The 72,089-nt window shown below is 36.7% G+C and overlaps 1 protein-coding gene, 2 long non-coding RNA genes and 1 other non-coding gene across 4 annotated transcripts in view; 2 read left to right on the forward strand and 2 right to left on the reverse strand.

The window, feature by feature from the left end:
• The first annotated feature begins 11,372 nt into the window (after positions 1 to 11,372).
• Positions 11,373 to 11,478, forward strand: LOC140870111 (small nucleolar RNA R71). Its single transcript, XR_012147089.1, has one exon. It is a non-coding gene; the product is annotated as a small nucleolar RNA R71 (small nucleolar RNA).
• Positions 11,479 to 41,815: 30,337 nt separating this feature from the next.
• On the reverse strand, positions 41,816 to 44,131 carry LOC140867672 (uncharacterized). The gene is made up of 3 exons (XR_012145230.1): positions 43,993 to 44,131; positions 42,735 to 42,809; positions 41,816 to 42,058 (listed from the first exon to the last, which is right to left on the reverse strand). It is a non-coding gene; the product is annotated as an uncharacterized lncRNA (long non-coding RNA).
• A 23,028-nt stretch (positions 44,132 to 67,159) lies between these two features.
• On the reverse strand, positions 67,160 to 69,570 carry LOC140864711 (strychnine-11-hydroxylase-like). Its single transcript, XM_073269036.1, has 2 exons — positions 68,571 to 69,570; positions 67,160 to 67,933 (listed from the first exon to the last, which is right to left on the reverse strand). The coding sequence occupies exons 1-2, from the start codon at positions 69,438 to 69,440 to the stop codon at positions 67,313 to 67,315; spliced, it is 1,491 nt and encodes a 496-aa protein (XP_073125137.1). The 5' UTR covers positions 69,441 to 69,570; the 3' UTR covers positions 67,160 to 67,312.
• A 1,484-nt stretch (positions 69,571 to 71,054) lies between these two features.
• Positions 71,055 to 72,089, forward strand: part of LOC140894456 (uncharacterized) — a 1,298-nt gene continuing 263 nt past the window's right edge. The window contains exon 1 of the long non-coding RNA XR_012153831.1: positions 71,055 to 71,279. This is a non-coding gene — a long non-coding RNA (uncharacterized lncRNA). The remainder of the gene's footprint in view (positions 71,280 to 72,089) is intronic.

Below are 72,089 nucleotides of genomic sequence, written 5' to 3' on the forward strand. Positions count from 1 at the left end.
TTTTAATGAATCTTTAATTTTAAAACACAACTTTAATATATAAATAATTACAAATTTTAAGTTTTATCAGACATATAGAGAGATTTGGTCATGAGTACGCTAGCATTGATGCGTTTGTCGATTAGAAGCTTCATGCTCAAGAAATCACAATGAGTACGATGATTTTAGATACTGTATTTTGTTTTAAACAGTATTTCAGTTGTAAGTAATGAATCATCAGACTCTGGTTGTATCATTTCAAGTTGTTGATTGTATATTTTTATTGTATTTTGGGATACTGAAATTGTATTAAATGTGATTGTAATAAAGAAATTGTACATAACTTGAAACGATGATACAAGTATAATATTGGAGGATTATCCAGTATTGTGGATCTTTTTTCGGCTGCAGTAATTTTGCTAAAGGTTTAGCATGGATCTAGTTGATTAGTGTTCAACTGTTGTAACTCATAGATTTTGAGTAAGCCGATTTTAACTGCTGGAATTGTGGTTAGTCTAGACGTTTTCCTAGGATCACCTAGTTAGTTAGTGGACTAAGTTAGTGCCAGAGATGAGTTGATTCATCAGTTGACATGGGTTTTGTTCTAGGTTGTTTCCTTAGAGCAGTAGTATGTTTGACCTTCTTAGGTTGCGACTTTGTGATGATGAGTTTTCATCAGGAACCAGGTCGAGTATATGCCAAGAGTTGTGGACTATGACCATGATTAGATGCGAGGAGGCGCGACCCTAAGCTGGTGTACTCGGAAGCCTTTGCGCTTCGGGAGGTGGCGGTGGGAAGGCTACCCAGTCTAGGGATTTGTTTCCTTAAAGGTTTAAAATGGCATATTTAAATGATTTTAATTGTTTAGCTTATTTGTAAAATATTTTGAGTGTCCAACTTATTTATTTTAAATAGCATAAATTTAGCGGTTAATTATTTTAAATTATTTTAAATGTCTAGCTTATTTATTTTAAATCCTTTTTAATTGTTCAAATCATTTTAAGGGTTTTTATTTTCGCTTGTGTTTTTATTTAAATTATTTTAAACATTAGTCTAGCCTGTTTAAATTATTTTAACTGCTCTGTTTAATGTTTAAAAATCTTATTTTTTGCTGCGATATCAATTAATTTAAAGTGTTGATTTTTAATTCCTAAGTCGTTAGTTGGATTAGCACTTCTTTAAAATGTGTAGCATTTTTTCCTAACACTTATACACACTCAAATTTTATATGCTTACACCTATGCATACACTCTCAACCTTACACTTAAGACTCAAGACTTAACCCTAGACTCCAACATTTTACACCCAAAATACACCTAAAACTCATGCACACACACTCACACACACTCACACACAAGAATCGCATGACACTCCCCTGTTCTCTCCCAAGCGTTTCCATCGACTTCATTCTTCTTCCCCTTCTCTAGAAAATTGATCGGTCTCCTCCTTCCTCAAGCTTTCCCGACCGTCATCGTCGACCACCACCCCCACCACGTCGAAAATCGCCCCTAGAAGCTTCCTCAGCTGCTGGCCGATGGTTTCTGTCCCTTACATCTTCATTTCTTTGGGGTTTTTGGGAGTATTTAGAAATAGAGGAAATGATATGGATTCATTGTTTCCCCATGTAGTTTATTATGTATTGTGTGTTGCTTTTCAAGTTTTTCCTTCTTTCGAAAATGGAGAGCAGGTGCCCTGTTCCATTTCTGTCAAAAAAATGCGTCCCTTACATGCTTGATAAATCTTGATATTTCAATTGCTTATTGAGGAAAGAATGAGTTATAGCTTTGATATGGTGGTTTCATTTATGCCATGACTTTTTCAAAATTTCAGATTAGTTGCTACGAGATTTTCGATTTTTTTTCCAGAAATTCTGCTTGTCTTGTGTTCGAATGCCTTGTGTTTTGTTGTGTTGATTTGGATGGTGATTTAGGGGCTACCATGAGTGATATGTAGTTCACATGGTAGCGTTAGGATGTGTGAGGTTAGAATGTTAGTTGGGTTGGAGAAACTTCGAATTTTATGGATTTTGGGGGTCGGTTTTGGTTCCTTGTTCGAGCTAATTTCAAGATGGTTTATGGGAGTTTCTAAGGGGTTAATAGGAGCTTAAATTTTGGTCTTGAACCTAGACTAGTGGCTTGGAACTTGGGGGTCTTGTGGCTAAGTTTTTGATTGAGTATAAAAGTGAGGCTTGAGCAGAATTTCGGATGTGTTGTAGCTGCCTGGATATGGATGTTTAAAACAGGTTTGGACTCATGTTTTAGTGAGGGGCTTGGGCCTGGTCGTAGTCTAGGATGTTGGGGAATTGGCGTTTCAAGCGGAATTCCAATCGGTTGAGTTTTTCCTTAAGTTCTAGGCTTTTTCTTAATGAGGTGCAGAATTTTCTTACGGTCTAAGGTTGCTGCCAGAAATTGTATAACTAAGGAAAGGTTTAAAGTGGAAATTTGTTATGGGCTCGGGTCTGGAACTTTTTTTAGATATCGGAAATATATAGGTTCAAGAGGAAATCAATTCGGATAAGTTTTGGTCAAGTTTTAGATTTTTGATTGTTTAGGTGCAGAATTTTGAAGCTAAAGGGGCTTGCTGCCCGGAAGTTGATTTTTATAAAATTATTGCTTAGGAAATAAATTTCGAGGATGATTTATTGGCTTAGTTCTAAGTGTCATGGAGTCGTGGTTTCAAGCGGAATCCTCTTTGATTAAGAATCGAGCGAGTTACATATTTTACGGGCGAACCGTTCCAATTTGCCTTAAGAGCTACATTATGGTTTAGTTTTTCCCATCCTTTGGTTTGTTTCCTAAATCACCATCCCGATCATCCATGAGTGAGTCATATGCATGATTATTGTTTAACTTTTACATGTACGTCATATTTACATATGCATGCTAAGTCCCACATTCAAGAAGTAAGAAAAATATTTTGAACGAAGTGAGATGATTGTGACTACATATTCACGTGTAAGTGTACGTGGGGCTGAAGACGTTTAGCTTCCCTTACCAACTATTCATGTGTATTGTGTGGGGCTGGAGACGTTTAGCTTCCCTTACTAACTATTCATGTGTATTGTGTGGGGTCAAAGACGTTTGGCTTCCCTTACTTAATTTTCATGTGTATGTGTGGGGCCAGGAGAAATCTTGGTCTCCCTTACCACCAGGGCAAGATGGGTTGGGAGATATCCTGACTCCATGAGGCATAGTGCACTACAGCCATGATCATGATCGAAATCACAGAGTCACAATTCAAGGATCTAAGTTCACCAAAAATTATTATGACCATGTTCTGTACAGTTTATGCAATTCATTGAGTTTATTTGACTTATCCTTGCACATGTCATATTCATGCACTCATTTCTTTTTACATGTTCATCATTTTTAAGCTTAGGGGCATGAACAATTATTTTGTTACGCATTATTTTAAATTCTGTGTGTGCTTGTATCTATGTAGTACTCGTTAACCCCCCCACATATTCTTGCTGAGTCCTTTAGACTCACTACAATTATTTGTTTTCAGGCAGGTAAAATTTATCATTAAGATCGAGGGACAAGACTATCGAGTGGACTGCGATGCGGGCACGGCACATCCCTCCGACCTATGCTAGCCTTCGGCAAAAGTTTATTTTATCATTTTATAGTCTTTCATTTTGTTGATTGGACAATTGTATATGTAAAGAATGTTAGATTTATTCATGAGCATGTAATTATCTAATTGTTTAACCTTTGGAGATTTGAAGTGTCGAACTTCTTTTTCAGATTACGTTCATTTCCTCGGTCTAGTTTATTTATTATTGTCAGTTGTTGATTTTATTTTATTTTTTTTTGTTTGCTGTCTGGGATAGGCGGGTTTGAATATAAATAGAGAGGTCATGCCGAAATTTTTGAAAATCCATATTTTTATTTAGTTTAATTTAAAGTAGAGTTAGGGTCGTTTCAGTTTTTTTGTATGTGTAGGATTCTACTAGATTTCATCATATCAAATCTACAAAGATTGAGAAATAAATCAATTAGATGTGAGATAATAAATATTATGATAAGTTTAATAATATCTCAAATCTACTTAAATAATAAAATAAATAACTTAATACTTTATCTCCAAAAACATTAAATCCAAGAAAGGCAATGGTTTTAGATAGTATGTTAGTTTTGTTGATGCTTATAGTCGATTTACATGAATTTATTTTCTTAAACTCAAGTCTGAAGTGAGTAATTTCTTTTATCTCTTTAAGTCTTCTGTTGAAACTCAATTTAACAAGAAAATTAGAACCTTACAAACTGACTCTGGAGGTGAATTCAAAGCTTTATCATCCTTTCTCCAACGTAATGGGATCAATCATAGATTCTCATGTCCCTACACCTCTCAACAGAATGGTGTAGTGGAATGTAAACATCGTCATATTTATGAAATGAGACTTACACTTTTAGCTCAAGCTTCAATGCTGGCCTTTACGATTTTTGGAAGATGCTTTTTTTACTGCTACCTATCTTATCAACTTGTTTCCTACATCCTCCCTTTCTGGTGATATTCCCCTCTTGAAGTTATGTCACAAATATCCAGATTACAGAGCCCTCAAAGTCTTTGGTTGCTTGTGTTTTTCGTGCCTACGGACATATAATCGATATAAGTTTGAGTTTCGATCTATTCCTTGCACCTTTCTTGGTTACAGTCCTCAACATAAAGGGTACAAATGTCTTAGTTCAAGTGGTCAAATATATATTTCAAGACATGTCACTTTTGATGAAACTTCATTTCCTTTTTCGTCTTTTCAATCATCTTCTTTCACTTTAACTAACTGTCCAGCAGCAGCACCTCTGTTCCTTTCTCAAAATCCCACCCTACATCCATGCCCACCTCATACGAGTTCAACCCCTTCTGCCCCTCTCTCTGATGCTTGTATCTCTTCTTCGACTCTGCCATCAAGTTCTAATATTTCTCCTTCCAATGTTCCATCTTCTTCCTCCCTTGCCAATGAAGCGGATAGTCCTATTCCTTCTACTGTGAATACTCATCCAATGGTTACCAGGGCCAAAGCTGGGATTTCTAAACCAAGAATCCTTCAAGCATCGGTTCCTTCTTTCTATGAACCGAACACTGTGAAAGAGGCTCAACAACATCCTGCCTGGATTCTTGATATGAATAATGAATACAATGCTCTTTTTCAGAACAAAACTTGGTCCTTGGTCCCCATCCTAGCTGCTACTTCGATTATTGGGTGTAAATGAGTGTTGAAACTTAAGACTAATCCCAATGGAACCCTTGCTAGGCACAAGGCCAGATTAGTTGCCAAGGAATATTCACAAACTCCAGACCTAGATTACAATGAAATGTTTAGTCCCATTGTTAAACCAACGACTATCCGCATTGTGCTCACTCTTGCAGTTTCTTGTAATTGGCCTATCAAGCAATTGGATGTTAATAATGCCTTTTACATGGAACCCTTACTGAAGCCATCTTCATGCAACAACATCCTGGTTTTTAAGTTCAACATGGTGATGTCCCTCTTGTTTGTAAGTTACACAAAGCTAGTGCTTGGTTTGATAAATTGTGTTCTGCTCTTCACACTATGGGATTCATTGCCTCTCGTGCAGATTCGTCTCTATTCATTTATCATTCTTCAAGAACTCTTTCCTATATTCTTGTCTATGTTGATGATATAGTTATAACAGGAAATGATCAGAGTCATATGCAGCAGCTCATCCGTGACTTGGACACTAAATTTTGCCTTAAAGATCTTGGTGATCTGTCATTTTTCTCGGGCATAGAAGTTAAGAGATTCTCTAATTATTCTTTATTTCTCTCTCAGTCTAAATATGCTCAGGAGCTGCTTCATAAAACAAAGAAGTTTTAAGCACATTCTCTGCCAAAACCTGTCTACGGGTGCCAAATTCTTATCCAATGATGGAGATCTTTTTCTAGATGTCACTTTATATTGGAGCACTGTTGGTGCACTATAATATTTATCCTTCACTCGTCCGGACATTGCCTATAGTGTGAATAGAGTTTGTCAATTCATGCATACTCCTCTTCATACGCACTGGAAAGCGGTAAAGCGCATTCTTTGGTATATAAAAGGAACCATGAACTTTGGAATTCACTTAAGAGTTTCGTCTTGTCTTTCCCTTTCTGGCTACTGTGATGCAGATTGGGGAAAGGACCCTTATGACAGGCATTCTACCTTTGGTTTTTGTTGGTTTCTTGGTACTTCGCCCATATCCTGGAGCTCAAAGAAACAAACCATAGTTTCTCGCTCTAGCAATGAAGCTGAATATCGAAGTTTGGCCAATGCTACCTCTGACTTGTTGTGGATTCAGTCCTTATTCCAGGAACTTCACATTCCTCAACGACAAATCCCTGTTCTCTGGTGTGATAAAATGAGTCCTATTGCTCTCAGTATAAACCCTGTACATCATTCTAGAACTAAACATCTCGACTTGGATCTTCATTTTTTCAGAGAAAAGTTCTTGGCCAACCAACTTTCTGTTCAATATGTGCCATCCTTTGATCAACTTGGGGACACTCTCACCAAACCTCTATCTGTTGTTGCCTTCTTGAGATTACGTAACAAGCTTAGTGTTGTTATTCAACCCACACTTAGAGATATGACAGAGCAAGTTAAGATCATTCAGTTGAGAATGAAGTCAGCTCAAGATAGACAGGCGAAGTATGCGAATGTCAGATGTAGACCTCTGAGTTTTGAGCAGGGAGACCGTGTATTCCTTAAGATTTCTCCTTTCAGAGGTACTATCAGACTTGGTAAGAGAGGAAAGTTATCTCCGAGATTCATCGGGCCGTACGAGATTCTCGAGAAGATAGGCGATCTTGCCTACAGACTTGCACTTCCTCTGTCTTTATCTGGTATTCACGACGTTTTTCACGTCTCTATGCTGCAGAAGTATCATCCAGATCCTTCTCATATTCTTTAGCCTGACGAAGCCGAGTTAGACGAAACTCTGAGCTATTTTGAGCGACCAATTCAGATCCTTGATCGGAAGGAGAAGCAGCTCAGAACCAAGTTGATTCCATTGGTGAAAGTGCAGTGGAGCCGTCACGGGGTCGAGGAAGCGACTTGGGAGACAGAATCCAGCATGAGACAGCGTTTTCCTGTGTTGTTGGGATGACGTGAGTTCTTCTTACTGTCTTTAGTTCTTTATTCTATTTTATGTGTTGCGATTCTTATTGATTTCGAGGACGAAATATCTTCTTAGAGGGGAAGAATTGTAACGCCCCATTTTTATCTTAAATGAGTTTATTTGAGTTAATCGGAGATTACAAAGTTCAAGAGCCGACTTGATTTTGATCAGGGTCTATTTTGCAAATTTTGAAATTTCAGGGACTAAAACGCAAATATTGAATTTTATATATTATCTACAACTAGTTAGACTTGAGAATAGTCTCATCTTCCTCCCTTGGCACGCCTCCCTCCATTGAAATGCCATTTGAGGTTTTTCAAGCTTTCAATTTCAGTCCGAGCTCGATCCGGCCGTTGGAATTTATTTCTGAAGGCAGTTTAGCGATCACTGCAGCGAGAGCTCCGTAATATCTTAAGTTTTTCTACGATCAGATACGTTCTATTTTTGGGATGTTATTAGAATCGTTCGAGATTCGAGTATGTCGTTCTTGATAGAGTAATGAGCATTTATTATCTGTCGGTTTTGAAATAAAGCGACGTTCAGAATTGTTATGATTTTTGGAAGCATATTTTCGAAAATGAAGTTTTGAGATTTGTTGTAATTGCGTTGTTATTGTTGTATTAGCATTGATATGAGTTGATATCGATATTGAACTGCTGTCTGCATTTCCGGTTTGTTCAGTTATAGCCGTTATGCCGCCGGTTTGAGTTTTTGGAGTTTGAACCGTTTAGAGTTGTTGATCTTTGGCTTGTGAATTGATCATCGTTGTTGATCTTTTATTTGTATCTGAACAGTTTTGTTTGGAGTTGTCAAGCCTGGTGTTATCATCATTTGATCATCAAGAGATTGGACGAAGAACGGTAAAGAGATCTACCTTGAACCGTAGTTGTTGTTTAGATTGTATAGTCTTTGATACAATCTTTTGTTGTAGCTTTTCCAGAGTTGGAACTACTTGCATTGAAAGGTAAAAGCAGTCATCGTTAGCGGGATAGCATACTCGGGACAGTTGGTTCTCGAGTTTTTCTTAAAATCACATACTTGCATCAATACTTGTTCTAGCATGTGGAACTTGTATTTTTTTGATTGATTGAGATTTTGTTATGTGGCTTATGTTTTATGTTTCTGTTATGCATTCATCTTGAGCCAACTTTGATTTCAGCGGGCAGAACAACCCTTTTTGTTTAGACGTTTGGGAGCTATAATCTGAGTGGCCTAGGTCGTAGCCGTCTCGCCTAGTGCTAGCAAACTCATTATAGTTGCTCAAAGTCTAGAGGAGTGGGATACGTGGCACCACCTCGATTGGGGGAGTCGGTGAGTCGTCATGTGATCTCATCCTCGGGATCCCGAAAGCACAGCAGCAATCCCTCGTTATCAGAACTGATATCCCGATTTAAAGACAGGCATTTCATTACGTTGATATTGATTACATATTGCCTTGAAAGCATGTTTATTAATTGTATTACTTGTTATGTTGCTTTTACTGGGAGTATCTTTCTCACCGGTTTATCTGGCTGTTGCTTTGTTTTGTATGTGTACTTGGAAACAGGTGGGGCAGGATCAAGTCAGCGAAGACCTGGTTAGCAAGAAGAGGGAGAGTTAGTCATGGGACTCGGTTTAGAAGTCGTATTAGCAGGACAATCTAGTTTATGTTTTGAAGCGTGTTTAGAACTCGAACTTGGATTGGAGGTTGTCTTGCATGTGTTTAGAACTTGTTATGTTTTGTATTCGGTTTGTAATAGCTAGCACCGATGCATGTTCCTTTCTGTTGAGCAGTTGAACAACTCTTTTAGTCCGTGTATTGTATGTTGCTGGAGTTGTGTACTAATGCATGATCATGTTGTTAGAGCAATGATTGTTGCACTCCCCCGAGCTTTAGTCGTGCGTTGGAATTGTTTTTTTGTAGCTGGAGCAGCGCGCCGAGTGGCATCCAACTTCCCCGGACAGGGCACCATGCACGCCCGCGCCTCACTAGGGCATGGCTGCACGTCGGCCAGGGTGCCGTGCGCGCCCGCGCCTAGCTGAGTCGCGGCCGCGCGGCCCCCCCCCCACCACCCCCCAAAAAAAAAAATGTTTGCGGTTTTAATGCTTGCTTGTTAGTTTACTCCTTCATTAGATGTTTAAAACCGAGTTCTCACATTATTAATCATAGGTCAACACAATTATAACATCACGCCTTTAACTCAAACTAACTCATCAAAAATTTTCAAAATTTTCAAATTTTCACCCAGCCCCCGAAACTTAAATATATACATTGTCCTCAATGGAAAAGTAAATAAAAACAAGAACACGTACCTCGACCACCGATCATCAATACTCGACACCCTCTTAATCATTCGAAGCTCTTCTTCAGGGGTGACGTCTAAAATCTTTCAGCTTCGCATTGTTCACCTAAACATTTCAAAATTATTATTTATGTCTAGTCTTTCATGCACAAAAATAAAATAAAATAAAAACAACCAAAAAATAAGAATAAAGCAAATAAACAAAAAATAACTTGGGTTGCCTCCCAAGAAGCGCTTAGTTTATAGTCCATAGCCCGACTGTCACCAATTCTAGTTTGTTGCCACATTGTTGGAGGTCTTTCCATTCTCTTTCACCCTCCAAACATATTCAACAAGTCTCTTGATCTTTGATTTCCTTTTCTTCTTCTTCTTTGGCACTAGTAGATCAGTCCCCCTTTGCAATTTTATAGCACTAAAAATTTCTGCATGACAGCTTCCCATCCTTTCTGTAGGTTCAATTATGAACACCTTCTCCATGGATGAATTTCCAGCCTCCTTGAATACATTAAAAATCACCTTCTTACCGTATACACCCATCGTCAACTCACCTTTATTGACATCTATCTTGGCGTCAACAGTAGCCAAGAAAGGTCTCCCAAATATCAATGGCATATTTCCATCCTCCTCCATATCTAGCACAACAAAATCTGTAGGAAAGATAAATTTATCTATTTTTATCAGAACATCCTCGATGATTCCACACGGATATTTGAGAGATCTATCGGCTAGCTGCAATGCGATCTTCATAGGCTTCACCTCGCCAAGTCCTAAGCTCCTGAAAATAGACAAAGACATCAAATTAATTCTAGCTCCTAAATCACAAAGTGCTTTATTAAAATTAGAAGAACCAATAGTGCAAGGAATAATAAAACTCTTTGGATTTTTAATTTATGTGGTATCTTCTTCTGAAGTAACGCTCTGCACTCCTCAATCAGATTGACTATCTCAAACTCCTCCAATTTCCGCTTCCTAGACATTACCTCTTTCAGGAATTCGACATAGTTTGGAATTTGCAACAAAGCATCGGCGAACAGAATGTTAATGCAAAGTTTCTTGAAGATCTCAAGAAATTTAGCAAACTATTCATCCAAAACTTTCTTCTTGAATCTTTGAGGGTATGAAAGTTTTGACTTAAACATTGGTTTCGGCTCTGGTTCACTCTTCTTTTCTTCGACTTTATCCTCCTACACTGCAGAATTTTTGACACCCTTTGGCTTCTCATTCTCGGATTTATTTTCTTCAGCCCCTATTTCTCTTCCACTCCGCAACTCTATGGCTTTGTAGTGTTCTATTGGATTCACCTCAGTATTACTAGGGAACTGAACTCTGTTATTATCTTTCAATGAATTCGCAAGATACCCAATTTTTATCTCCATAGATTTCATCATAGCGCCCATGTTGACCACATTCATCTCCAAGCTATCGAGACGATTTTCAGTTCTCGCCATCCTCTTACCAGATTCAGTGACAAAAGTACTTACCACATCTTCCAACAAAGGCTTTCCCTCACCCTTATTTGTATTAAACCTCGGGGAAGGATTCAACACATTCTTATCATTGGCTTAAGAAAATTTTTCATGATTATGCAATACAGGATGATAAGTATTAGGAACAAGATCACCTCGATATCCTCTATAGCCATTAGGATTGATGTAGTTAACTTATTTTGGAGGATGCGACTCCTCCATGGCAACTGATTCACCTGTTGAATCTGCTATGATCACTTTGTTCAATGCAGCCACTTGTGTAGTAAATGCAAATAGTTGGGCAGAGATAGATCTGAGAGGATCAACTGCATATACTCCAACAGATTTCTTGATTCCCATATGTTCAGACGACCATTGAAAACTATTAATATTCATCTGCTCCAGCATATCATTGGCCTGAATAGGGTCCTTAAAAAATGGTACCTCCAGCAGCAGAGTCCACAGACATCCGTTTAGGCGTATTCAACCCATTATATAATAACTCAATCTCTTCCCAATCTGCAAAATTGTGATTAGGACACCGCCTCAGCAAATCCTTGTATCTCTCCCATGCTTCATATAAATGTTCTAAATCATGCTGCCTGAAGGTACTAATATCAATCTTCAGCTGGGTAGACTTGGCAGGTGGAAAATAATTCGCTAAAAATTTGACAGCCATGTCCTCACAAGTGGTTATGCTATCCCAACGATAGTGATTGCAGCCAAATCCTTGCCTGATCCTTGAGAGAAAACGGAAAAAGACGTAGTCTAATGATATCCTCAGAAAAACCATTCATCTTCACCGTATCAGTGATCTCCAAGAATGTCCTAAGATGCAGATGAGGATAAGCAGTAGCACTCCCATTAAACTAGTTCTGTTGAACCATGTTGATCAACACCGGCTTCAGCTTGAATTTATTGACGTTTATGGTTCCTAGAGCTATGCCTGAGTAGTGTGCTTGAACAGTAGGCCGGAAGTGATCTCGAATTGGCACCAACGAAGGTGGATTTTCTCAGTCATATTCCTTAACTCTTCTCTTCCTAATCTTCATAAATCTCTTGCAGTGCGTTCGATCTCCGAATCAAACAATAAAGAATCAACACTTTGAGATATTCGCATAAACTGCCATTCAAAAATATTGAACTCAATAAATTACTAAAAATAAAATACAGAAAAAATCTAAATTAAAATCTAGACTAACTGGTAACAAGACTAAAATAGCTTCAAAAATTTACTCCCCGAGAACGGCGCCAAAAACTTGTTGCTTAATTTTGTGCTGACAAGTTCACAGTGTCAAGTTTTAATAAAAAGTGAGTAGAGTATCTTTCCCACAAGGAGTAGTAGAGAAAATTTTTTAGTACTTGTAATTAAAATAGTTCAAACATTATCTAAAAAATTAAATAGAGAATTTTGGTTTGAAAACTTAAATAATCAATAAACTTTTGCAAGCAACGCACTTCAATTTTCAAAAAATATCAATGAGAAAAAAATGGTCTAGAGTATTTGATTTCAACTGGTTTCGACAAAAACTACTTGTACTTCAATTATTTTCATGAATTCTATTCAACTAATAGCCAAGAACACTTAGTTTTTTTTATCTCCCTCTCCCAAGCAACAAATAAAGTGTATCAATTAAGATTCAATTTCAATATCCCTACTAAAAATGTAGGCTTAATGATATGTGAAAAACGATCTTCTTTCATGTGAGACCTCGATTCTAAACATCTAAACAAATATTAAACTATCAAGCAACAACAAGAGGGCCATGTCATGAAGCCACAAAAGGTTTTTTTTAAAACGAGAAGACCGCGCGCCCGCACTGATCCAGGTGCTCCCGCGCCCGAGCCTCGCCTAAAAAAAGCGCGCCTGTGCCACTAGCTGTGTGCCCGCACCGTCCCCTCACTCCGAAATGCCAATCCATCAAAACAAAACCAAACCAAACCTAAAAACATGCATTTAAAATATCCGTCAAGCCAATAACAATACATGAAGAGTCTAGTGATGAAATACATTCGATTTGGTAGTACATGCATCGATTCTCACTTACAATACAAAGTACAATAAGTTCGAATACTAAACGCAAAACATAAAATAGATTGACATGCTGATTCGACTTCTAAACCAAGTCTCACTTCTATCCCTTGATCTCGATGCTAACCAAGTCTTCTCTGACTCGATCCTGCCCCACCTGTTGCCAAGTACACATTCAAAACAAAGCAACAACTGAATAACTCCGGTGAGAATGATATTCCCAGTAAAAGCAACATAACATGCAATAACAAGTAAAATAACAACAACATGCTTTCAAGAGAACAACATATTCAATGTTAATACGAATGAAATGCATGTCTTTAAAATCGGGATATAAACTCTGATAAACAAGGGATTTTTACTATGCTTTTAGGATCCTGGGGATGAGGCCACGTAACAACTCATCGACTCTCCCAATCGAGGTGGTGCCACGTATCTCATACCCCTAGACTTTGGTGCAACTATAAGCAGTATGCTGACGCTAGGTGAACTTCTACAACCCAGGCCACTTGCAGTATAGCCCCCAAAACGTCTAAACAAAAAGGGTCGTTCTGCCCACTGAAAACAAAGGTTTGGCTCAAGATGAATGCATAAGAAAAACAGAAAGCATTTAAGCCATATAATAAAATCTCAAAAACAAAATACAAGTCCCACATTCTAGGACAAGTATTGAGGCAAGTATGTGATTTAAGGGAAACTCAAGAACCAACTGTCTCGAGTGTGCTATCCCGCTAAAACGATGTCTGCTTGTACCTTTTGATACGAATAGCTCCAACCCTGGATAAGCTACAATAAAAGGTTATATCAGAAACTATACAACCTAACAACAACAACTGCTCAAGGTAATCTCTTTACCGTTCTTCGTCCAACTCTTCGACGCTCGACTGCTGCTAACTCTGGGCTCGAAAAACTTCAAACAAATCTGTACGGAGACAAAATACGATCAACAACGACGATCAAACTCAATAGCCAAAGTTCAACAACTCAAAACGGTTCAAAAATCCCAAAACTCAAACCGGCGGCATAACGGCTATAAACTGATCAAACCGGAAACACAGACAGCAGTACAACATTGCAAACAACTCAAATCAATGCTAACACAACAATAACAACTCAAATCCAACACATCTCAAAATCCCCATTTTCGAAATAGGATTCCAAAAATCATAACAATTCCGAACGATGCTCTAATTCAAAACCGACTGAGAATAAACGATAAGAACTCGTTCAATAACAACATAACTGAAACTTAATCGATTCTAACAACATCCAAAAATAGAAGTCTAGCTGATCGAAGAAAAACTTACTATATAACGGAGCTCTCGCTGCTGTGATCGCTAATCTGCCTTCAGAAATAAATTCTAACGGACGGATCGAGCTCGGACTGAAATCTGAAAGCTTGAAAATGGTTTGGGGCGCAACAATGGTGAAGAATACGTTGGAAGGGATGAAGGGAGACTAATTCCAAGTCAATCAAGTGGTAGATAATATATAAAACTCCATATTTGCGTTTTAGTCCCTGAAAAATCTGAAATTTGCAAAATAGACCCTGATAAAAAACAAATCGGCTATTGAACTCTGTAATCTACGATTATCTCAAATAAACTCAATTAAGATAAATTTGGGGCGTTATATTTAAAAAATTCCGTTAACGTTATACACTCTCCCGAGATATATAAAAAATAACAGTGTAATTTCTAATATCCTATTCAAAATCCCCTCTCCCGATCAATGATTTAAAATAAATATGACAATTCAATTAGTGATCAAGTAATTGAAAAGACAATAAATTCTAGAGAACACAATTAATTTAGGATAATTCTATCCAATAAAATCAAAATTTGTAGATGTTGTCTACACCAGGTTACATCATCCTTTAGACTAAAATGTTTAGTTCATGACAAAAAAAAATAAGCAAAAATAAATCATGTTCATGAAACTAGACATCAATTTAGAATTTTAGAAAATAAAGGAAAGAAGAACGAATCCGAAGTTGTGTTTCTGTCCCCATATCGCGCCGTCTTCTTCTGCGTCTTTGATCCTTTGTTTCTGAATTTTTCTTCACGTTGAGCAGCTTTTTCTCCTCCAAAATCTTCAATATCACGATTTTGCTCTCAAAGAATTCTGTGTTGTGTCGTGTGACTGCTTTCTTTTGTAATCTTAAAAATCCATTTTATATGTAGATGAATCTCCCTCAATCAAGCCCTAAAATCCTGACTTTAAAATTTCCAAAACTCTGTTGATTTTCCAAAATTGTGAGACACACAGAAGCGTGATTTTGAGCGCAGAAGCTTTCCTTATTTCTCATATTTGGCGCAAAAGCTCATAATATAGTGCTTAATATTTTCCCATTATTTTCCTAAGCTACTGCCTTTCAAGCGCATAAGCATGTAATTCCCAGCAGAAGTGCTTACGTCTTTCATGTTTCTCGTCAACTAGCGCAGAAGCTCTCTTTTTAAACGCAGAAGCACTGCTCTTTGTTATTTATTTCCTAGGCATGAGCTCATATGCGCTTGATCTTCCCTCAAAAGTGCTTCAAGTTTTTGGCTTCTTCTGGTTTTGAGCGCAAAAGCTCTGAATTTAGCGTAGAGGCTCTTCAAATTTTGGCCTTCTTATGTATCCCGAGCGCAGAAGCGCTTATCCTCACTCAAATTTTCCATCCTTTGCGCATAGGCGCTTAATTTTTTGCAGAGGCACATGGAATCCCATCAAAATTCTCATCTTCTCTTCTCTCGCATATGCTCTTCGGAAGCGCACGACAATTTTCAAAAAATTATATCTGACAATCTGACTGTCAGATCGAGCTGAAATTTTGACACAAGATTTAAAACATCTTAGATATTTACGAATGGTGGATATTGAATTTTGTTGTTTCTAACATCCCTAGTAATTTTCTAAAGTTTGTTGTCTTGTAATTCATCTTTCCGCTTCATCTCGGTACTTTTCCTCCAATCGTTGCATCGCACAAAAATAACAACAAATACGCATAAAATCGACTCGATATATCACAAAAGCCAAGTCAAATCATATGCAAATTATGTGCATAAATTTCATTTATCATTCGCTCAACCTGAGTTCTGCCTCGTAGAATGGGGTGTCAAAACCAAAACCAAGGACGTGAGCTAACAACGCTCAGTATGAAAGTATGAGTATACACATGCTATAAATGCTAAATACAAGTGAAAAAGTACTGAAAACCTATCAATGTATAATACTGCTCAATCTCAAGGCGCCATGGTATGTAGCACACTGGCCGTTGTGTCAAGAGGTACTCTCATACCATAAACCGTGGACATAACCGGATCCAAAAGTCCATGGGATCCATCCAAAAATATCATGGGGCTGAGCGACCCCTCTACCGGTTATAACAATGTTAAAGGCTCAACGTGTTACTGCATGCAGCATAATATCCGTGACATAATCAATGCACATATAAGCAATAACATATAAAACATAAAACCATAGAACATGCATACTCAACTAGGGTATCTCGAATTGTACACCCGTACTTTAGAATAAGCAACCTAGCGATACTGATCCTCTAGTCTAGGCCTATAAGAAGACAATAACCATATCACTAAATGTCAACTGAAAGCCTTAATTAAGCTATGACTACTCACTGAAGCTAATCAGAGTCTAGCAATATACCATCATCCGTAGTAAGCCTTTTGATGCCGATGGCCTCACAACTTAGGCACAACACTGCTATGATCTTGGTAGCACCTCATAACCAACTAGAATTCAATTATAATGCCCGAAGACCCTTAGAAGCTATCTAGAACGAGAGGGAAGAGGGGAAATGGTATGAAAAAATGAAGCTCTCGGCCCCTATTTATAAGCAACGATCTAAACGTCTGATCCCAAGTTTGGATCTTCCATTTCACTTCGAAACTACCAATTATCCTTCCGAACTCCTTCCACCAAATGCGTGTCTTTGATTGGACAACTGGGCTGCCGACATCAGTTTGGATCTTCCAAACACTAGTTCAGAACTTCCGAACTCTCTGACGTCTAATCACCCAATCAAAACTCATACCCTATCTAACTGTCACATGATCGAAAATTCCAATCTCCAGTTCGGATCATCCAAACTACTCGTAGCTTACGATCACCAACTCTAGCTTTCGGACCAGTTTGGTGCTTTCAAACTCTTCTTCGAAACTTCCAAACCGTCTCAATACTAGAAGCCCTTGGAACCAATATTGGTCGTTTCGAATTCGATTTTTAACTCCTTGAACCCAAATGAGAATCCCTTAATCATGTTTTAGGCAGTATATTAGCTTATTTATGAGTCAGGCTACTACATTCTCCTTAACTTAAGAGATTTCATGCCCGAAATCCAGACAAGTATAATTAGAACAACAAAAATTGAAACAACCTTATTATTACAGTAACATTGCAGTTTTAATTACAATTGAGCTGCTCAAAGTAAACGAATACAATTAAAATAACTCCGGATGCTCTGAACGCATTTGACTTTCTAACTACCGAGTCACTTTCTCGGTGCCTCGGTGCTGCCATTGAACCATAACTAGAGAAATGAGTTTGTTCCAAAGTACTTTGTCCTTCTTGTCAAGAATTCTGTGTGGTCTCTCCACATACGACAAATCATTCTTGAGCTATGCCTTTTTCGAATGCAAAATGTGTGACTCATGTGCAATATACTAACGGAGTAATGAAAAGTGGAATACATTGTGAATGCTGGAGAGGTACGCTGGTAATACCAAACGTTAAGCTACATCTCCAACCTTCTCTAGTATCTCGAACGGACCAATGAATCTAGGCGCTAGTTTTCCCTTCATATCGAATCTCATCACCTTCCAAAAAGGCGATAAACGTAGGAAAATGTGTTCTCCTACATTGAAATGCAATGTTATAAGCTTGGTGTTGGCATAACTGACCTGTCTTTCTTGTGCGGTCTTGATCTCTGCTCGATCAACTCCACCTTTTCCATGATTTGTTGGATAAATTCCGGTCCTTCGACATGTCTTTCCCTTAATTTGTCCCAAAATAAGGGTGTTCGACAACAGCGATCAAAAGGAGCCTCAAACCGTGTCATGCCAATTCTACGATTATAGCTGTTGTTATAGGCAAACTATATCAACGACAAGTGATCATGCCAGGATAATCCAAAATCCATCATTGAAGTCCTCAGTATATCCTCTAATGTCTGAATGGTCCTCTCAGACTGACCGTTAGTCTCTGGGCGATATGCAGTACTGAGACTCATAGTAGTACCCAAAGCTCGCTGAAACTTATCCCAAAACCTTTAGGTGTTTTTTTAATCTCGGTCGCTAACTATGCTAAAAAGGACTCCATACAATCGCATTATCCCCTGGATGTATAACCTCGCTATGAGATCAAAAGTAAACTCACGGTTATACGAAAGAAAATGAGAAAACTTTGACAACCTGTCCATAATAACCCAAATGAAATAATATTTCCAAGAATACATTGGTAAGTGGATGAAAAAATCCATCATAACATGTTCCCACTTACATTTTGAAATTTCTAAACTCTGCATTAGAACACCTGGTCTCCGATGATCAGCCTTGACCTATTGACAAATAAGACATCGAGAGACAAATTGATAAATGCTACCCTTCATACCTTTCCACCCGAATCTGGTACGCAGATCATTATACATCTTGGCACTATCTGGGTGTACAATGAACCTATTACGGTGAGCTTGAAACAGAATCTTGTCTCACAAGGTCGATTCGTCAGGAACCACCACTCTTTCAGACAAACACAACAATCAGTCTGTCTGAAAATGAAAACCGGATGTATTGTGTAGTAACCCTACTATTAATCCAACTAATCCATTCCCTAAAAACAAGATTAAGGAATAATTGACAGAGTTAAAGGAGTGGAAAATATGATTCAGGATGTTCGAAATGGTCAAGAGGAGTTCCTAGTGCCTAGGAGTTCGGACGATCCGAACTGGGCAAGACAATAGATCGGAAGCTCCGAGGAGATCGAACAATTTGAAGTCTAGGATCGGACGATCCAATCTCCATTGGATAATATAAGATAAAATTGAGATTTTATTGGACAGCTGCAGGAGTTCGGACAATCCGAAGAGAAGATCGTACGATCTGATAAGTTCGGAGGCCCCGATTGAGTTCGGAATCATAGGGAGTTCGGACGTTCTGAACATGGGATCAAAACATCCAAACTCTATCGACATCCAGTTTTCAGGATAAGGGGATAGATTTTTGGAGGGGAATCGTTGGGAAAATCGGACGACCCGAACTTGGGGATCGGATCATCCGATCCTTGCCTATAAATAGAGACGCAAGGGCCTCATTTCAAATCGCACTAATAACTTCCCTCTCCTCTTCTAGATCAATTCTTAGGCCTTTTTAACGTTCTTCTGAAGAGCCAAGGGGCGACGGAATGTTACTGGAGTAGTAGCAGTGCAGTGTCCAAGTATTGAGACTTTTTCCATCAGCGGGCTTACGACGGACGTAGGTATAAAACTAGACTCGAAATAGATTAAGCGAGTATCTATTAGCCTAGTTAAGACTTTTAAAGGAAAAATAGTGATGCAGTGATTTATGATTATAGGCTTGGCTAGTGGACTTGAACTATTAGGATTTAACTACTGAGAGGTACAGACGTACTATCCAAGATATCCTGGTATATTATACATGTTCTGTGTTTGCATGTTTGTGTACATTTACGCCTGATTATTATGTTGCGTGCATTATCATTTTGAGCCTGTTATTATATTGATATTACCGGTAGAAGGGTCGCTCAGTCCCAATATCTGTGGGTGGATTCCATGGTTTTGGATCCGGTAATAATCTCATAGGATTTATGGTATGGGAGTCACCTCCTAATGCGACAACCCAGTGTTACATATCATGGCGCCTTGATTGAGCAGTTTCTATGTAGGTTTTTGGTACCCTACACTTGCATATGAATTCATTGTACCTATATACTCGTTCTTTTGTATTGGGATTTTTATGCTTACTTCCATGGTTATTTTTGTTTGGGACACCCCATTCGACGGGGCAGGACTTAGGTTGGACGGACCGAGTGGTAGCAGATAGTGAGCAGCAGGGTGGATATGATTGACCAGGTTTTCAGTGGCGGATTTTTATCAGTACTATTATTTTTGATTGGGTTGCAACCTAAATTTGATATTTGGGTAAACAGTTATTTTGCCGGTAGTATTTTGATGTTAAAATTTTAGTTTCCGCTATGACTATTATTTATTTCTATGTTGAAGTTAATTTCATGCTTAAGCTCTGTTTAGTTAGTGATTTAGTGTTGGGCCACTACACATTGTCTCTCTGAGCAAGTCTCGCTAACTTTTGTGTCTTCAAATCTGTAAATTGTACTTACGGGATGTGAGAAAACAAAGATGGTTCAGTTATCACTGAATATATTCGAATCCCTTTTTGTCCTTTATGGTGTCAAAACATGAAGTCTAACAAACAACACTCTTGAACTGTACTAGCCATTTCACTAGTGCGAAGAGAACTAACACTTACCTTACAACTAAGTGTGACTGCTACTGGATTCGCAGTACGTGGATAGTACTTTATCTCGCAATCATATTCTTGGAGAAGATCCATCCAAAGATGTTGTCGCATGTTGAACTCGGCCTGAGTGAAAAAAATACTTCAAACTCTTGTGATCCGAGAAGATATTGAATCACTTGCCATACAGATAGTGGCGCCAAATATTCAATGCAAATACGATCGCTGCAAGCTTGAGATCATGCAATGGATAATTCCCTTCGTCGGTCTTCAATTGCCTAGAAGCATAGACAATCATATTCTCATTCTATGTTAACACACAGTCCAACCCTTGAAAAGATGCATCGATGTAAACCACGTAGCCTCGGGTTCCAAATGGTAATGCAAGAATAGGCGCGGTAGTCAATTGGCTACTCAACTCATTAGAGCTCTGTTGGAATTCACTCGAATAGACAAAAGAAACATCCTTCCTTTTCATCTATGTCAGTGGTCTAGAGATTTGTGAGAAATTCTTGATGAATCATCGACAGTAGCCTGCTAAACCCAAAAAACTAAAAATCTCCGAAGCTGTCGTAGGACGCGACCAATTTAATATAGCTTCAGTCTTGCTCGGTCAACTGATGCACCTTCCCGAGAAATGACATGACCTAGGAATACCGCTCGGTCAATCCAAAACTCGTACTTATTGAACTTGGCATATAACTACTTTTCACAGAGAATCTCCAGTACCAGCCTTAAGTGTTGTGCATGCTCGTCAATGCTATGAGAGTAGACCAAATTATCGTCGATAAAGACTACGAAAAACTTGTATAGATAATTGTGGAATACTCTGTTCATCAAATCCATGACCACCGTAGGTACGTTCTTCAAACCAAAAGGCACCACTAAAAACTTGTAATGACCATACCTGGTACGAAACGTTGTCTTTGAAATATCCGCATCTCGAACATGCAATTTATGATACCCTGACCTCAGATCAATCTTGGAATATACAGAGTTCCCCTAGACTTGGTCGAACAAATCATCAATCCATGACAAATGATACTTGTTATTAATTGGCACTTGGTTCAACTATCTATAATCAATACAGAAACGCATAAAACCATCCTTTTTCTTGACAAAAAAAGGGCGCTCCCCAAGATGAAATGCTCGGTCCGATATATCCTTTATCTAACAAGTCATGAAACTGCTGCTGCAACTCCCTCATCTCTGCTAGGGCTAGATGATATGGTGGACGAGAAATTTTTTACGTACCTAGCACATGTTCAATCCCGAACTCAACTTCTTGGACTGGAGGAAACCATGAAATCTCATCCAGAAAGACATCTAGGTATTCGCAGAATATTGGTAAATCCTCAATAGGCCTTCTACCTATGGATGTATCAATCGCATGAATAAGGTAACCTTCTCCACCCGCCTCTACAATTTGACACACCTTAAGAGCTGATACCAGAGGCATAAGGGGTCGTGCTCCCTTACCATATAAAAACTAATTATCGCCCTCAACTGGACAAAATTGAACAACCTTTTGATAACATTCTACAGTAGCTCTATAACTATTCAAAAAATCAATGCCTAAAATACAATCGAAATCCTACATATCTAAAATAATAAGATTCGTATACAACTCAGAGCCCTCAAACTCTAAAGTACAACCCAAGACTAAATGCTTGTACAAAGACAAATTACCAGTCGGTGTAGATACTGACAGTACTACATCTAGGGGTATGCACGACAATATATGGCGCTTAACAAAACGTGCCAAAATGAATGAATGAATGCGATGCACAGTATCTATGAGAACGAAAGCAAGGATTCCGCACAAAATAAATGTACCTGCGATAAATTCCTCATTCTCTTTTTGAACTTGATATTTGGTCTGTGCAAAGACTTGCCCTGGAACGCGTGGCCTCTGGTTGGTACTCCCAACAGACTATCCTGGTGGCCTATGTGGAATGGATGCTTGCGAACCCTCTAGTTTCACAGCATTTGTCCATAGGATGACGTCCCCCACACTTCTCGTAGTGTCGCTTCTGCTTCCCAAAGTGGAACACACAGCCTCTAGACCCGAAACCTGATCTTGAATAATAAGATGCACCAGATTTCTTGAAATATTGTGCTTTGGGCCCCAAAGAGTTAACTGGTTGGAAAGAAGAAAATTTCCTATTCCGCTGATGTTGTGATAAGTGAAATTTATGCACTTAATTTGCATATGTTTTGACTTGGATTTTGTGATGAATTGAGTGGTATTATGCTTATTTTTCTGTTGTTTTTGTGATATGCAGAAGCTTGACTATTTATGTGCATCGCATGAAAAAATGGCGTTGAAGATACAAAGAGAATGAATTAGGAGCAAGGATTAAAAAACGAATACGAAGAAGGCGAAATTTGGGGACAGAGACGCTACTTTGGATTCGTTCTTCCTTATTTTTTCTTCTTAAATATTTAATATTGATGTCTAAACTCATGAACATGATTAGTTTTTGTTTAGTTTGCATCATGAACTAAGTTTTTAATTCTAGAGTGATGATGTAGCTTAGTTAAGACAACTTCTATGACTTTTTGATTTATTTGATTGAATTACTCAAGTTTGATTGTGTTTTCTAGATTTTATTTTCTTTCAATTACTTGATCACTAATTGAAGTGTTATATTTATTTGAAATTCGACACTCGGGAGATGGGATTTCATTGGAAAATACATTGTTTCATGTTTATATATTTTGGGAGGCATATAACGTCAGCAAAGCTTGAATAAGAACATCGTTTTCACATATCATTAAGTCTAGATTTTTATAGGGATATTGAAATCAAAACTTAATTGATACATTCTATTTGTTACTTGGAAAAGGGAAATAGAAATAAATAAGTATTCTTGGTTATTAAACAAGTGAAATTCATAAACATAAATTAATTAGAAGTAGTTGTTGTCGAAACTAAGTGAAATCAAAACCTCTAGATATTTTCTCTCATTGATATTTTCTCAAGTGTGTTAATTGATTATTAGTTGTCTTAGTTAATTTATTTAAATTTGAAGAAATCTCATATTTAATTTTCTAAAGAAAGTTTAGCCTATTTAATTACAAGAATTAGTATAATTTTCAATACATACTCTTCATGGGAACAATAATCTAATCACTAAATATTAAAACTTGACACCGAGCACTTGCGAGCAAGAAATACTCAATAAGTTTTTGGCGCCGTTGTCGGGGAGTATTTTATTTGAATTTATATTAGTATTGTTACCAATTAGCCTAGATTTTAATTTAGATTTTACTTTTTAATTATTAATTTTTTTAGTTTCTGATTTTTTTTGTTCTTCTGATTTGAATTTTGTGCGAAGATCTCAAAGCTTTGATTCTCGATTTTTTGATCCTAATATTGAAAGATCTGCTAGAGCATTACGAAGAGAAAGAAGAGAAGAACTAAGAGTAATGGCTGAGAATGATAATGAACAATAGGCTCCCTTGGTACCAATCAGAGACCACTTCCGTCCAGTTGTCCATGCTCACTATTCTAACATAGCTCGTGGAACCATCAATTCCAAAAATTTTGAGTTTAAGACCACTCTTATGAAAATGGTTCAGCAGAACCAATTCAATGGAAGTTCCACTGCTGATCCTCATCTGAATTTGAGGACATTCTTGGAGACCACTAACATGGTAAAAATTAATGGTGTTTCTCAGGATATTATTATATTGCGTTTGTTTCTATTTTTTCCCAGGGATCAGACACGTTGTTTCCTTCAATCACTAACATTGGGGAGCATAATTAATCAATTAGGAGGACATGGTAGTGAAATTTCTAGCAAAATATTTTCGTCATGATAAATCCACCCAACTAAAGATCAAGATCAACACATTCAGAAAGCACGAATCTGAATAGTTGTATGAGGCTTGGGAGCGTTACATGTATGTAAGGCCCTGAAATTAATTATTTTGGGAATAGTGGAATTTATTAATTATTAGAGTTGGAATTAATGGAGATTAATTGAGCTGGGATTGAATCGATTTAAATTGATAATTCAGGGACCGAGTTGCAATTGTGGAATGGACCAAGTCAAAGCTTGACTTATATTATTATTATCAAGCAAGTGGCCTACCCCCCCCCCCCCCTCACTTTACTCTCCTCTCTTCCTCTCCTTTCGTACGTACCGATTCCGAAAGTCATAGCCAACGATTCTCAAGATTTTCTTCCGCCTGATTCGCACGATCCGACCGTTAGATTTCAGATTCGAGTTGAGATTCACGATCACCGCAATGAGGGCTTCATTCTGACGTAAGTTTTGCTACGATCCACGAACTTTGAATTTTGTTGGATGGTTAGAATTTGATAATTTTCGAGTATAACGTGCTTGAGCTAGCATAGATCGTGTATTCGAAGTCGGTTCGGAAAAAAATCGAAGTTTGGATTTTATATGATTTTTGGAGTATAAATTCGAAATTGGGGTCTTGAATATTGTTGAGATTTGTTGTGTTTTGAAGGATTGGAGGATGATATGAGGTAGTTTGAGTTGTTTGATGATGTTTGTTGATTTTTGGATTGACCGTTTATAGCCGTTATGCCGTCGAAATCGAGTTTTGGATTATCGGTTTTATTATTCGGTTTGATTTCCGGGTTTGTTTGAGTTAGAAGATTTATATCAAATCCGTATTTCGTATTTTCAGATTTGAGTTGAAAGATTTGAGTTTGGATCGAACTTGGAAGTTGAATCGATTCGAGAATTGAAGAACCGTATAGTATTGAACTTCTTGTATGACTTGTTCTGATTCGATTCGATATTGATTTAGCTCGTTGTTATTTTCAGATTTGAATCCTCGACGAACTTGAAAAGGTAAAAAGACGACGATTGAATGAATGGGACGATTAACTCGAATTTGAATTAATTCGAGTGCCCAAAAGAAATCACATACTTGTATGCTATTTGAATTATTTGTTTTTAACTTGAATGAGTTTATTTTCACTTGCATACATCTTGAGCCGAAGATTCGATTCGTTTTGAACTTAGACGATTTAGGGAGCTATAATGAAGTGGCTTTGGATTTCGAGTTTTTCCAATTGCCAGAATACTTCTTATAGTTGCTCTGAAGTCTAGGGGTTTGAGTTGAGCGACATCCACCCCGAATGGGTGTGTCGGTGAGTTTTTCGCAAAAACCTGACCCCGGGATCCCAACCGAGTACCGAATGATATTCGATTATCCGATTAGATAATCCCGAGTTTTGAAGTCATGCATTGCATTTTAATGCATTTCGAGTTGAGTGCTGATATGCATTTCTGAATTGATTGACTCGTTTTTTTTATATAACATGATTTGATATATTATTTGGAATTGCTTGATTTGTCTCTTTTACTGGGAATTATATTCTCACCGGATTATCCGGCTGTCGTTTTGTTTGTATGTGTACTTGACGGCAGGTGGGGCAGGATCGAGTCAAGAGCTGCATGACTAGATCGAGTGGAAAATGATAGAGTGAGGACTTGGTTTTAAAAGTCATACCTTGTATTCGAACTCCCTTGTATTCCATTTTGAGTTGTAGAACTTAGAATCGATGTTTGTTCTACATTTGTATGTATTTGAATACCTCGTTGTTGGAAAAATATTAGTTGGATCATGTTAGAGTCCTTATGGGTATGATATTACACTTTCGGAGTCATTTTTGGTGCAGAAACAGCAGGCCATGCGCGCCCGCGCAGCCCGAGAGGCGCGCCCGCGCGTCCTGCACTCTCTCGGAGGCTCGGACAGGGCGTCATGCGCGCCCGCGCCTCGTTTGGCGCGCCCGCGCGTCACCCCGATAAAAAAAAACCTACTTTTCGCGACGTGGTTTTGCTTCGCCGAATGTAAGATGTGCGTCGCTAAATGTCTTATTGATTATTTTTATTTCTTTTGATTACATGATTTATTTATGTTTGATAGATTAGAATCCGGGTCCTCACATTAAGTAGTATCAAAGCGATAAGATTCTCGGATTTGAACTAGAGTGAGCGGGGTAGATCGAGTCCGCATGGATTGAATTCTCGCATGTGATTGATTTATTTAAATTATTATTTAAATACGTGCGAGCATGCTTTATTGATTGAGAATTACTTGAATTACATGAGTTGCGATTAATTTTCGAAGCACAATTATTTGATTTGATTGGAAGCATGCTTTATTATTTATGAGTTACTTGGAATTACATGATTATGTGATTTAAGTTTTAAAGCATAAATTACTTGAAATATGAACTGTACTTTAATTTCGGATCCGATTTCCACCGTCTGCTTGAGCTAGCAGATCAGAGATTGTTGGCGATGTGAATTAGAATCTGATTGAGATCCGAAATTCAGTGAATGGTAGTTGAATGAACTTATCGAACAGAGATGTGGAACACTTAATTTTAGATGGAGTTTTGGTATCCTTGTCATACTGAATATCGAAATTATCTCCTGAAGAATTTTAGCAGACGACAACCAATAGTAACTCCTTCGACTGATCTAGATCGTACCACCACTGCTCTGATAGATGTCACTCTGACATCGATGGGAGTACTACCGAGGAGGTTTTAGTCGCTTAGATTACCAATTCTGAAGAGTACCAAGAATGCTGTGGACGCAGAAGTTGAATGGAAGAGATCGATCAGTTGGATGATTCTCTGAACTACACAGATGACCGGAGAATTTGGTTAGTGTGGTACCAACTTAGAGGATCGATAAAAGTTGGTAGAACTTGAAGAAGAGAGCATTAGAGAATCAAGGTTCGATCACTTTTTAGAACCCGCTTTCATCCGAATTTCTTCGACAGATTTCTTTTCACCGTTTGATCAGAGTTAGAGGGACTTAGAGATCATCTTTAATCGAAGAGAAAGCAATTTATGAAATCAGTGAGCAGTGTCTTGAGATCAGAAGACGCTGTCAGGTCTGTCATCAGCCCGGACACTATGCCAGAGTTGTCATCATGATATTATCGAAGATCTCCGAAGGGAATTGCCTTGTGTCTTTAACTCCAACAGATTCTAGTTGTACTCTTATCGAGGATCAGACTCAGATTTCACCGATGATGACCACAGGAAACAGTAGAGTATGGTTTCTATTCTTATTCTGATATGATCGGTTACGCACCTTATCTTTTTCTTATTGATATTTATTGATGCATCTCGGTTTGTTGAATTTTGATTAGCAGTAGTCGCAATTCTTTGAATTGATGGGATAAGTTGGAACCGAACAGTATTGTACTTCAGTTATCAGAGTTTGATTTGATTGTCTGTTAGCTGCTTTATCCAGTACAAGACTACTGTGGATTGTATCAGGAAGTTGACAGATTCAGATCCGGGTCAATAGACGAACGGAAATCCTCCTGTAAGGATTCTCGATTCCAGGATTCTTTGTTAGTTGATCTGCCGAATGACTTTCTGATTTTAGAATTTCGCGGAGGAATTCTCTTGTTCACAGCTGATGTCCTAGAATCTAGCCTAAATTGGTTGATAAACCAGTGGTTAGAGAGTTGTTGTTATCATCCAGATGAGATTTCTGGATTACCTCTGAGTCATGAGGTTAGATTCAGCAATTACTTGAGATCAGACATCATCAGCTGAGATTTTGATAGAAAGAAGTATTGAAGACTGGACTTGGATCAGTGTATGACTGCTTTGGAGTTTGGTCATACTGTTTGTAGTAAAACTCGTCTACAGTATTGTAGATCATTCAAACTGAATCTATAAGAGGTATTTAGAGGGAAGTAGAAATTATTATTGATCTTTTTGGTTATTTTCGAAGAATAGTACTGATCATACAGAATATGGGAGAATGGTTTTACAGAATTGAGTGCCTAGACGTTGCATCTCATACTATTGAAGTCTGAATTTTGATTGTATCGACATGTCTTTTCCTCGATCATATTAATTCTAGAGCTGGAAGTTTTGTGATTTTGCAAGATCGAAGCTATTTTGATTGAAGCCAAACCGGCATTTGTATCTGAGAATTGAAGATTTTGAGTTCTATAGCAGATTTTCGAGAGATTCTTATCGTCGTGGAGCCGATTTCTCATCTAACTCCAGAGAATGCTCTTATACCTGAACCGAATCTTATGAGATCAGTTGTTTGACATGAAGAAGAGATCGACCCAAGCTCCAGTATTTCTTATTTCCTTTGTACTGATGATCTTCAGTGCATTACATTTTCTTATCCAGATTCTGGAGGTATTCTTATTCAGCAGAAATCTATGTTAGCTCAGTCATGGTAGCAGATGGAGCAGACGAGACTCAACATCCTATTCGTGATATCGAATTGACAGTGATCTTATTTCTTGTTAGATCGGGCATCTTTATCTCCAGTGAAATTTTCGAGGTCTTTTCTGAACTGAGAAGTCAGAGTATGAATGTCGCAACCGAATTGATTTTGAGATTTAGGAACAGATTGGATATGATGTAGAATCTGGTGGTGAATTCCAGTATGATCTGAAGTAGAACAGTGCAGCAACTGAAGTTTGAACAGAATGATCTATTATTATTTTATCTACTACCATTATTCTCTTTGAGCCGATGGATCTATTCTTATTTTATCTACTATCCTTGACTTCGCTTACCGATGAGTGTTGCACTTCTGTTTTAGAGTCTGAAACAGATAGGAAGTATATCAGAATTCTCTTATCCGAACTGAGCCAGAATTTAATTAGATGATGGAGATAGCACAAAAACGGATCGAATTGGAGAATTTAATGAAGAAGAGTCAGAACTGGGCACAGTCTGAGTTTTGGGACAGTGACGATACCTAAAGTTTTGAGTAATTGCTTTGTCGTGCCGGAGATTTTGATTGAGACAGAGTACCTTGAGATTGACACTTCGCACTTATTCATTATTCTTTCAGACGACCGAAAGATATTCAGAGGATTGAGGAATCGACCTTTATAGTAACAGATGAAGAACGAGGTTCGAAGTATGATTTTGCAATCGCTAGTCTATCCAATTTTGATAGCTGATAGAGAGAAGGAACCGACTATCTGTGGTACAGTTAATTGTTAGATTGAAAAAAAGATTACTTTTCAACGAATACCTTTCTGAAGCTATCGACCAGTCTGGAAATTTGAATCTATCTGAGTTTTATTAGACCGATTGCAGAATCTGCTATTGTTTTTCCGGACAAAATGAATTTCAGACTCGACCCGATGTTGAGAAATTGGTCAGAAAGAGTTTTGGATTGTTTTGCTCTGTCGCAGTCTTATCCGTGTAGAATAGAATTGAGAGCATTCGTCATGTGGTCGCTGAGGTATAGAACTGTCTGATTTGGAGATGCTATCTGATTTTAATCCAGATATAAATGTAGTCTGCTTCTGTTTCGTACCGAATGAATTTCAGACATGACAATGTGAATGAGATTGTTGTCTGGAGAAATTTTCAGAAAGTTGACTTGTTAAAGTCTGTCCTCTCAGAATGAGATTTTGAGCTAACTCTCACCTTGAACTCAGTATTTAAGAGACTTTGTTATTGGATTAACTTTGGGTTCAGTTTATTATCCTCAGAACGACGGACAGCCAAGAATAAGCGATATAGACTTTAAGAGGATATGATGAGCTTTAGTGCTGGATTTTGGCACTAGATGGATGGATTTCCCATCTTTTGCGAGGTTTCCGTACAACAGCTATCAGACGAGGTATTATCTTTTGTAGATGAGTTGTACAAGAAGAAATGAGAATCCCAATTTAATTGGGATGATTTTCTGAGTTCCCTGACTTGGGATCAGTTTTGATTCGAGGTTCGATAGACGGATGGAGAATTCCTTTCTAGGATAAAGACAACTTGAGAGTAAGGATGAACGAAGTATTCAAATTCCGGCGCAGATCTCTGTACTTATGTACAGGGAGGCCGAGTAATTCAGAAGATTCCTCCTTTTGGAGGCTGTGGCATATTGCTAAGAGAGAGAACTGTCTCGATGAACTCTCAAGTTCCTTGAGATTCTAAAGGAGATAGGCAATCTCACCTACCGACTTGTACTCTTGCAGTTCTCCTTGTTTTCCACTACTTTGTTCTTTTGTATTCTTCGGGTATTCTCGACGTGCTTCACGTCTTTTGTTACCAAGTTCGCAGATTTTCTTGATGTTGGGACGAAAATTGATGTGTCGCTAGTTTTATTTGAGGCAACCGATTCAAAGTTGATCGTATATAACTGCAGCTTCTTAGCGGAACTATTTCAGATGAGTTTGTGCCGATTGAGCCGATACGGATTTAAAGAAACGGTGCAAGAAGCGGAGTTTGATTAGAACCGCGATTTCAGAGTTGTTTTGGGAGAAGAATTATTATAGCTGTCTTTGAACTTTATCTTGTTTTATGACTTTGAACTTCTTTGATTTCGAGGACGAAATCGATTCTTAGAGGGGGAGAATTGTAAGGCCCTGAAATTAATTATTTTGGGAATAGTGGAATTTATTAATTATTAGAGTTGGAATTAATGGAGATTAATTGAGCTGGGATTGAATCGATTTAAATTGATAATTCAGGGACCGAGTTGCAATTGTGGAATGGACCAAGTCAAAGCTTGACTTATATTATTATTATCAAGCAAGTGGCCTACCCCCCCTCACTTTACTCTCCTCTCTTCCTCTCCTTTCGTACGTACAGATTCCGGAAGCCATAGCCAACGATTCTCATGCTTTTCTTCCGCCTGATTCGCACGATCCGACCGTTAGATTTCAGATTCGAGTTGAGATTCACGATCACCGCAATGAGGGATTCATTCTGATGTAAGTTTTGCTACGATCCACGAACTTTGAATTTTTTTGGATGGTTAGAATTTGATAATTTTCGAGTATAACGTGCTTGAGCTAGCATAGATCGTGTATTCGAAGTCGGTTCAGAAAAAAATCAAAGTTTGGATTTTATATGATTTTTGGAGTATAAATTCGAAATTGGGGTCTTGAATATTGTTGAGATTTGTTTTGTTTTGAAGGATTGGAGGATGATATGAGGTATTTTGAGTTGTTTGATGATGTTTGTTGATTTTTGGATTGACCGTTTATAGCCGTTATGCCGTCGAAATCGAGTTTTGGATTATCGGTTTTATTATTCGGTTTGATTTCTGGGTTTGTTTGAGTTAGAAGATTTATATCGAATCCGTATTTCATATTTTTAGATTTGAGTTGAAAGATTCGGGTTTGGATCGAACTTGGAAGTTGAATCGATTCGAGAATTGAAGAACGGTATAGTATTGAACTTCTTGTATGACTTGTTCTGATTCGATTCGATATTGATTTAGTTCGTTGTTATTTTCAAATTTGAATCCTCGATGAACTTGAAAAGGTAAAAAGACGACGATTGAATGAATGAGATGATTAACTCGAATTTGAATTAATTCGAGTGCCCAAAAGAAATCACATACTTGTATGCTATTTGAATTATTTATTTTTAACTTGAATGAGTTTATTTTCACTTGCATACATCTTGAGCCGAAGATTCGATTCGTTTTGAACTTAGATGATTTAGGGAGCTATAATGAAGTGGCTTTGGATTTCGAGTTTTTCCAATTGCCAGAATACTTCTTATAGTTGCTCTGAAGTCTAGGGGTTTGAGTTGAGCGACATCCACCCCGAATGGGTGTGTCGGTGAGTTGTTCGCAAAAACTCGACCCCGGTATCCCAACCGAGTACCGAATGATATTCGATTATCCGATTAGATAATCCCGAGTTTTGAAGTCATGCATTGCATTTTAATGCATTTCGAGTTGAGTGCTGATATGCATTTCTGAATTGATTGACTCGTTGTTTTATATAACATGATTTGATATATTATTTGGAATTACTTGATTTGTCTCTTTTACTGGGAATTATATTCTCATCGGATTATCCGGCTGTCGTTTGTTTGTATGTGTACTTGACGGCAGGTGGGTCAGGATCGAGTCATGAGCTGGATGACTAGATCGAGTGGGAAATGATAGAGTGAGGACTTGGTTTTAAAAGTCATACCTTGTATTCGAACTCCCTTGTATTCCATTTTGAGTTGTAGAACTTAGAATCGATGTTTGTTCTACATTTGTATGTATTTGAATACCTCGTTGTTGGAAAAATATTAGTTGGATCATGTTAGAGTCCTTATGGGTATGATATTACACTTTTGGAGTCATTTTTGGTGCAGAAACAGCAGGCCATGCGCGCCTGGGTAGCCCAGGAGGCGCGCCCGCGCGTCCTGCACTCTCTCGGAGGCCCGGACAGGGCGTCATGCGCGCCCGCGCGTCACCCCGATAAAAAAAAAAAAACCTACTTTTCGCGACGTGGTTTTGCTTCGCCGAATGTAAGATGTGCGTCGCTAAATGTCTTATTGATTATTTTTATTTCTTTTGATTACATGATTTATTTATGTTTGATAGATTAGAATCCGGGTCCTCACAATGTATTTGCTCAAAAGATTCTCAAATCCTAAATTTGTATATTGGACTATTTTATAATGGACTGAATGCGCCAACGAGGATGTTTGTGGATTCTGCGGCTGGAGGTACTATATTGCAAAGGACCCTGCTCAGGGGTATGAGATGCTGGAACAAATGATTATCAATAGCCTTCAGTGGCATCCAGAAATCAGCCGAAGTGTAGGAAGTGGATCCTATCACTTCTTTATCTTCTAAAGTCTTGGTATTGACTACACAGATAGCTGCTATGAACAAGGTGAGAAATGGAAATTTTGAAGGCATTTCTATCACTATTGCATACTCGCACACTCCTAACGAGGCACAATACATTAACACAAGAGGCTATGGAGGATATCGAGGTAACCCTGTTCCAAATTCTTATCATCCTGATTTGCGTAACCATGAAAATTTTTATTATGCAAATAACAAGAATGTATTGAATCCCCTTTTTGGATTTAATAAAAATAAGGGAGAAGGGAAGCCATCTTTGGAAGATATAGTTGGTACTTTTGTTGCGAATTCTGAAAAACGAATGGCAATATCTGATTCTCATCTTGATAGCTTGGAGACGCATATGATAAATTTGAGTGCCACAACAAAATCTATGGAGACATAGGTTGGGAAACTGGAAAATGCACTAAAATATCAAAACAAAGGTCAGTTTCCGAGTAATATCCATCGAGTTGAGAAGCGAAAAAAAATTTGGAGTCAAAGAGTCGAAATCTGAAGTCGAGAGGGAGAAGAAAGTTGAAGAGTCTGAAGTTAGTGAGATTAATCTTATGGAATTGAAGGATGGATCTGAACAGAAACCTATGTTTAATTTGAAGCTTCCTTACCCGCAGATATTCAAGAAGAAAGCATTGGATGAACAATTTGCCAAGTTTCTTGTGATCTTCAAAAAACTTCACATCAACATTGCATTCACCAATGCTTTGCAGCAAATGCCGAATTATGCTAAATTCTTGAATGAGGTGATATCTAAGAAGTGGAAGATGGAGGATTTTGCGACAGTGAATTTGACTGAAGAGTGCAGTGCTATGCTTCAAAATAAGATACCATAGAAATTAAATGATTCAGGGAGTTTTACGATTCCTTTCACTATTATTTCTTTTAATTTTAATAAAGCACTTTGTGATTTAGGAGCTAGCATAAATTTAATGTCTTTCTCTATTTTCAGGAGCTTAGGACTTGGCGAGGTGAAGCCAATACAATCGCATTGCAGTTAGCAGATAGATCCCTCACATATCCACATGGAATCATCGAGGATGTTCTGGTAAAAATTGATAAACTTATTTTTCTTGCGGATTTTCTGGTGCTATATATGGAGGAAGATGGAAACATGTCGTTGATTCTGTGGAGACCATTCTTGGCTACTGCTGAAGTCAAGATAGATGTAAAGAAAAGATAGCTGACGATGGGCGTAGAAGGTGAGAATGTGATTTTTAATGTATTCAAGGAGGCTAGAAATCCATCCACAGAGAAGGTGTTCATGATTGAATAATCAAAGAAGATGGAAAGCTGCAACAAAGTTTCTAGTGCAGTAGAATTTCCAAGGAATAAGGATCCGAAGGTGCCAAAAAATAAGAAAAAGTAATCTAAGTTCAAGAGGATTGTTGAGTATGTTTGGAGGGTGAATGAGAAGTGAAAAACCTCCAACAAATTGGCAATAAAGGGCTAAGATCAGCTATAGTCGGGCTATAGACTATAAACTAAGCGCTTCTTGGGAGGCAACCCAAGCTAGTATTTTTATTTGATTTTATTTTAATTTGATTTTCGTTGTTTTCTTTCATATTTTTTTAAGAGGATACTAAACATCAATAATAATTTTGAGTTGTGTAGGTGAAAAATGCGAAGCTGCAAGAGCTTAAGTGCCACCCCTGAAATAAGAGTAGTGAATTATCAAGACGGTGCCGTGTACTGATGCTCGGTGCCCAAGGTATGTGTCCCTTATTTTTATTTACTACTGTACATTGAGGACAATGCACATATTTAAGTTTGGAAGGGTGTGTAGTGTATGAGAAAAAAAAAATTATTTTGAAAGTTGAGTTGGTATATGCTTTGAGTTTATTGATGATTGGTGAGTCAAAGATATGATGTGTAAATATGTTGGCCTATGATGATGAAATTAAATGTGTTGAAGAGAGTGAGTGTTAGCTATATTTAATCTTGAGTTCTCATTTTTATGCACTACAGCCATGATTTTTGATACTCCTAACAATTAGAGAAAAATTATGTGGATTTTGTAAGTGGATTAGAGAAAGTAATTCTTAACTCTTGTGATTAATACTTGAAACAGAGGAAAACTTTTATGAACATGGAAATGATTTAGAAAATTTTGTTGAGTTTATTGAGCCTTTTTAGCCATTATTCATTTGTTAGCCTTGATATGAAAAATCCAAAACCAAAAATGAGTAGTTAAAAAGTTTACAAAATAGTGTAATGGCGGAGAAACTAAGGTGAGTGGAAGCCTTGAAAAATATAAATGGATTAAAATCCTAATCCAAAACAAGGCTAGCAAAAAGATGGGGAATGTATGAAGTAGAAGGAAGCCAAGATAAGTATCTTGCAATGCAATGCAAATAATAAACTTAGCTACTCCATACTGCAAAAATTGAAAATATCTAATTTTCTTTGCTTGAAACCTGTGTTCCTATTTTATTTGATACATATTTGGATACTTATCTTCTGCTTAATATGTTAGAACCTAAAAAATGAAACGAAAAAGTCCTTTTGATCTGTGAAACTAAAGGACATTGAACTTTGTGGAGAGTGTTTTGAAACTTGGGGGTAGAATTAATGAATTTATAGAGCTTACTTGATTGCATAATTTGATCGAAAGTTAGGTGGGTAGATGAGATTGGCTATTCACACACACACACAAGAACTTTTGAGAATATTAGCAAGCATGTAGATTAAATTATGAACATCTGAGGCCGGTTGGATTACAAAATATCATGTCCTTCTTGTGTCTTAGTTATTTTCGTTCATGTGCAGTTTAGTTTGAGTCCTTGTTTTGTTTAATTGTTTTGTTTTTCTCGGAAAAATTTTAAGTTTGGGGGAGATTTGGTAAGTGCAATTTATGCACTTAATTTGCATATGTTTTGACTTGGCTTTTGTGACAAATCGAGCGATATTATGCTTATTTTTTTTGTTGTTTTTGTGATATGCAGGAGCTTGACAGAATATGTGCATCTCATGAAAAAAATGTGTTGAAGATACAAGGAGAAGGAATTAGGAGGAATGATAAAAAAAAATGAAGACGAAGACGACGCAATATGGGGACATAAACGCTACTTTGGATTCGTTCGTCCTTATCTTTTCTTCTTAAATTCTGAATATTTATGTCTAAACTCATGAACATGATTAATTTTTGTTTAGTTTGCACCATGAACTAAGTTTCTAATTCTAGAGGGATGACGTAGCTTAGTTAATACAACTTCAATAGTAATACCACATTATCAGATCAAAACCTTATCTGCACTAAACGATTACTCGTCAAGGAAAATTCCTTCCAATACTAACTCCAACAACAGAAATTCAACGCTTGTATCTCTGACGAAGTCAAACGATAACTAATTTCCTTATATACTAAATATTCATGAGGGAATCCAAATATAATTATACCCCTACTATGACTGTTGCAAAATACCAGACTGAGGTAGTCTCCCCCTGAATAACCATCTGAAGCAAGAAAAGCTCCCAGACATCCTTTGAAGCACGAAAAGATCCCAGAGTAATACAAGAATGGGGTCACACTTCCTCTCCGTCTAGTCATATATCCACACAGTTCACAGCACTTGGTATAGCTCATCATTGTGCCCCTGATGAAAACACATCATCATTGGCAAACACTATGTCTCGATAGAATATTCTAGGATATATATTTAGAATTATTCAACTGAAAACATACATAATTCAATCCTAATTATACACATGTTTAAACAAATGTTTGATCCTTTATTCAATATAACCAAGATAATCCCAAAGATTCAAATTACAATACTTGAACCAATAACCCAGGTTCTATACAATTTTTATTACAGTCCCTTGTAATAAAAAACTTTTTCAAAAGATTACACTGAAAAAATGTACAATAAAACAAAAACTAATGCATCATATATCTGAAATATTTAATACATCTGATTCAAATGCTTACAACGGAAATATTGTTTACAACAAAACTTAATACAGTATTTAAAACCCAATACAACGAAAATCTTACAATCTGACTAAATGCGAAAATCTTTCATTCCGTCTACTGATCTTGAACGTGAGGTTTTCCGTCTGCCATACACAAATGCATCGATACAAGCATGTCAGCAGACTTCTTTCTCGCAAGATCTAGAAGATCTTATCTTACTAGAGATGCCCAAAGATTCATGAGGCATTCTCTTGGGAGGATCTTCTGACAATCTCTCCAACTACTAGTGGAAAGTCTTCCTTTGGTTAAAGTTGAATGGGTAGTTATACACCATGCGCTCCAACCAATCTTCAAGGGTGTTTTCCTGGGTCAAAGCTGAATGGATGACTACATGTCACACATTCCATTCAACCTTGAGAAGTGCCTGGAATTCAAAACTGGATCTTCTCTTCCAGCTACACCCTACTGAAATCCACATAATACGAAACTCTGATGGCAACCTTGGCAATGACAATCTTGGAAAATCTTAGGTATCCTACTATTTCAATTCCTGATACTGCTATTGTCATTGAATCCAACTTGTAATCTACAAGGATAACCCAAATGTTAAATATTAAGTCCCAAAGAATCTTATTGCATGCTCTGATACCATAAATGTAGTGACCCACATCGTGATCACCTACTAATCAAACTTAGGCATAAAATTAAATAATAAATAATCTAGATCAGAGATAAACTGCAAAAACCATAAAAAACAGTTACAATCCTAAGGGAAAGAATCTGAAAATACTGTAATACAACCATATCGAAAGGTATAAACTCAATTGAAACCAATCCTGAAAGTCTAATAAAATCACAAACATCTCCAACCGCTGCTACTCTACAACCTAAGCTCTCCTGGAACCACCCGCCTCATCCAAACGCAAATCTGCCCCATGGAATAAGGTGTCCAAAAACAACAGTACGAGGACGTGAGCATAAAACACTCAACACGAGAGTATGAGTATACAAATATTATATGTGCATGCATGCAAGTGTACGGGTACCAAGACTCAAGGTCAAGAAATTTTGCTCACAGACCGGGCCCAAGGTATATAGCACTCTACGCCGTCGCACCAGAAAGTGGCTCATATACCCGACATCGGATTTTACCAATGACTGACACGAGTCAACGAGCCCAACCATCCACTACAAGTAGGGTGAACACCTTACTACCAACTAACTCAAAAATACAGGATCAATATGCTCATGGATACAACATAATATCATGACAGGTATATGCAGATAAAATCATGCCATATAATCAGATAAACCATGCAAACACATAATATATGCATACTTAGTTTGGATATCTCGAACTGTAACACCCCAAAATTATCCTAATCGAGATTATAAGAGATTAAGATTGATAATCGGAGATTAGAAAATTTTAGGATTTAATTGATATTCGATAAGGGACTGAATTGCATTTTTGTAGAATTCAGGGACCAAAGTGCAATAAGGAGAGTTTGACTAAGTCTTTTGATATTTATAAGGTGACTAGGCGTTCACTTCATAATCCTCCTTCTCCTCCACACCGCTCACTCCATTGAAGAAAAAAACGTGAACTTCAAGCTTTCAGATTTCAGTTCTTGCACAATCCGTCCGATAGAAATTCAATCTGAAGGCAGATTCACGATCACGACTGCGAGAGCTCCGTTCTACCATAAGTTTTCTTACGTTTCAACATGTTTCGATTTTTAAGGGTTGTCGGAATTTATTAATTTTCGGATATGTTGTTCTTGAGCTAAGATAAATCGTATATTTGCAGTCGGATCGGAAAAAGAAAGTCGTTCGGATTTTTTTTTATTTTTAGGAGAGAATTCGAAAATGGGGCTTTAGAAATTGTTGGATTTTTTGTTTTTTTTAGATTAATTATTGATGTTGGGAGTTGTATTGGATCTATATGTTGCTGTCTGTGGTTTTAGGTTGATCAGATTATAACCGTTATGCCGCCGGTTTGAGATTTCAAAATTTTGGGAGTTGTTTGAGTTTTGGGATTTAATTTGAATTGATTGGTTGATATTGAACTAGTTTTATATCTCCGTACAAATTTGGTTAAAGATCGTGGAGTTCAGAATTGGTAAAATTTGAATCATCGCAGAATTGATCGAGAATCGGTAATGAGTTGACTTTAATCGTTGAATTACGATTGCATAAAATTTTGATTTGGAAATTCTTGTTCTTGTAGCTTGTTCGAATTGCAGCTACGTCGAATCAAAGAAAAGGTAAAAGAAGATATCGATTGGAATGGGGTGAATACTCGTGTTTCGATTGATTCACGAGTTCCTAAATCACATACTTGCATGATTATTTGTTTTGATTGATTAAATGCATTGAGTTGAATTACTTCAATGTATTGTGATTTTCATATGCATTCATATTGAGCCAATGGATTCATTTTCATATCGAATTAGACGATTAGGGAATTATAAGCGAGTAGACTGGGTTGTCGAATAACGTTCAGCGTCGAATAACGCCTAGTGCTCAAAGACTCCTTATAATTGCTCCAAAGTATAGAGCAGCAAGATATGCCGCATTTACCTCAATCGGGAAATTCGGTGAGATCGCGGTGATATATCTCGGCCTTGGGATCCCAAATTAAATAAGAAAACCCATTGATTATCCGATTTTAGATAATCTTGAACCCCGAAGACATGCATTGCATTTTATTGCATTTCGAATTGAGTTATTGTTATTCATGTTGTTGATACACTACGTGAACGTGCATGTCAGATTGTTGATATATCGTTTTGATATATTATTTGGTATTGCTTGATTTGTCTCTTTTAATGGAAATGTCATTCTCACCGGTTTATCCGGTTGTTGTCTTGTCTTTGTATGTGTGGTTGAAAACAGGTGGGACAAGTTCGAGTCAGAGGCAGCATGACTAGACTGGGATTGTGATGATGGAAGTGAGGACTTGGTTTAGGAGTCGTATTTGTATTCCAAACTCCTTGTATTGTATTTGGAATTGTAGAACTTAGAAATGATGCATTTTCTACTAGCTCGATTATTGTACAACTTAGAACTATCATGTATTGGATTTATGCATGTTGTATGTTAAGATTTGAGTATTGGAGTTGATTTTAGGATTTCATGAACTGCTGTCTGTTCTTATATTTTTCAAAAAACAGCAGGGCACAGACCCCGTGTCTAGGTCCGGGTGAGGGTCCGTGTACCTTCGCATTTTTGAATGTTCCGGATTTGTTCATGCACGGACCCCGGATGTGGTTTCGTTCAAAGACAGTAACTTGAAGATTTTGAATTGTTGGGCATGGACCTGGGCACCGAGGGTGCACGGAGTCCATGAATTTTATTCAAAAAGTTGGGTTTTGTGCAGATTAATGCACGGACCCGGGCACAGAGGGTGCACGGGGTCCGTGCATGCCTTTTCAAAAAAATTTCTTGACCTTTTTGGTTCGGACTTTCTGTCGATTATTAAATGATTTATTTTATTTAGATGATTAAAATCCGGGCCCTCACACGAACAGTACTTTCGTACCTCAATACAAGTCCTAGATGTACCCACATCTATAGTTTTGTACTCCAATCATAGTAATCATGCTCTAAAAGCCTATAATCACATGAGTACTATATAACTAAACAATATCTAAAAGTCATAACTAAGTTAATAGATACTCCTAAACTATTAATAGAATCTCGAGTATACCTCCGTCCGTCGTCAGCCCTTTGTTGTCGAGTGTCCCAGAACTTGGGCACAACTCTGCTACGACTTTTGGACGCCTAGCCAAAGCTCCGGACCATCCAAAGAAAACTCCAAAGCTCCAAAACCAAGATAAAGTCGAGAGAAATATCTGAGAAATGGTGCACAAAACTAAATTTCGGAACCCCTATTTATAGTCCTAGATCGGACACTCCGATCCCACCAACGGACGTTTCGATCTGCATGCACCCGCCACGTGTTGCAATCTTGTGACATCTATCCAGCCACACCATCGGACGCTCCGATCTCCAGATCGGACGCTCCGATCTCCTTACGTGTCCAAACAGTGTTGACACCTCAAAAATTGCATGTCCTAACCCATCGGGCGGTCTGTTCTGAGTTTGGACGGTCCGTTCTGAGTTCGGACCGTCCGATCTCGTCCGAGTTTGATTTTCCAATTTCTTTAATTAAATCCAATTAAAATCCCTTAATCCATTTTTAATCATATTCACACTACAGGAAAAAAGGAAAACAACAACGGATATAATCCGTTGTCGTAAGGGTCGAAAAACCGTTGTACTTTTAGGTGTTGTCGTAAGTATAACATACGACAACAGTTTATATCCGTTGTGGATTCCAACATATGACAACGGATATGCAACAGTAAATATCTCTTGTCGTACACACTTTTTGACCACGGTTTATAAACGTTGTGTTAAGTTGTCTTTTACGACAGTTATAAACCATTGTCGTAAGTATAACACACGACAACGGTTTATATCAGTTGTGGATTGTAACATATGACAACGGATATGCAACAGTAAATATCTGTTGTCGTACACACTTTTATACTACGGTTTATAACCGTTGTGTTAAGTTGTCTTTTACGACAGTTATAAACCGTTGTCTATGTAAGTGTACGACAACATATATGCAACCACGTTTTAAAACCGTTGTCGTATGTTATTTTTTACAACAATTTATATCCATTGTCTTAAGTTTCCTTTTCACAACATTTATTATTCGTTGTCCTCAGCATTTTAAAAATGTTGTCATTATTTAATTTTCACTATGAGTTCAAAACCATTGTCTAATTTAATTAGTGGTATATACCCATACAAAAGAAAATATTTACTACATGCATAAAATATGTGGAAATAATATATATCTTCAAGACTCAAAAGTTGTTACATGCATCTAAATACTTTAGAAATTGTAGCGCTAGTAATTTCGAACCCAACCTGTCATGGAAGTTGTACAAAAAATTTAGATATACTTATCTGACCGAATTTTCTAGTATTTTTAATCACGATTTTCAAAAACAGCTTCTCCTCAATTGTTAAGAGTACTTCGATCTTGAAACAAAGCGCTTCTCCTCAATTTCCAAAAACAGCTAGCTAGTTCATTCCACAGCTTCATGCCCATGCCCGACATGACTTTCAGTCACCCAACAGCCAAAACTGACAGCCAACACTACAAGTAACAGCAAATACCATTTGTCAATTTAATGAACAATATAGGAACATTCAGCTTTGTTATTTTGGGATGTGGAATACTATTTGTCAATTTAATGAACAATATAGGAACATTCAGCTTGAAGATTTCATTGAAAATATCATATCTGGATATTAAAAAATGATTCAATAAACTCTGAAAGCAACAAATTTGATGGTTATACTTCAAAAATCAGCTTGTTTTTTAATGTCCAGAAATGGTATTTTTAATTTTCCAATGGAAAATATTTATATTTTTCGACCATGCTTCTAGAATTCATTGCATAGTTTTTTAATGTCCATAATGATGTTTTTAATATCCGAGTGGTATCACCTCTATCATATTTAACGGCCTTTTACCTAGCTTTTAAACTATTTTTGAAATTTATTTTAAAAAATATGCATGCAAACTACGTGAACTTGAATCTTTCCCACTTACCACACTACCTCACAAAAAATATTTAATTGAAATATCATTTATGGACATTAAAAAATTTATGCAATGAAATCTAAAAGCATGGTCATTTTAAAAAAGGATGATAAAAATCAAATATTTATATTTTTCGACAAAAAAAATGAATTTACAAGTAAGCAACAAATTTGATGGTCATATTTCAAAAATCAAAAAGAAGAAAAGAAGAAGAGGATTTTCTTACCAGCCGTATACCACAAGCAAGATTCACAGAGTTCCCATCCACAGAGACATTGGCACTGAAGTTGTCTTAGCACAGCTGGAAATAATCTTGTATCAATTAAGAACACACAACATTATGGCCAAGAAAACACACAAATGTAAAAAATCAGAACATCGGTGGTTTTTTTGTATTCTCACTAACCCAAACAATTAATTAGACTCAATTCTCCCCCTATTGTGAATCTCAATATATACACTGCCTCCCCATACCCCACCACTCACCAGCAAATCTATCTCCATCTACACTTGATATATACATTATCTTTTTTTTTTTTGTATTTTAATAATTATCATAATTAAGCAACTACTGCCAACTAAATGTATGCAGGTTTTTATGGATTAATTATAATTAATGCTGTAAGTCTGTAACATGTGACACCAAGTGGTTGGCCGCAAAAAATTCAAAATTTTGTTTACTATTATTTTAAAATTTTAATTCTCGTCCCTAATTTCATTAAGTAGCCCCACTTCATCGGTCTTTCCTCACTCCAAAGAAATTCGTGTAGCACTGGTGTATTTTGAAAACCATGGTAACGTACATGGCTTAATTCGTTGGAGTTTTTGGGCTGAACAGAAGCTTTATGAAAGTATTATGGTATGTCAGTAGTTAAAAATGTGTGTGAAACTTCGCGAAGGTTGTCATAATGAATGCTGACCAGCAAGCTATCGTCAGGAAATTTGCAAGTGTTGTCTACGTTTTTTAAAATTGGGAGTACACTTTATCTCTTTATCTCTTTTTTTCCAGAAGGCCTCATAAGCACCTCATATGTATCTAATAATCTGAAAAGCAGGGTGTGAAGGAGGTGGTTTTTGGAGGATGTAGCCCATGACTACTATGGCTATCTCAACATCGAGAACCTATTCACCGAAAGCTATTTAAGAATACCAGAGAAGCATGAGCTCAAGTAGGAACCCCAAAAAAAAAATTAAAGTCGTGACACTGAAGTTCCGATCCAAGCTTTAAACTCACGATTGAATTAAAAAAATAAGCCAAATAGATGAGCTCAAGAAGGAACCCCCCAAAAAAAAGGACACAAAACAGAGTCTCGATTTTTAACCCTTTTCTCGACATTCACCAAAAGCCCAAACAACAATAGATATAGACCCTCTACAAATACTAAAATACCACGACGCATGAGCATTAGGCTAGAGAAGAAAGCAACGAAACTTGCACAGTGAAAGTCGCGACACTGAAGTTCCGATCCAAGCTTTAAACTCACGATTGAATTCACGATTGGCGTTCCTAAGGCTTGGGCTAGATGCAAGGAGGTCGGACGACCATTTTTCGGCGATCTATCGGCGCCGGAGGTGAGCTGGGTTGAAGGGGGCGACGGGTTTGGCTAGGGATTGGGTTTCTCCCGTTTCTTCACTGAAGGCTCAAGGCGTGTAGTGTATAGGTTATTATATATTATATCGTGTATATTTTTTAAAATTAATTAATAAATGTATTATATTGTGTATATTTTTTAAAATAATAAAAATAAATATAAATAATAAATAAAAACGACAACGGATTACAAAATGTGTTGTCGTAGACCTCCAAAAAATGCACATAGACAACGGTAAATTAAAACCGTTGTCGTAGATCATAAAAAACCCGCTCATAGACAACGGTTTTTAAAAACCGTTGTCTTTGATATATATAAGACAACGGTTTTGTGAAAACCATTGTCGTTTTTAAATAAAATATGGCCAACAACAATGGTTTTTTTAAAAACCGTTGTTAAAGACTAAAAGACAAGACTTTAGATATAAAACCATTGTCTTTATAGAGTGGTTAATTCATATATTTGTTGTAGTGTCAGTCAATTAATATTGTAAAATAAGACCGAGCTACTATAGGATTTATGTATTGTTTATTATATTTGTTTTTATTCTGCGAACCAAACTTTACACTTATTGTAACAAGAGGGCCCGTATTTTATCTTTCGCTTCAGGCCCCGTCGAAATCAGGTACGACTCTTGCTAAGGGGTCCAATGACGTATGGTCGTGATTCAATCACCTCATGTATAAGTCTATATATTTTGTAAATGGATATAAACTTTTCTTCATGTTTAGTCCTCTTTTATGATACACTAAATTTTTTTTTTGGATTTAACCGTGGCTAAATTTAGCCACGGTTTTAAAAATCGTGGTTAGTAAAAAAAACCATGGTTAAACTAGCCATGGTTTGACATAAAACCGTGGCTAAATTAACCACGGTTTTTAAAAAAACGTGGCTAATCGGCATAAAACCGTAGCTAAATTAACCACGCTTTTATGATAAACCGTGGCTAAATCCGTGGTTAATTTTGTCACGAAAGATAAAAAAACATAAAAACCAATTAAAACGTGTATCAACAAAAAATAATCTTCCAAAACACAAAAAATAAAAAAAATAGTAGGAAAAATAAAACTAATCCCACAACAAACACTACAACCTATCAAAATTATATAGTTTAACATTTAAAAATCCAAATACATATCTAAAACAACATGCATGTGATGAATGAGCAATTACCATTAGTTTAATTCCATTCAAAATTGCGTGAATATGATGACACAACATTACCTTTCCAGATAAAATGATACGAGCAATTCCTAGAATCCATGACATGCACAAAAACAAGCCGAGTCCAAATCCAAATGAAGTACATCCATCATAATTCCACTATGGAAGCTCGTAAGGGTGCTCAGTCGGCTTCAATATAGTCTGAATACTAACACACCAGAGAAAGGTTGATATAAATGGCAATATTGTCACATAGCATAAAGAGAAATCAGTGTATTAACCAGTTTCTTGTACTCTTGATTTGCTACGAACATCGACTCCCGGCCCTCCAATCCTAATTCAATGCACTAAAATAAAAATCAGTGACAATAAGAAAAAGAAATTGATTCTTAACTTAGAACATGAAACCATACCGAATATATTCACCACTGACTTAAACAGATCCACGACAATTAATCTCAATATGGAAAGTAAATGGTCATGACAACCAGACCAAAAAAACAAGACAAAATAAGCTCCAATATCATCCACTAAAATGTATTAAAACAACCTCATCCTAAAAATTCCAAAAACGCGACAAAATTAAGAAGAAAACAACTACTACATTTTAGCTTCAATTAGAATACAAGAGAATTAACTTGTGCAGTCAACAATAGTATCCAAAAATACATAATGCAAAAAACATGCAAAGTTCTTAAAGTCGAATGAAATAGAATACGTAAACTATATCACCTATCAAAAAAGAGTTACCGATGCTCTATCATAATTCTGATAGATCGAAAAATTTAGGAATTTTGATAGAGGATTGGCGATGAGAGTCAGTCTAAAAAAAGAAATGTCGAGGTTAAGCTTTCAAAAATGTAAAGGTTACAAGACAAAACTTGAAATGTAAGGATGTAGCGGAAACTTGAAATTATAAGTTCGTTGAAATATACCTTGAACTCGACCAAAGATATAACCTACAACATAAATGAAATTAATACATCGATATAATGTGATAAACGTGTTGAAAATGAATTAAATTCAAAGCGTTTGATACTCATTTCCAAGTATCCTACAATACCTCACAAAAATGGGCAGCAACCGAGCTGGAACAAGCCTACAAAAATTCAAAAACGAAACTAGAGCAAGCTAGATCTAAACTAGGTAAACGGTTGGCGGTTGCAGCTCGCCGGAATATTTCCAAACACGACTGAAATGAGCTAAAAAGCAGGGACTGTTTCAGAATATTCCAATACCATAAACACAATTCTAATCAGACTTCAAAGCAATGACTAAATGGTTTTGAATCCGCACTTAACAAGATTAATGTATACAACAATACGACATAACAAAGATGTAAAACCACAAAATTAGCCTAATCAAGATTTTAGGAGATTAAGATTGATAATCAGAGATTAAGAAATTCAAGGATTGAATTGATATTCGATAAGGGTTTGAATTGTAATTTTTGGGGAATTCAGGGACCAAAGTGCAAATTGGAGAGTTTGACCAAGTCTTTTATATTAAAAGGGATTTTTGAACATGAGTCACCATTTTTCCTCTCCTTCTCTCCTTCTCCCTTGGTTGATCCTCCATTAAAACACCTCCCCAAGCTTTCTGATTTCTTTTCGTTCACGATCGGTCCGATAGAAATCCAATCTGAAGGCATATTCGCGATCACAACTGCGAGAGCTCCATTCTACATAAGTTTTTCTTTGATAGGCTTTATGTCAATTTTTGGATGCCGTTAGAATTTGATGATTTTTGGATATGTCGTTCTTGAGCTAAGATAGATCGTATATTTGAAGTCGGATCGGAAAAAGAACGTCGTTCGGATTTGTTATGATTTTTAGAAGCTAATTCAAAAATGGGGTGTTGGTTTTGTTGGGTTTTGAGTTGTTCTAGTTGAATTATGGGTGTTGAGAGTTTTGTTGGATTGATATATATTGCTGTCTGTGGTTTTCGGTTGATCAGATTATTGTTGTTATGCCGCCGGTTTTAATTTTCAGATTTTGGGGATTTTGATTGGAATTTCGGAATTGATTTGAATGGATTGGTTGATATTTAACTCGTTTATATCTCCGTACAGAGTTAGTTGAAGATCGTGGAGTTCAGAATTAGCAAATTCGAACCGTTGAAGAGTTGATCGAGAAACGGTAACAAGTTGACTATAATCGTTGTTACGATTGAATGGATTCTGATTTGAATTCTTGTTCTTGTATCTTGTCCAGTTTGCAGCTACGTCATATCAAGAAGAGGTAAAAGACGACTTAGAATTGATTAAGGGGTGAATACTTGAGTTTCGATTGATTCTCGAGTCCCTAAAACTACATACTTCTATGTTTAGTTATTCTTGTTGAGAATGTGATTACATTCGTTCATATGCATTCATATATCTATATTCCGTAGTCGGATACAAACTACGAGGAGTTGGGATAGTTGTAACGAGATCGGATACGAATCTTGATATTGAGATCGGATACCAATCTCGATAATGGAAGAAACTCATAAAACATGCATTGCATTTTATTGCATTTCGAATTGAGTGTTTTTTATTCATGTGGTTGATACACTACGTGAAAGTGCATGTCAGGCTGTTGTTATATCGTTTTTGATATATTATTTAATATTGCCTGTTTTGTCTCTATTACTGGGAAATTCTCACCGAAGTTATCCGGCTGTTTTCTTATTTTTTATGTGTTCTTGGCAACAGGTGTGGCAGGTTCAAGTCAAAGACAGCATGACTAGACCGGGATTGTGATGATAGGAGTGAGGACTTGGTTTTAGAGTCGTTTTGTATTCGAACTCTTTGTTGTATTGTATTTGAATTGTAGAACTTAGAATCTGATGCATGTTCTGCTCTCGGGATATTTGATCAACTGTCGAACTTTATTTGTATTGGATTTATGCATGTTGTAGGTTGAGATTGACTATTTGAGTTGATTTTGGATTGCATGAACTTCTATTTATTCTTTTAATTTCCAGAAAAATCACAGGGCACGGACCCCGTGCCTAGGTCCGGGAAAGGTCCGTGTACCTTCGCCTTTTGAAATGTTCAGGATTTGTTCATGCACGGACCTCGTGCCTTGGTCCATGCATGGGTCTGTGTGATCTTAGCTCGAGGCAGAAACTTGAATATTTTGAAATTTTTGGCACGTACCCGGGCACGGAGGGTGCACGGAGTCCGTGCATTTTATTCAGAGAGTTGGGTTTTTGCGCATTTTGGTGCACGGACCTGTGCACGGAGGTGTGCACGGGGTTCGTGTATTTGTGGCCTTCGAACCCTTGGCTACAGATTAATGCACGGACCCAGGCACGGAGGGTGCACGGGGTCCGTGCATGCTTTTAAAAAAATTTTGATTACCTTTTTTCCGGAATCTCTGTCGATTATTGAATGATTTATATTTTGATAAGATGATTAGAATCCGAGTTCTCACATTAAGTGGTATCAGAAAGATAAGATCTTGGATTGAAATAGAAGTGAACGGGGTAGATCGAGTCTGCATGAATTGAATTCTCGCATGTGATTTAATTATTTAAATGATTATTTAAATTCCATGCGAGCATGCTTTATATTCCATGAATTATTTGAATTACATGATTATGTGATTTAAATATTAAATAATGATATAGTAAAAAGCAGATTTGAATATTCCTGAGATGGAATGAAATTTTTTAACGGAGATTAGGGACACGAGATTATTGAAATTGAGATATTTGTTCCCTAATTCTATTGAATATGAGATATGTTTCCTCGATGAATTTGAATAGGAAAAATTCAGCAGTGAACCCCGATTGAACAGATTTGTTATGCGACTGAAAGAATGGATGTTACTCCGACACCAATGGAAGCATTACTGATGAGGTTTCAGTCGTTTAACCCACCGACTCTGAAGAGTACTGAGAATGCAGTGGAGTGCGAGAATTGGATAGAAGAAATCGATCAGTTTTTTGATTCTCTTGACTACACCGATGAACGTCGAATTCGGTTAGTTGTGTACCAACTTCAGGGGATGGCCAAAGGTTGGTGGATTTCGAGGAAGAAAGCCTTGGAAATCAAGGTACGGTTGTTTCATGGAGTTTGTTTAAAGCTGAATTTCTTCGCCAGATCTCGTTCCAAAAATCGACCGGATATAGAGGAAGTACCACAAGGGATCAATTGCAACCAAGAGGAAAACAATTCAAGAAGTCTAGGAGCAGTTCTTCTAGCTCCAGCGGATCGAAATAGTTTGGTTCAGGATAGATTTCTGGATCTTCCGAAATATTTTGCAACAATTGTGGAGGTCGACACCTCAGTGAGCATTTTCTAGGAATTTATGGTAATTGCAATATCTGTCATCAGACATGACACTATGCTATGAGATGTCCTCAGCGTAATACCGTTGGATCTCATACGGGGATTTCTTGTGGAGGTCGACACCTCAGTGAGCATTGTCTGGGAATTTATGGTAGTTGCAATATCTGCCATCAGACAGGACACTATGCTATGAGATGTCCTCAGCATAATATCGTCGGATCTCGGATAGGGAGTTCTTTTAGACCGATGATTCAACAGGGGAGGCAAGCTTCTGTGGTTCATTCCTTTCAGCCGCCGCAGCAGAATCGACTAGAAGTTTATCCGAGTGTGAATCAACCTCCAATGCAACAAACTTTAGCCTTTGCTCTTAACGAGAATCCGCAGACTAGGGCTGCACCCAAGGATGACATAGCAAGTAACCGTTGATTTTGGGTTTTCTGCCTTTTTATGATAGATATTGGTGTTTTCCCTACCTTTTTACTTGAGGAATTTAGTTTGATGCATTTCCTTTTGTTGAGCTTTTGGGTTACGGTAGTCATAATTCTTTGAGTTTATGGAAATAAGATTGAACAGGACAATATGGTACTTAGGTTATCGGATTTTGATTTTATTATCCGTTGAGCTGTTTAACCAAGTACAGGGAAACCAAGGAATATTTTTAGAAAGTTTCCAAATTCAGATCTGAATCGTTAGATGAGTGGAAATCCTCCAATAAGAATTCTTGATTCGAAGATTCTATTGATATTTGTTCTGTAGAATGACCGTTTATTACAGAAATGTGCGGAGGAATTCGAGATGTTTTCAGTTGATGTCCTGGATTGTAATTTGAATTGGTTGATATACCAATGGTTATAGAATTCGCAGACGATGATATAGCAGGATGAACTTCCAGTTTGGATTCCGATTCTTCAGGTTGATTTCAGCTTTGAATTGAGATCAGAATATCATCTTCCTAAGACCGGACTCAGAACGAGATATGGTCGCTATGAATTTTGTCATGTCGTTTGATTTGGCCAACGCTCCTGCAGTGTTTATGAATTTTAGGAGCCGAACCTTTCAGAGATATTTAGATGAATTCGTGACTATTCTTATCGATGAATTCCTTATCCATTCAAAGAGTCATACTGATCTTTTAGATTCTTCGAGTGTTGTTTGAAGATTTGCATGCCGAGCAGTTATATGTTATTCTATCGACGTTTGGATTATGATGGGATCGAGTTGTTTTTCCTCGATCATTTTGTCTGGAGGTGGAATTTCTGTTGATCACCTCAAGATTGGAGCTGACATGAATTGATCTAGATCGACGTCTTTACCTGAGATTTGAAGATTTATGAGTTCTATCCCTGATTTGTCGAGGGGTTCTTATTGTTTGTGAAGCCGATTACTCAGAAGAATGTGTTTTTTGTCTGAACTGAATCTTATGAGACCAGTTCTTATTGATTTGAAGAAGAGATTGATCAGCATTTTAGTGTTCTTTATTTTTTTCTTATTGATGATCTTACAGTGCATTGAACTTCTTCATATTGAGATTTGAGGTATATTCTTGTTCAGAAGAATCACTTATTAGCTTGAGCATCAAGACAGCTGAAGACGCTCGAGACTCAAGGTCTGGTTCTGGGTTTTGAGCTCGCAGCGATCTTATTAATTGGAAGATCCGACATCATTTCTTTTCTGATGAGGAGTTCCATAATATTTCCTGATCTTGAAGGCCGAAGTATTTGATTTTGCAGTCCAAACTTAAATTGAGAAAGAGGAGATGAGCAGAGTTGTTGAAGACTCTAACTGTGGAATCTGATTCTATTCGAGGAAATCGAATGCAGCAACTGATGCTCTGAACCGAAATATCTGTTCTATATTTTATCTACTATCGGTGTTCTCTTGATTGATGATTTTTGCACTTCCGATTTAGAATTTGAAACAGGTAGGAGGTCTATCAGAATTCATTCTTTCGAGCCGAACCAGAGTTGATAAGAGAAGAGCAAGAACGCGCGGAAATTTGATTAGATTTATCAGAATTTGATGAAGAAAGGTCAAAACTGAACCAGTTTGAATTTCAGGTAGGTGTTGATGCTTTATTTGTGAATAAGCTTATTGTTGTGCCAGATGTTTCTGATGGAGACAGCAAATCTTGAGGTTGGCACATTGTAGTCTGTTCAGTATTCTTTAATATGATCGAAAGGTATACGATGAAGAGTCCGTTCTGGTAAAAGCAAATGAAGATTGATGTTCGAGTTATGTATCCCATTTTTGTGAACTGTCAACAGTTGAAAGCAGAGAGAGAATGACCCGATGGTCTGTTGTACAGTTTATTCTGGTTTAGAATGGGATAGAGATCACGTTTTGATGGATTCGTCACGAAACTTCTATGATCAGTCTGAGATTGAGATACTATCTGATTATGATTGACTGATTAATGAAATCTGCTACTGTATTCCGTACAGAATGATTCTCAGACTCGATCAGATGATTGAGAATTTGTCGGAAAGATTGTCAGATCGCATGATTTGCCGAAGTATGTAAGTTAGATAGAGATCCTCGATACACCCTGACTTTTGGCATAGTCTTCGAAGAGGCTTTTTGTTTTTTTTCAATTACATCTGAGTACAGTTTATTATTATCCTCAAAACGACGGACAGTCAGAATAGACGGCTTCGATTTAGAAGCCTTTTTGAGCTGTGGTGCTGGGCCGGCCCAATATCTGAATAGCCTGATTGGGCTAGGTGAGCGTGAGCGTTCAATGCCATTTCATGAGCTCAATTTCTACCCAAATTGGTAAATCATGGTACCTATACTGGAGGTCCATAGTTTGAATTAGAGGAGGGTATGAAACTCCCTGATCCAGGGAGGAGAAGATCATGAGGGTGGTGCTTGATTTTGGCCTTAGGTGACGGGTGTCGTTAACTCCTATGAAGTTTTTGTACAACAACAACTATCAGATGATTATCTTGATGGAATCTTTTGATGAGTTGTACGAGTAGAAATGAAAATCTCTTTTGAATTGAGATGATTTTTTTGAGTTACCTGATTTGGGACCAGATATGATTCGAGGATTGGATGGAGAGACAAAGATTGTCTGTCAAGAATGAAGACGACTTCGGTTAGACAGTCGAAGTATACGAATTTTAAGATGCAGACTTCTGTATTTTGATTCGAAAGATGTAATATTTCTAAAGAATGCGCCTTCCAGAGGCTTTGTCAAATATGAGAAGATAGAGAAATCGTCTTTGAGATTGATCAATTATCATTAGAGTCTGGAGTTGATAGCCGATCTTGCCTACAGACTTATTTTGTTCCGTCTCTTTCTGGTATTCAAGTTGTGTTTTCCGTCCTTTTGTTGTGGAATATCAATAGATCCTTGTTTTTGAATTCTCATATACTTCTTTTGTTCTTTAGCTGATGAGACCGGATTTGTTGAGATGCCGAATTTCTTGAGACGACTGATTTAGAGTTTCGGCCAGAGTTAGAAGCAGCTCCGAAAAAAAAACCGATTCAGTTTGTGATAGTGCAGGTTTGATATTATCTCTTATCTTTTGAGATTGAACCATACTCGATTTCGAGGACGAAATTAGTTCTTTGAGGGGAGAATTGTAACACCCCAAAATTAGCCTAATCGAGATTTTAGGAGATTAAGATTGATAATCAGAGATTAAGAAATTCGAGGATTGAATTGATATTCGATAAGGGACTGAATTGCAATTTTTGGGGAATTCAGGGACCAAAGTGCAAATTTGAGAGTTTGACCAAGTCTTTTATATTAAAAGGGATTTTTGAACGTGAGTCACCATTTTTCCTCTCCTTCTCTCCTTCTCCCTTGGTCGATCCTCCATTAAAACGCCTCCCAAGCTTTCTGATTTCTTTTCGTGCACGATCCGTTCGATAGAAATCCAATGTGAAGGCATATTCGTGATCACGACTGCGAGAGCTCCGTTCTACGTAAGTTTTTCTTCGATCGACTTTATGTCAATTTTTGGATGCCGTTAGAATTTGATGATTTTTGGATATGTCATTCTTGAGCTAAGATAGATCGTATATTTGATGTCGGATCGGAAAAAGAACGTCGTTCGGATTTGTTATGATTTTTAGAAGCTAATTCGAAAATGGGGTGTTTGTTTTGTTGGGTTTTGAGTTGTTCTAGTTGAATTATGGATGTTGAGAGTTTTGTTGGATCGATATATATTGTTGTCTGAGGTTTTCGATTGATCAGATTATAGCCGTATGCCGCCGGTTTGAATTTTTAGATTTTGAAGATTTTGATTGGAATTTCAGAATTGATTTGCATTGATTGGTTGATATTGAACTTGCTTATATCTCTGTACAGATTTAGTTGAAGATCGTGGAATTCAGAATTAGCAGATTCGAACCGTTGAAGAGTTGATCGAGAAACGATAACAAGTTGACTATAATCATTGAATTAAGATTGAATGGATTCTGATTTGAATTCTTGTTCCTGTAGCTTGTCCAGTTCGCAGCTACGTCGTATCAAGAAGAAGTAAAAAACAACTTAGAATTGATTTAGGGGTGAATAGTTGATTTTTGATTGATTCTCGAGTCCCTAAAACCACATACTTCTATGTTTAGTTTTTCTTGTTGAGAATGTGATTATATTCGTTCATATGCATTCATATATCTATATTTCGTAGTCGGATACGAACTACGAGGAGTTGGGATAGTTGTAACGAGATCGGATACGAATCTTGATATTGAGATCGGATACGTATCTCGATAATGGAAGAAACTCATAAAACATTCATTGCATTTTATTGAATTTTGAATTGAGTGTTTTTTATTCATGTGGTTGATACACGACGTGAAAGTGCATGCTAGGCTATTGTTATATCGTTTTTGATATATTATTTGATTTTGCCTGTTTTGTCTCTTTTACTGGGAATTGTATTCTCACCGAAGTTATCCGGCTGTTGTCTTGTTTTGTATGTGTTCTAGGCAACAGGTGGTGCAGGTTCGAGTCAGAGAAAGCTTGACTAGACCGGGATTGTGATGATAAGAGGGAGGACTTGGTTTTAGAGTCGTTTTGTATTCGAACTCTTTGTTGTATTGTATTTGAATTGTAGAACTTAGAATCTGATGCATGTTCTACTCTTGGGATAGTTGATCAACTGTCGAACTTTATGTTATGTTGTAATCGAGTTGTATTGGATTTATTCATGTTGTAGTTTGAGATTGAATATTTAAGTTGATTTTGGATTGCATGAACTGCTGTCTGTTCTTTTATTTTTCAGAAAAATCACAGGGCACGGACCCCGTGCCTAGGTCTGGGTAAGGTTCCTTGTACCTACGCCTTTTGAAATGTCCGTGCCTTTGTCCGTGCATGGGTCCGTGTGATCTTAGTTCAAGGCAAAAACTTGAAGATTTTGAAATGTTGGGTACGGACTCAGGCATGGAGGGTGCACGGAGTCCATGCATTTTATTCAAAGAGTTGGGTTTTTGTGCATTTTGGTGCACGGACCTGTGCACGGAGGTGTGCACGGGGTCCGTGTATTTGTGGCCTCCGAACCCTTGGCTACAGATTAATGCACGGACCCGGGCATGTAGGGTGCACGGGATCCGTGCATGCTTAAAAAAAATTTTGATTATCTTTTGTCCGCACTCTCTGTCGATTATTGAATGATTTATATTTTGATTAGATGATTAAAACCCGAGTTCTCACAAAAGAAATGTGAAAAATGGATTTGTTCTCTACTTTCTTCACATTGTCTTATTTTTTTAATTAACATCACAATTAAGAGAAGCTATGTTGCCTATTTTGTGGATCTCTTGCGGCGGTGATTAGCGAGCTTCCGAGGAGAGTATATGAGCCGATATGTCAAGAAGATGAAAAACCAATTTATTTTATGTCAAGTTTTCAGCTATTTCTCGAAATTTGAACTCAAAACCATTTAATTTTTGTGATTCACTCTAAAACATATCCCTATCCATGAAAAAACCCAAATTTTACCTATCTCAATTCCATATCTTATGGCTAATTACTTCAAGATAGAAGCTGAATTAAACATATAAACACATAGCATTCCATTAAAACAAGTTGACATCTCTAGTTCGAAATATGAAAAGAACCAGTACATGGCGTTGTACCAGGAAGAACGATGGCATGGAAATCAGCTAAAACAGAAACAAGAATTGGCTAGGGAAAAATGGCGTTGTACCAGGATCTCACAAAGCCTTACAAGATCACGCAATGCATAGACAACACATCGAAAAAGACGGCACTCATCAGTTTCAAACATCAAGTGCCCTCAATGTCATGCAGTAATACAAATTTATTCTCCTTATCTTGCAAACATTCTCGAGAGTGAAATTCTTTCGCTGCAATCAAACCCAAAAATATGCCATCAAATTGAAATCCAAAACCAGATTTACATCACACATGAGCAGAGATTCGATGTAAAGATTCAAAATTTGTACGAAAAAATACAAAAATTTAAAACCCTATGACTCAACATATACCTCAAGGATTCGAATTAAAGCTCAAATAAACCTTTTACTTAAATTCTTTCAGTCAACGTCTGACAATATTTAGAGTTCAACTAGACTATTCTGAAGCCGACAATGAATACTTAAAATTCAAAATTAAAAAGAAACTTTATTCTGAAGTTCTGTCCGAGCATCACTAATAGTTTACATAAACTGTCGATCCACGTGTTTCTGGAGGATCAGAATCCATATTTAATAAACCAATCAAATCTCGGAACTATCATATATATATATATATATAATTTCTAGAGCATTTAAATACCCAATTCTCAATCAATTCAATCAAAAAATTCCAAAAATCCTATATAAATAAATCTAGAAAATTCAAAATAAATTACCAAAAATTTGAAATTTTGATCAATACCTCCAATCGGTTCAAATATAGCACCTAAAACCAACAAATAATCACATATAAATTCGAATGAATCAAAAAGCCCCAAATTTCAAAACCCTAATTTTCCAATTATAACATCTAGGCTATGAAAACAAGCTCGAAATGACTAAATAACCTCGACCCAAGGCTGAACGACAGTCGGCGACGACAGGAGCGGCGGAACGGCGGCGGCTAGGAAAAAAGGGTTCCACGGAACGAGATCAAAACTTAGGAAAATTGGTAGTGGCAGATAACCCTTGACCGCCTAAATCGGTGTGATATAAATCTACTGGCAAGCGTACCAGGCCAAGTAATAGATAGTGGACAAAGGTCCAGATGTCGAACCCACAAGGACTGTATATGTATGATTACCAAAATATGATTATTCCTACTTAATCTAAACTAACCAATAAAAGTGATGAAATTCCAGATTTTTAACTAAGAAATTAAATTGCAAATAAAGTTCAATTAAAAACGCGGCAGGAATTTTGGATTAAATTAAAATATGAGAAAAGATTGATCAAGGACACACGTAGGTACCAGACAAATCATGTAACATGTAGCCGATTCAGGACTCAGATTTAATCTTAAGTTACGGTGGATTCTTCTAACTTTTTCAAAGGTATATTTCTAGAACAATCAAACCTATTCAAATATTGATGGATTAATTATTCGTAATTCTAATAAAATTCAAATGCATGAAGAACTATGAGAATTCAGTTTGCACCTAAAACCGCACACTGAAACCGAATACTATTTCTAGTCGGTTTTACCATGTGTTAATTATTAGAGTGATCAGAATCAATTCCTCCTTTGTCTATTTAGAACCGATTAACATGCAAGCAAATAGTTGATCAGACTATTCACAAGACAAATATGAATCTAAAAATCAATAAAATCAAATCAAATATGAAAAATCTCAAATAAACATCCAAGTTTTCTACATGAATTTGTTCGGCCCAATCATGTAGCCTTGATCAAAAAGAAAAAACTATTCAAGGTCTAACATAATTCACAATAAAAGTTTTTAATCATGAACTAAAAATAAAAAGAATAAAAGAAGAAAGAAAAGAGAAAAGAGAAATTTTTTCTCCCAAGCCTTTAGCCGCCTCTCTGTGTTGTGCACTGACCGACTAAATCAGTTTGATATAAATCTACTGGCAAGCGTACCAGGTCAAGTAATAGTAAAGTGGACTGAGAGTCCAAGTATCGATCCCACAGGCACTGTAGTCAATTCTCAAGAATTAATTATTTAGCTTAATCTAGACAAAATCATAAAAAGAAATTTGATTTAAATAAAATAAGAATTTATAATAAAAACTGCTTAAGAAATAAGAATTAAAATGGTTGAAAAGAAAATTTAATTAAAACGAGACAACCAAGACACACGTAGGTACCGAACAAATCATGTAACATGTAGTTGACTCAGGATCAAATTTAATCTTAGATCGCGAAAATTCTTCTATCTTGTTCAAAGGTCTATTTCTAGAACAATCAAACCTACTCAAATATTGATGGATTAATCTTTCGTAATTCTAATCAAATTTGAATGCATTAAATATTTATGAAAATTTAGTTTACACCCAAACCGCACACTGAAACCGAATTCTATTTCTAGCCGGTTTTACAATATGTTGATTATTAAAGTGATTGAAATCAATACCTCCTCTGTCGACTTGGAATCGATTAACATGTAAGCAAACAGTTTATCAGACTATTCACAAGACAAATATAAATCTAACAATCAATAAAATAAAATCAAGTCGAAAAAATCCCAAACAAACATCCAAGTTTTCTACATGAATTTGTCCGGCTCAATCACGCCGTCTTGGTTGAAAATAAACTACTCAATAATTAAAAACAGTAATTCAAAAATAAAAAGAAGAAGAAAAGAAACGATAAATCTTCTCTCCCAAGCCTTGTAGCCGCCTCTCTGTTGCGATATCTGCGTTCTGGAACTTCGGAACCCTCAAAAATATGATATATCTACTATTTATATGCCCGGATCCATAAATAATAAATTTCCCTACGCCACAAGGATTTTCCGGAACAATAAAGCTCCCGAACTCGCGCTCGAGCGAGTGTAATTCTCGCTCGAACATGCAAAATTAAGCAAATTTCTGGAATTGTAAATCGGGCGCGGGCGAGTTCAAATCTCGCTCGTGCGCCACACAATTTCTGCTGCGAGCGAAGAGTTTGAAAAACACATAAAAACACATAAAAACAATATTAATGCACACAAAATAGACATAAAAATATCATAAACTAATGCATACAAAATGCACTTATCATCCACCTTCTGGAACCCTTCAATCTGCTCTTTTTTTCCCTATTTATATTTCCCAAAATACCCATGAAATAAGGCCCGCAAAATAAGAATTTTAAATTTTGAAATTTCTATTATTTCTCGGACTCGCGATCGCTCGCTCGAGCGCACAAACATGCGCTCGAGCGAGAAACTTTTTTTCTCGATTCCTTTTTCCATCTGTATTTCTCGCTCGAGCGCGTAAAGATGCGCTCGAGTGAGAACTTCCCTGCCTCGTTAATTCTTTTCCGCACAGCGCAACTCATCTTTCTTGCGTGATAGCACTATACATCAGCGTGATAGCGCTTTTCCCTTGTGAAATAGCGTTATAATGTAGCGCTATTCCTTAGCGCGATAGCGCTTCTTCTAGAGCTCTTCGTTAGAGCGATAACGCTATATTAGAGTTGTTGGATAGAGCTCTTCGTTAGAGATGTTCGTTAGCAGCTCTGCTTATTTTTTTTCTCTTTAGCGCTTCAAACTCTTCTTTTTTCTTTTCTTTTCTCTAAAATCTTTTGATTTCCATTTTTCCTACAAATAAAACCCGGAGAGTGAAATTCACATGAATGCAATAAAACACATAAACACACACAAAATAATATGAATGCACACAAAATAGACATAAAAATATCACAAAATAATGCATACAAAATGCACTTATCAACACCCTCATACTTAAATCTTGCTCGCACTCGAGCAAGACAAACAATGCAACAAACAACAAAATAGGAACAGTTCATGGTATGTGTGTTGGAAAACGCGGCGATCAGATCAATTAGGATTGATACCCGGTGCAGCGGAAGTTTAAAATTTTTATATGGAACGATTCCATAATGGGTATCAACCTTACGATTAAATTGTGTGTGTAAAAATTAAATAACGATTATAAAATTTTTACCTCAATCTCGAATCGAGATTATTGGACACCAACAGATTGCTCTGCTCTTGTTGTATATCCCTGGAACTGATGGACGAACTGTTCTTCAATCAGGTCCATGAACGGATATTTAATCCCTCTGATATATTGCACTAGAAAATCTATCAGAAGTTTCTACGAAGAGAATTAACGAATTTGATCCGTTAAACCAGACTGTAATTCAAAATTCACAGGCTGGATTTTTACCGAGTAGAGAGGGAAGGGGGCGGCCACTATTGATAGAAAATACTTAGGTTTTCGAAAATTGTGACCTGTTGTGTGTAATTTCTGTACTGCAATAACTTATTTATAATGTAGGCCACTAACAGCTTAGGGCCCATTAGTCATAAGTTCAAGCCCGACAAGCAAAGCCCGCATGTTCAGAAATTAATATAAAATTCATCGTGACTCCGATTGATAAACCGATTTCACCAATGTGCACAGAAACCATTTCTGCACCTTTTAAAGTCAAGATAAATTTTTTTGAATCCGAATTCAGTGATTTCCAAAAATGGCCATCCCTATGTCATTTTAGGTGTGCCAGCCTCAGAGAAGTTCTATTTTCAACTAAAAAACAAGAATTCTCTCAACCATTCATAATACACCTTCGATTTAGCGTGAACGTGTGTGTGTATGCAATGTTATTCCAACTATATGCAACTTAGAAAGAATCCGTTTTAAAACTGCTTAGCAACCTAATAACACATCAGTGAAAGAGTCACTCGCATGCATCAATTCTTCCCAATTACTTCTAGCAAAACACATCTCCCTTGAGATTATTTTTACGCACCGCCGGATTTTGCACCCGACATTTTTATGCCCCAATAATTACCCGCAAACTTAGCTATAAATATGATAGGATTCGAATTTCAATCCCCTCGTCTATAGCCTGGATGGAGCGCCAATCCCATTTAACCCGCAAACTTAGCTTCTACCAAGGCGATTAGGATTGCAATCCCTTGTTAGAAACCTAGATAGAATTTTTATTAAATTTCAAAAACCAAATTATTTATTTTTAAGAAAAGCAACCCCATTTAATCCGCAAACTTAGCCAAAGACAAGGTAATTAGGATTTCAATTCCTTGTTCATGACCCGGATGGAGTTGAATTTTTCCAAAACATTTATCAATTTCAAATTTTTCAAAAATTTTGGTTCACCCAAGATCATAAGTGCAATTTTTAGAAGATCATTAGAATTCAGAGGATACACTTGAGATCACTAAACACCTAGTGTCGTGCAATGGTCAAACAAACACGAACATCATCAATTTTATCGCTACACTTCACTGGTCTAACATGAGTGCTTAAAAAAATTCAAGGTTCAACATACGGTTTCTCATGTCAAGTCAAGAGCAAAAACAAAAAATTTTCCACAAAAATCATAAGTTAATATTATCATTGGCTCTCATTCATCATCCTACTCAACACACATGCAAACAACGACAAAACTGACACGAACTATATGCAAACAACTAAAACATAACAGATGCAACATAAACATGACAAACACCGAAATAAACCAGTATACCTCCTACTTATCCAAAGCATTGCCTTCAATGCTTCAGAACAATGAACAAAATACAAAACGAACAAATGCAATGACAAAAATAAACACAATGAAAATAAATCAACACTCCCCTGGTCTATGAATTCATCCGCTTTCTTATTGGCAGTAACAGCTGGGATGGTAGCAGCAGACTGGGTATATCAGCCAGGCATGGCAAACTGGCATGAGAAATAAAGAGCAAGGAAAAGAACACTGGGTTGCCTCCCAGTCAGAGCTAAATTTATAGTCTATAGCCCGACTATATTCCCCTCTTTAGTGGCCAAATTGAAGGTGGCTCCTCCACTGTCATGGATGAAGATAATCAATTCTACCACTGCTTGCTTCACTTCTATAGAGATTTTTCATGGGACCGATTTCTTGGGAGAGATGATCCTGCTGACATTCCCAAACATCATGAATCACATCAATACAATTCATATCAGAGCAAGAGTTTTAATTTTGGCTATCGCTAGCCGACTTCAGCATATTAAACACGACTTGCTCATCATTCATCCTTAAAACTAACTCCCCCTTTTCAACATCAGTTAAGGCCCTACTAGTAGCAAGAAACGGATGACCTAAAATCATAAGAACCTCATAATCCTCATCCATATCAAGAACGACAAAATCAACAGGGAAAATTAGTTTATCCACTTTAACTAATACATTCTCTACTATCCCTCTAGGATGTTTGACAGAGCGATATGCAAGCTTAAGAGAGATGGTAGTCGGTTCAATCACCTCCATACTCAATTTCTTAGCAAGTGAATAAGGCATCAAATTGATACTTGCCCCTAAGTCACACAATGCATTATCAATAGAAAATTGACCAATATTGCACGGTATAGAGAAACTCCCTGGATCTTGAAATTTTTGTGGAAGCCTATTCTGGATCACCGTTGAGCACTTATAATTCATTGTGACTTGCGCCAGATCGTTCAGCTTCTTTTTATTCTGTAGTATGTCCTTCAGAAATCTGGCATAATTTTGCATCTGAGGTAAAACATCTGCAAAAGGTATGTTGATATGCAGTTCTTGAAAATTTCAAGAAACTTTTTAAACTGATAATCAAATAATAATTGCTTAGCTCTTTGAGGAAAAGTTAAAGTAGACATATCAACATCAGCATTAACATTCGAATCTAGTTTCTTACCTTTATTACCTATAGGCGATGGTGGTGCGGGTCTGCGCTTGTCCTCTTTTTTCCCATCTCCGTCGACTCATCTTGGGTTTCTCAGATTTTGATCTAGTCACAACCGTGATAGCATTCACATCCTTAGGATTTGTTTCAGTGTTTCTTGGCAGTGAACCAGGTGCTCTAATCAAAATTTGGGTTGCTATTTGGGCCATTTGAGTTTCCAACTTTTTCAATATAGCTTCTTGTTTCTGCAGTCTTGCCTCAGTTCCCGCAACATACTTCATCATTATATCCTCAAAGCTCGGCTTCTGCACCTCTTGCTTAGGTTGGTTCTGCCAATTCTGATTATAGATGTTGTTGTATGAGTTGTACGACTGCCTTCCTTGATTTCCTGCAAAATTAGCCGCCTCCACCTCAAACAACTGTTGTTCCTCTGGCTTATGTACCTGTATTTGATTAACTGGCACTAATTTTATAAGTGTCATCTGGTGTGTCAGAGCGTCAATCTTTGCATTCATGGCCATTAAAGCATCAACTTCAAGAACTCCAGCCTTTTTTTCTTTCTTCACATCTGGCCATCCTATATTACTCTTTGACATATTACAAATTATTTCCCAAGCCTTTGTCGGTGTCTTCCTGAATAAACTTCCACTGGTTGCAGCATCCAATATAGAACGCACTGATGGATCGGCTCCATTATAGATGTCTGCGTCTGCTGGCTCTGAGTGAGATTATGCTGAGGACACATCCTCAACATCTTCTTAAATCTGGTCCATGCTGCATGTAAGGACTCTCCCTCCTTTTTCCTATAAGAAATAATGTCAGAAAATAACTTCACCATCATCGTAGGAGGAAATTACTTGTTCAAAAAAATTTGAGCAAGCTTAGTCCAGGTAGTGATATAACCGGTAGGCAGATTATCTAGACACTGAAGTGCATCTCCCTGTAGATAAAATTGGAATAACCACAGTCTCACTGCATCTGAGGTTACCCCATTGAACTAAAACGTGTCGCAGATAAACAAGAATCTCTCCAGATGAGGGTAAGGATCCTCCTGAGAAGTGCCCCCAAACCGCGCTTGATGCTGGATCATCTGAATAATAGAAGATTTTAGCTCAAAGTTGTTCGCCTTAACAGTAGGACGAACTATGCCAGATCCATATCCTTTAACTGGCGGACGAATTAAATCCAAAACAGTACGATTGTCCGCCATATCTTCCTCGGTCTTTGATTCAAGTTATAAATTAATAGCTCTTCTAGCTTTTCGAATTCTGCTCAGTGTGTTCTCGATCTCCAAATAAAATGGTAGAAGATCTTTGGCGCATCTATTGCTATGCATGCAAAAGCAGAAAGTTCCTGAAAATCAAAGACAAAGCAAAAGTTCATAATTTAAAAACCAAAAAGAAAAATAAAAGTCTAGTCTCAAGTGAAACAAAAATTCTGATATCACTAACAGTCCCTGGAAACGGCGCCAAAAAGTTGACCGCCAAAATCGGTGTGATATAAATCTATTGGCAAGCGTACCAGGTGAAGTAATAGATAGTGGGCAAAGGTCCAGATGTCGAACTCACATGGACTGTATATGTATGATTACTAAAATATGATTATTCCTTCTTAATCTAGACTAACCAATAAAAGTGATGAAATTTCAGATTTTTAACTAAGAAATTAAATTGCAAATAAAGTTCAATTAAAAACGCAGCAGGAATTTTGGATTAAATTCAAATATGAGAAAAGCACGATCAAGGATACACGTAGGTACCAGACAAATCATTTAACATGTAGCCGATTCAGGACTCAGATTTAATCTTAAGTTACGGTGAATTCTCTTAACTTATTCAAAGGTCTATTTCTATAACAATCAAACCTATTCAAATATTGACGGATTAATTTTTCGTAATTCTAATCAAATTAAAATGAATGAATAACTATGAGAATTCAGTTTGCACCTAAAACCGCACACTGAAACCGAATACTAATTCTAGTCGGTTTTACCATGTGTTAATTATTAGAGTGATCAAAATCAATTCCTCCTCTGTCGACTTAGAACCGATTAACATGCAAGCAAACAATTGATCAAGCTATTCACAAGAAAAATATGAATCTAAAAATCAATAAAATCAAATCAAATATAAAAAATCCCAAATGAACATCCAATTTTTTTACATGAATTTATTCGGCCCAATCACGTGGCCTTGATTGAAAAGAAAAAAACTACTCAAGGTCTAACATAATTCACAATCAAAGTTTTTAATCATGAACTAAAAATAAAAAGAAGAAAGAAAGATAAATCTTTTCTCTCAAGCCTTTAGCCGCCTCTCTGTGTTGTGCACCTTCTAGAACCCTTCAATCTGCTCTCTTTTCCCCTATTTATATTTTCTAAAAGCCCGTGAAATAAAGCCCGCAAAATAAGAGTTTTAAATTTCGAAATTTCTATTTTTTCTCAGACTCGCGATCGCTCGCTCGAGCGCACAAACATGCGCTCGAGCGATCAAATTTCTGTCTCGATTCCTTTCTCCGCCCATATTTCTCGCTCGAACGCGTAAAGATGCGCTCGAGCGAGAACTTCTCTGCCTTGTTAATTCTTTTCCGCACATCAACCTAGAGCAACTCATCTTTTTTGCGTGATAGCGCTATACATCAGTGCAATAGCACTTTTCCCTTGCGCAATAACGCTATTCCTTAGCACGATAGAACTTCTTCTAGGGCTCTTTGTTAGAGCGATAGCGCTAGATTAGAGCTGTTGGATAGAGCTCTTCGTTAGAGCTATTCGTTAGCAGCTCTGCTTCTTTCTTTTCTCTTTAGAGCTTCAAACTCTTTATCTTTCTTTTATTTTCTCTAAACTCTTTTGATTTTCATTTTTTCAATAAATAAAAACCGGAGAGTGAAATGCACATGAATGCAATAAAACACATAAACACACACAAAACAATATGAATGCACACAAAATGGACATAAAAATATCACGAAATAATGCATACAAAATGCACTTATCCGCCCTCGACAAAAGGATTTCGGAACTACTCTCGGTTTCAAAAATGGACGACCGACGTGAAGCTAGCGGTGGTCAAAGGAGGCAGAATAGGTGAAGAAAAGAAAAGAAAGAAAAAAAAAAGGAGAGAGTCGGCCGATAGAAAGCGGAAAAGGAGGAAAATAAATGTGTTAGCTTATTTATAAATTGACTAACTAGCCACGGTTTATCAAATCCGTGGCTATTTAGCCACGATTTTAAAATTCGTGGCTAAATGGCCATGGTTTTTTTAAAACCGGCCGTACACGGTTGTTAATAAATGCAAGTGGCTAGATGCATGTGCTAGATGCAACCAATTTAATAATAAAGCATTAAATGATACTTTCTAACTTGTCTTCTTTTTCTTGATGTTTGTCTGCCAGCCACCTTATTTTACAACAAATAAAACATGCTAATCAAATTTAAATGCATGAAAAACTATGAGAATTCAGTTTGCACCTAAAACTGCACACTGAAATTGAATACTATTTCTAGTCGGTTTTACCATGTGTTAATTATTAGAGTTATCAAAATCAATTCCTCCTCTGTTGATTTAGAACCGATTAACATGCAAGCAAACAGTTGATCAGACTATTCGCAAGATAAATATAAATATAAAAATCAATAAAATCAAATCAAATATGAAAAATTCCAAATAAACATCCAAGTTTTCTCTATGTTGTGCACCTTCTGGAACCCTTCAATCTGCTCTCTTTTTCCCTATTCATATTTCCTAAAAAGCCCATGAAATAAATCCCGCAAAATAAGAGTTTTAAATTTCAAAATTTCTATTTTTTCTCAGACTCGCGATCGCTCGCTCGAGCGCACAAACATGCGCTCGAGCGAGAAAATTTTTGTCTCGATTCCTTTTTCCGCCCGCATTTCTCGCTCGAGCGCGTAAAGATGCGCTCGAGCGAGAACTTCCCTGCCTCCTTAATTATTTTCCGCACATCAACCTAGCGCATCTCATCTTAATTTCTTGCATGATAGCGCTATACATCAGCGCAATAGCGCTTTTCCCTTGCGCAATAGCGCTATAATGTAGCGATATTCCTTAGCGCGATAACGCTTCTTCTAAGGATCTTCGTTAGAGCGATAGCGCTAGATCAGAGCTACTGGATAGAGCTATTCGTTAGAGCTATTCGTTAGCAGCTCTGCTTCTTTCTTTTCTCTTTAGCGCTTCAAACTCTTCTTTTTTCTTTTATTTTCTCTAAACTCTTTTGTTTTCCATTCTTCCTACAAATAAAATCCGGAGAGTGAAATGCACATGAATGCAATAAAACATATAAACACACACAAAACAATATAAATGCACACAAAATAGACATAAAAATATCACGAAATATTGCATAAAAAATGAACTTATCAGCCCTCGACAAAAGGATTTCGGAACTACTCTCGGTTTCGAAAATGGACGGCCGACGCGGAGCTAGCGGTGGTCAAAGGCGGTAGAAAAGGTGAAGAAAAGAAAAGAAAGAAAAAAATGTTTTAGCTTATTTATAAATTGACTAACTAGCCACGGTTTATAAAATAGCCACGGCTTTAAAAACCGTGGCTAGTTTATAACGATGATTTTAAAAATTGTGGCTAAATAGGCATGATTTTTTTAAAACCGTGCATGAATTTTAATAAATGCACGTGGCTAGATGCATGTGCTAGATGCAATCAATTCAATAATAAAGCATTAAATAATACTTTCTAACTTGTATTCTTTTCCTCAATGTTTGTCTGCCAGCCACCTTACTTTACAACAAATAAAACGTGCTAAACAAACTTAATCAAATGCCTGTCAATTTTGACAATTCAACATGCATGCATACAAATTAATATTATTTTACAGCACCTACTATGATAACTTTCGATTGCTTGAAATCCCAAATTCACTCTTTAAAAAAAAAACACTTAATTCTGAAAGAAACTATATAAGTACTCAAACCACGAAATGAAGTTTTACAAGTGAATAGAGGTAGATCATACTTATAATAATATATAATTTTATAAAGCAGGTGGAGCTGGTGAAGCTATTAAACAAAGTGGGATTTTTTTATGCATGGTGACCCCCAGTGACTCCTCCATATCAAGATCCTGTGCAGACATATCCTGTGGAAGATCCCAATTGAAGAAATATAGAAGATTTGCAAGTGCAAGCTCCACAAGCGAGAGGGCGAAATTAATTCCTGGGCAACCCCTTCTCCCAGATCCAAATGGTAACAATTCAAAGTGTTGTCCTCTAAAATCGATATCGCTGTCGAGAAATCTCTCAGGACAAAATTGTTCAGGGTTTTTCCAGTACCTTGGATCGGTTCCAATGGCGCTAGCATTAAACATGACTCTCGTCTTGGCCGGGATTTCATATTTATTAGCTATGGTGCACTTCTCTATGGTTTCTCGAGGGACCAATAAGGGTGCCGGTGGATGAAGTCTAAACGATTCTTTTATCACTAGTTTTAGGTAAATGAGGTTTTGGAGATCATTCTCTTCTATTCTAGCTTTTCCTTTGAACATTTTTCTCACTTCTTGTTCAGCTCTTTCTTTAACTTTGGGATTTCTCACAAGTTCTGTCATTGTCCATTCAATTGTTGCTGATGAAGTGTCTATGCCAGCTGAAAATATGCCCTGCACCATGCAGCATGTAAACATTAAAATATATATATATATATATATATTTCATTTTTATCTTATGGTATCGTTACGTACAAATTCGATAAAAGAAATATTTAACATGCGGGTTTCCAAGTTGGTAAAGTAGGTGAACTTTTGGCCAGAGGTCAGAAGTTTGATTCCCCTTACTAACACCTTTTTGGACTAGCCTGTCACAGGCTTGCCTAGTGTGGTTTACTTGGCCAACGTGGTTTGCAGGCTATTGCGTTAGTCCAAGGGTTTACCCAGTATGCACCGAAGGTAGCGGCTGTGGGTTACCACGTCACAAAAAAAAAGGGAAAATAAGTTTTTAGTCCAATAACTTTAGGTTTTGGTCCATTAACTTTTTCGATGTGAGTTTTGGTACATTAACATTGCAATTTCATTGTTTTTGGTCAAACTGCATACGTGTCAGCTTCTGATTGGTCAACGTCATCATTTTGGATCAATCAAAAGTTGACACGTATGCAGTTGGACCAAAAAACAATGAAATTGCAAAGTTAGTGTACGAAACTCACATGGAAAAAATTAATAGACCAAAACCAAAACATGGACAAGTTAATGGACCAAAAAACTTATTTTCCAAAAAAATATATATATATATTTAACATACCACGAGAACACCCTTGATATGTTTATCATCCATGGCGATGGCTTTTTTGGGTTCCTTCTGAATTCTGAGCAATACATCAATAATATCTTCATGATCAGTACTTTTCACCCTTTTAGGGTCACGATGTTCCTCTATTGCCTTGTCCACGAACCAATCTAAATCCCGAAAAATCTTTTCTAACTTCCGGTCGACACCATTAAACTTGTTAAGCCAAGCCAACCATGGAAAATAATCCGCGACATTGAATCCAGCCTCGAAGAGCTCCACCTCCAGAAGAATTTCTTGAAACCCATGATGATCATCGGGGCTTCTACTTCCGAAAGCCACACGACAAACAACGTTGTTCAGAAGTGAGAACGACAACTGACTCACATTCACCACTTTCATCATCATCGCATTAATGTTTTCGATCATGCGACCCACCTCTTCTTCTCTTATTTGAACAAAAGATTGGATTCGTTTGACAGTAAGAAGCTCTAAAACTGCTATTTTCCTCATCTCTCTCCAATACTCGCCATACGGTGCGAAGGCGACTGTGGACAAATTGTAAGTCAGTTTCTTTGCTGCGTACAAGGAGGGTCTCCCTGAGAAAGCAAGATCGTGTTCTTTAAAGATTTCTCTCGCCATATCCGCAGACGATACCACTAACGTAGGCACGGATCCTAAGCGCAAGAACATGAGATCTCCATAGATTTTGGACAATTCTTTGAGGGATCGATGGGGTAACTTTCCAAGCTGATGAAGATTGCCAATTATTGGGAGTGGTTTTGGGCCATGTGGAAGAGTTTTCTTCTCCTTCATCAACAACAACCAGAATAAATTTGATGCCAAGAAACAGATGAAAAGTATGAAGAAAATTTCTCCACTCATTTTTTTGATCTACAATACAATGTGTCCGTGGTATATTTATTGTGGTAGGGCTGCATGCATGTATATATAGCTTACATTGGAAACCTATTTGTTTCCATTCAAAATCCGTCAAATTGAATTAGTTGCCTAAACATTTAATCTTTATTTACTAGGATTTCTATATATATAACATTTTCTATTTTTAACATTATTTCACCTTTATTTTCATGTTATTCTACAATGAAATAAAAAATGAAATAAATAAGGTCATGAAATAAAGAATATTTAACGAGGTTATATTATGTATCAAATCAGCCACTTTTGAGGTTTAACCGAAAAAGATCCTCTGTGGAGAGAGAAATAGCATTGGTGATGTTCACAAAAAATAACCTTGATTTACAATGCACAGTTTCATGTGTGTAATTAATTAAACATATTATTTTTTAATCTTGTGATATGAATTAAAGAAGCTATTTCAATACACAGTACCTTGTGTTGTTTCTCTCTCCTCCACAATAGAGGATCCGGATCCATATTTAAACTATTTGACCTTTATTTTCATGTTATTCTACAATGAAATTAAAAATGAAATAAATAAGGTCATGAAATAAAGAATATTTAACGAGGTTATATTATGTATCAAATCAGCCACTTTTGAGGTATATATTTAACCTATTTGATAAATGGTTGTTTAATATTTGGGAAGACGGCTTTACTTGTGGACAAAAAAGACTAATTGGACGGTCAAATTACAACACAAGTTCCGTATTAAAACTGTGCCGTTGTCAGGTCAAATTTTGATAATAGGAATCATTAGTTACACGTGTCATTTGAATATGTATTAATAAAATATTTTTATAAAAGTGGTTTTTAAAATTTTTATATTATAAAATATTTTTAAAGTTGTTTTAAGAATAAATATATGTTTGGACATTATTTTATAAAAAACATTAACATTTCAAAATAATATTCATATTTGTCTTTCATATTTTCATTCTAAAAATATTTAAAAGCACCTCTCAAGTGTTCTTTAAAAATTATACTTGTACAAGATTTTTAAAAAAATAATTTTCAAAACCATTTTTCAAAAATTTTATTCAAACACATACTTTAAATTTTTTCACTTATAAAATATTAAAAACATTTTTAAAGTAAATGTCCAAACAGAACTTGGGTTTTTAGCATCCTATTAAAATTTCTAAAATTAATTTGATAAGTTAGAGGGTGTTTGACAGAGCTTATAAGCTCTTGAACACATGTGTAACGCCCAGAAATTTAAGTTATTGATCGTACTTCATGAATTATTTATTTGAATTAAAAAGTTTAAAGTTTAAATATTTTAAATGTTATATTTTAATTGTTTTAATTTCTAAATTATAATTATTTATTTATTTTTATGCAAGATTTTAAGTGATGATCTCGAAATGGATTCTTGAAAGGAGATACCCAAACACGGCTCAAAGATTAAAATTTTTATTTGGGTAGTATAAAGATTTATTTTATATTTAGTATATATATATATTTTGTGTGTATATATATATATATATAAATATTAAGTGTGAGTGTATGGGAATATATATATATATTTAGTGGGGAATAGATAATGATGTGGTTGGTTAGTTAGGGAACATAGAATCAATGAAGAAAGGAAAAGGATAGAAGGGAGAGTGATTAGGGAGAGGGGAGAAAAAAAAAACGTGACAATAGAGAGAAGAAAGAAGGGAGAAAAGAAAGAAAAGAGGAGACGAGAAAAGAAGTCTCGGTAAATTATTTTTGTAAGGAAATCCATTTCACGATCGTTTTATATGTGCTCCGGGTATACTCTAGCCAAGAATCTTTCCATCTTCTTTGAGATTTAAGGCAAGTAAAATCCGTTTCTTGAAATATCGTTGAAGTTATAGTAGATTTAAAAAAAATTTCTCATGGTTTAAAGGCTATAGATATGAATCAAGGAGTTTTATGTATTACTATGATGAATTGTTGATCATGAAAGAAATTGGTTTCATGTGTGTGTGTGTGTGTGTGTTGTGTGTGTGTGCATACGTATGTTGGGTGTTTGTGTAAGTATGTAATATGTATGTGATAACTTTTAAAGGTGTGAGTGTGAGAATTTTGGGTGAGTATTTTATGAGTATATGTTTATGTATGTATTTTGATAGGTGTGAGCATTGAAGGATTTTTGAAATGATGAACAAGGAAATTTTCAGAAATATAGTTGTGTTGAAGGGAATGAAAATTTTTTAATGTTTTTATTGGCTTATGGTGAAGTTACGACTAATTATACGGAAGTGTGGATGTCGGCCTTCGGGTCGGTGTGCCCCTCCAAACATGGATTCTTATATTAGCTTGATCAAGAAACTATGAAAATGTTATGAAAAGGTAGGAGTTTCCAAACCACAAGTCGAAAGGTTATGAAGTTGAGGTTTGAGGTGTATGTATGTACATTTTTAGTTGAGTAAATGTTAAATTGTGTGCTTGTGTATTTTGTTAATTGTAGAGGATTTTGAAAGGTTTGAAATTATATGAAGATGTATTTTCTAAAGGAAAAGATTGAAGTTGTATGCTTGTGAATGTGATAATGTTTGTAGGAATGGAAGTTGAAGTTTTAAAAGATGATGTTTGTTAAAAGTTTTAAAGTTAAAGTATATATATCTTGTTATTTTCGGATGT

Source organism: Henckelia pumila, chromosome 4 (assembly GCF_033568475.1).
Source record: "Henckelia pumila isolate YLH828 chromosome 4, ASM3356847v2, whole genome shotgun sequence".
Classification (NCBI taxonomy): Eukaryota; Viridiplantae; Streptophyta; class Magnoliopsida; order Lamiales; family Gesneriaceae; genus Henckelia; species Henckelia pumila.

Coding starts and splice junctions, on each gene's coding strand:
- LOC140864711 (XM_073269036.1), bottom strand. CDS start 69,440: ATGAGTGGAGAAATTTTCTTCATACTTTTCATCTGTTTCTTGGCATCA. Junction 67,934..68,570: donor ATATCAAGGGTGTTCTCGTG/GTATGTTAAATA, acceptor TGCATGGTGCAG/GGCATATTTTCAGCTGGCAT.